The 59,199-nt window shown below is 43.7% G+C and overlaps 3 protein-coding genes across 3 annotated transcripts; 1 reads left to right on the top strand and 2 right to left on the bottom strand.

Moving 5' to 3' along the window:
• Positions 1 to 2,962: 2,962 nt before the first annotated feature.
• Positions 2,963 to 12,467, bottom strand: LOC123481239 (SERTA domain-containing protein 2-like). The gene is made up of 2 exons (XM_045212478.1): positions 12,158 to 12,467; positions 2,963 to 5,421 (listed from the first exon to the last, which is right to left on the bottom strand). Exon 2 carries the CDS (start codon positions 5,415 to 5,417, stop codon positions 4,338 to 4,340), a length of 1,080 nt encoding a protein of 359 aa, XP_045068413.1. The 5' UTR covers positions 5,418 to 5,421; positions 12,158 to 12,467; the 3' UTR covers positions 2,963 to 4,337.
• Positions 12,468 to 19,977: 7,510 nt separating this feature from the next.
• On the bottom strand, positions 19,978 to 23,314 carry LOC121572411 (ras-related protein ORAB-1-like). The gene is made up of 6 exons (XM_041884471.2): positions 23,132 to 23,314; positions 22,348 to 22,420; positions 22,118 to 22,213; positions 21,913 to 22,008; positions 21,593 to 21,724; positions 19,978 to 21,373 (listed from the first exon to the last, which is right to left on the bottom strand). The coding sequence occupies exons 1-6, from the start codon at positions 23,143 to 23,145 to the stop codon at positions 21,176 to 21,178; spliced, it is 609 nt and encodes a 202-aa protein (XP_041740405.1). The 5' UTR covers positions 23,146 to 23,314; the 3' UTR covers positions 19,978 to 21,175.
• A 9,299-nt stretch (positions 23,315 to 32,613) lies between these two features.
• LOC121572410 (actin-related protein 2-A) lies at positions 32,614 to 49,776 on the top strand. Its single transcript, XM_045212479.1, has 9 exons — positions 32,614 to 32,754; positions 36,679 to 36,789; positions 39,213 to 39,428; positions 40,223 to 40,295; positions 41,156 to 41,292; positions 41,772 to 41,921; positions 44,275 to 44,420; positions 47,163 to 47,295; positions 47,951 to 49,776. Exons 1-9 carry the CDS (start codon positions 32,707 to 32,709, stop codon positions 48,119 to 48,121), a joined length of 1,185 nt encoding a protein of 394 aa, XP_045068414.1. The 5' UTR covers positions 32,614 to 32,706; the 3' UTR covers positions 48,122 to 49,776.
• The last annotated feature ends 9,423 nt before the right edge of the window (positions 49,777 to 59,199 follow it).

The raw sequence follows: 59,199 nt of genomic DNA on the forward strand, positions 1-59,199 counted from the left end.
GTGATTGCAGGGCTACCAGACCTGTCCTTCATGCAGGCCAAGGTGCTGATGTTCCCCACCACGCTGACCCCCCTGGGCAGCTCCTCTGACCCCACACCCGACTGATCTACCCCCCCCCATTAATGCCCTTCTCCTCCTTAACACTGTCTGTCATTCTATCGCTATATCATGAAGTTATCATTTTTGCTTCCATGCCATCATTGTTTTGTTATTTTCTCCCTTTTATGTTTTGTTATTTTCAGTTGTTATCTTTTTAATCAAGTGAAGCATTTACTGATTGTCCTTGTGAATGGAGAATGGTTAGTCAGACCTGGACTAGGCTAAGCCTGTAAAGCGAGCTTTGTCAATAGCAGAACAAGAGAACATATTAAAATAGTTTGTTTAATTTATAGATTAAGGTCCTAGAGAGAGGCCATTTGTTTATAATAGGAGAATCAATGTGTACATAATCAGGGACGAATTGCGTTGTTTTTTGAAGGTGGTTTTTATGTTTCTCATTGTGGTGGGCGTGTCAATTTTTGTCTTTGTGAGGAAATGAAACACTGTTTGAACCTCTTCAAAGCGAGGCTTGAATAAAGTGAAGTGGGATATACACTGAGTGTTCAAACCATTAGGAACACCTTCCTAATATTGAGTTGCACCTCCTTTTGCCCTCAGAACAGCCTCAATTCGTCGGGGCATGGACTCTACAAGGTGTCGAAAGCGTTCCACAGGGATGCTGACCTATATTGACTCCAATGCTTCCCACAGTTGTCAAGTTGGCTGGCACACATATAAACAATCCTCCTTTAACCTGTCTCCTTCCCTTTATCTACACTGATTGAAGTGGATTTAACAAGTGACATCAATAAGGGATCATAGCTTTCACCTGTGTAGTCTGTCATGGAAAGAGCAGGTGTTCCTAATGTTTTGTTCACTCAGTTTTTGACTATACAACAAATATTATATATATATATATATATGACTTGAAACCACACTGCCTGCAAAATCCAGCTGAATGTTTTTTTCCCTGTTGTGTTGATGGCCTTTTCTTTTGTCCTTTTACATAGGGCCTAGATTTTATCATTAACTTGATTTCTTAACCCATGGCAAAAAATGCGCTGTTGTTAATGTATACTTGTTCGTTAAGTTCGATTTAACTGTAGCTTGTCTTTCTTATGTCTCCCATCGATGCAGTCCAACAGCCATGAAAATGGCAGTATGTCACAGACAACTGCATTTTGTGTTGAATTCAATTCTTTTAACGTGTTTTTTTTTTTTTTTTTCTGTTTTGGGTTCGGGTGGTAAAAAGAGGGGGATCATGTTTTATTGGTTTAAACCACTAACAGGTTGAAATGATATGAATGATTATATCAGTATCATATCAGTATAGCTGGTCTGAGTGAAGGTCGGCCTACATTACAAAGGAATAAGGGACTGCTTCCATGTGTCTGGTTATACACACCTTTTATGAAGTGCTTTCATTCTCGACCTATTTCTTTGCGATTTGTTTAGTTGCACCACTGTCAACCTGTTCCCAGGAGGATTTTGCACATTGTAAAGATGAAATGGATGTAATCATAGTTCACTGTGGCTTTAGACTATGTACAGTAAAACTATGGACTGTAAAATGTATGGGGAAAATTCCTATGGAAAAAATGAATAACTTGAAGAGCCTGTAAAAAGGTTAACATGCATGCCCGGGTTCTTTTCAGACTTTAAGTGTGTAAATTTCCTTTTAGTGTACACAAGAAATTAAAAATAATTTAAGAGAAAAAGTGCTCAATGGTCCTTCATGCTCCATTACTCCTCCCAACAGGGAACGAACAATGAATTCATATCCATACAAACTTGCCTTTTGTGCATGTATTTAATTCCCTAAAACTCTTCTCTATTGAGTGGGCCTCATTTAAAACCAGGCCTAGAGAAACAATGTTCAAATGCTGTTTTAATTCATAGCCATTGGGCTTGGTCACAGTAGTGCTGAAATGGGAAGTATGGGTAGCTGTGTGGTCTTACAAAGAGGACACAACACACTGGGGCCAGGACTCCAGCCAGCTTGACCAGCTAACAATCATTCAACTTGTTTTATACAGGTAGTTAGTCAGACTACCGAAAAGCCAATGCTTGGTATGTCTAGGGGTCCAAGGACTGTCCAAAATGATCATAACCTGTGTACAGAAGACGTGCAAGTAAGAGTAAGCATGGACAGGTATGTACCCTGAGGCAAGCAGCTTAGCAGCTGAGTCAAAGGGGGTGGCAGATAACTCTTCCGTGGTGGGATACACTGGTGCTTCCTCGCCAAAAGGAGGCTATCGAGGTGAGGACAGTCTTCCCTACTAACGAAATCACACACTCCTCGAACTACATCGGTTTCTGGGTCACGGAGGACAGACTTTTGCCCAAACGAGAAAACCCCAAGGAAATGGCAGACTCCAAACTGGAAATGAAGGTACTATCAGAGTACCTTTGATAGTATTTACATTTAATAATATCCAGCAGAAGTGCATCGTTTCAATGGTCCCACGGGCGTTGCCACAACTGAGCTCTGACAAGTACTACAAGGCGACCCTGACTGTGGTATACCAGCACAGGCCACTAGTAGTCATGATGGGCACATTTTAGTCATTTAGCAGATGCTCTTATCCAGAGCGACTTACAGGAGCAATTAGGGTTAAGTGCCTTGCTCAAGGGCACATCGACTGATTTTCACCTAGTCTGCTCGGGGATTAGAACCAGCGACCTTTCGGTTACTGGCACAACGCTCTTAACCACTAAGCTACCTGCCGCCCTCTTACCTTACGAGGTCCGAAGCCTGCTGGTTCTGGGCTACCTGAAAATTAATTGCACACACCTGTTGTCCCAGATCTAAGTCCCTAATTAGAGGGGAAAATTTAAAACAGCTGGAACTGGATTCGAGGTTATAGAGTGAGTATAATTTCAAATGGGACACATGCACCGTCAATGAACAGGCTGAGAACTGTTGACATTTCATTTCAATTTATTGTATAAAATAAATCTACAAAAGTATAACTGCATTAAAGTCGTATGCACATTTATACATAAAAATAAATCAGATATTTCCGACCAATTAATACATATTGCATAGAACAAGGCACAGATTCAAGGTCAGTGATAAAAATACAGCCGTTTTTGAAAACAGGTCAACTTAAAAATCGGCGAGATGACTGGTAATGACCACATTTACTTCATTTTTTAAAATAAGTAATAAACAATCATGCAAAGAATAGAAGCAGCAGAAATTGCTTTTTGCCCTTTTTGACTGACAATAGAAATGCTTTGTTTTAAAGGCTTTGGATTACTAAATTCATCACTGACAAAGTTGTTGGCTAACTGTTTCCCGACTGATCGATTGCCGCAAACAGATGAGACATAGCCCAATACACACTTACGGCATTCACTTCCCTGAAAAACTAAATGAGGGTAAAATATATTACACAGCATCTCTTCACACATTACTATCAGAATTTCACTGCATGTTCTGTACAACCCAAATGTTAGTGTCATGTTTGAATAAATATGTGTACGCCAGAAATTAATAATAATAAATAACTTCATAATCACTTAGTACTAATTATTTTCAAATTTCTTGATGTCTGCAATTGTGTTTGAACCTTACAAGGTTACCCTAGTATTTCACTTGATATCCTTTTGAGTCAGATCAGTTGAGATTCAATACAGGAAAAGGAAACGTAGTCCATCTACAAATAGAGAGTTGAAAGCTCATACACAGCAGTATGATAAATTCAACTAACAAATTACGAATAACACATGAAAATATTGAAAAAACATGAATGAGGCCTATGAAAAATCCAATAACATTGATAAGCTGTCCAGATACAAAATATTCTAAAAGTACCCTCAATTTGGACACATCAGTGTATACCCATGGTGCTGTATGCAAAAGCTGTATATAAATGCACTCTTTGCATTTGGAGAAGAGAGACAATGTATGGCTGTAGAAATCAAGGAACATAGTAGTAGTACACAGACAAAGGCACTCAAATTGCAATCAAATAAAAGCATTCCATACAGTATTTTCAACATTTTGTTTCCATTTTGGAAAGGCGAGCACAATGCATGCACAGTGTAGTTAAAAAGTCTCTGGTGAAGTCTCGATATTACATTTTACAATTTCCGGACCCAAAAAATAAAATAAACAATGAACATTTCGCCTACGGCACTTTTTATCCGGTTGGTCGTGTTCATTAGGGCACACCATAGCAAAACGCTTCGCAACAGATATCATAAATGAGCATTTCTTATTGGACAAGCACCTTGCCGTTTCACTCAGTTTTCTTCCGTTTTGTGCCTATTGAACACGACCCCGATGTCAGTCAAGACCCCACCAGGACTTCCATGATGTGGTCGAGCTCGGCCAGGTCCATTTTGAAGGGCTGGTTTTGGGCCAGAGGGGGAGAGCCCGCCCCTCCCCCACTGTAGCTGGATAGAGTCTTGACCAGGTCGTCCGCAGTGACCATGGGGTTCGTTTTGGACACCCCCATGTTCGGGGGTATTGAAGAGGCGCCGCAGGGGTGGTTAAAGTCATACATGGAGGTGTCGATGTCCGTGAACAGAATGTCGTCCAGGGCAAAGTCAGTGAGGAATCCCCCGGAGGAGGGCGACATGTCTGTGGGGGCGCTGGGCGGGGGGAGCGGGTCTGCCGACATGGTTTTTGCAGCCTGGCTTTCGATGAGCAAGAGCGACTCCTTGTCCTTTGGGCTGTATGTCCTCCCTTCCTCTTTCACGTCCATCCCTGCTGGTAGAGAGGGTGGGGGCTGGGGTGAAGGTGGAGGAGACAAAGGCAGGGAGGAGGTAGTAGAGGTTGTCACTGCGATGGGGCACAGCTCCTCGATCTCCTCCAAAGCTGAGGAGAAGCTGTCCTTGGCGGGCGGCGGGGGAGGCGCTGACGGTCTCGGGGAGAGAGGGTGGTGACCCAGGGGGTGGGGTGAGGACGGCGGCAAGGCGAAGAACAGTGGCGGGTCGTCCTCCAGGAGCGAGGCCGGGGTCAAACCAGAGTCCAGCGATGACAGCGGCGAGAGGGGCGGGGAGAGAACGCCGCCAAACGCGGATGACGGAGCTTCGTGGTAGCCCTCGTCCTCGGTGACGTTCGGCACCGGCGGCGGGACGGAGAAGAAGAGTGCGCGCAGCCCCGCGCCGCCCTCCTCTTTGAACTCGTGCTGGATGCGGCGGATGACGTTGTTGATGAGCACGCGGCGCTGCAGGGCTGGCTCGGTGGCGGGCGTCCGCGACGGCCCATACAGCTTCATCAGGGAGATGTTTAGCACCGTCTGGCGCTGCAGCGTGTAGTTAACCCTCGAGTGGCTGCCCGGGGCTCCGGCCGCTGACGTGAGGAGCGCCTTGCCCTCCTCCAGGCCGTCCTCATCCAGTTTGCGCTTCACGCCGTTACCAAACATATATCTGTGGGAGAGACCAGGAACAAGGTGTCAGGAGCAAAACATTGAAAATGTTCTTCATATGTGAAAGTGGTAGTCAGTGAGGCATAGCTACGTGAAAGAATGACTGCTAGAGACGTACCACATCAAAACCAAGTGAGATAGATGCCAGTTACACTTGTATGTGATATGAGTGTTTAAAATTAACAAACATCTGTGAGGGGGAAAAGCCCTCGTTCATAGTTTTATCAGCAATACAACAAGCGGAAAACATCCACTTCTCACTCAAACAACACGAGTTTCCTGGAAGCAGAGGGGCTTCCTCGCAAACAGTGACAAGAAATGAGACGAGCAAGCAGCGAACACACCCGCACAGCGTCACAGCGTATTGGGGGGGGGGTTGGTGTCAGCTGACCAGCTCACATGTGAGGCGGCGTCAGCTGACTAGGTGGGTGGCAGCAAGTTCTGACAAAGTGGAAGCGTCCCAAATGGCACCCCATTCCCTATATAGTGCACTACTTTTGACCACAGCTCTATGGGCCCTGGTCAAAAGTAGTGCACTAAATAGGGAATAGGATGCCATTTGGGACTGCGCAACCAAGCTCCCAACTGAACCACCTGACTCAATCAGAACACGGCGCTAACAGACGTGTCAGCACAGGAAACTACCGACTTCCTGCCCGGACACAGCACAGAAAACAGGCAGAAATGGGCCTGCTGTTTTATCGATTTACGCGTTCAAAATGGTCACATTTGGGCTTACAGAAAGATATAAAGTCTTGGTCCCATGTTTCATGAGCTGAAATAAAAGATCCCCGAAATGTTCCATACGCACAAAAAGCTTACTTCTCTCCAATTTTGTGCACAAATTTGTTTACTTCTGTTAGTGACCATTTCTCCTTTGCCAAGATAATCAGTACATCCAACCACGCCAGCCCAGGACCTCCGCATCCGGCTTCTTCACCTGCGGGATCGTCTATATTATTCTTCTTTATTTTTTGTATACATTTATTGACATTTACAGACACACAGCACAACATAACCGGGCCCCCTTCTAGGTAGGAAAGGAGTAAAATGTATAGATAATTATGATCTTGGCAGATCGAGGTGGAGTTTGTCATATCCATTCCAACTCATTCACTCACCTCCCTTATTTCTTGTCAGCCTGTCTTTCTGAGATGAGAAACAGATAGAGGTCAGAAAACAACGAAGGAAAATATACTCTACAGTATCATACACACTAGGCTAGGGTTCCCAAACTTTTTTGGCCCACCACCCCATTTTGATGTCTGATGTCTGAGAATTCTCGCGATCCCAACCATGTGGGGGAAAAACAGTGTAATTAACAGCCAGTGTTTACTTTTTATTTATTTAGGGCTATGGCAATCAATGGAAAAACATTCTCACAGTATTTCTGATTGTCTTCTCAACTCACCATCACATACTTTTAATGTAGGGCTATGAGAGTCAGTTGATAATTTGTCTGACATAATGCATCTTCTCACCACCACTAATGAGATGGGTGTGCTTAAGGCATGTTGCATCAGAGCTTCTCAAAGTCAGGGGCCGTGGTCGCACCTCATCTCTGCAGTCACATCCAACCTGGATCGACATTTGGTTTTAATGCAGACGAGACCACTGATGGCGCTTTCAAGACAACTGGGAACTCTGAGAAATATGGAGGTGAAATCATGACGTCAGTGATCTTCAGGTCGGACAGTCGGCGCTCTAGAAAGAGGCCCGAGTTGGAATTCCGAGATGAATGACCGTTCAAATACATTCCCCGACTCGCTCTCCAAAAATGATTATTTTATCTGAATCCACTGATTTTGTCACTTATCTGTAGAATGCTTTTGTATTTCCCCTGCATGCTTGCGTTTAGTTCATTCAGTTTCCCAAATATGCCTGTTACATAGGCAAGGAGCCATTTTCTTTTCATCAACCAAGTCTTTTTTTTTTTTTTTTACATCCATTGTGAATGACAACAGTTCCTCTCTCAATGCGAAATAATCTTTCCAACACTCCTCCTCGATAACCACCAAGCCTTGGTGTGAAATAGAACATTGTCATGCTGTGTTCCCATATCTCCACATAGTTTTGTGAACAGGCCTGCGTGCAGTGGATGTGGTTTGATGTAGTTTACAATTGAAGTTACCTGCTACAGTAAGTATATCTCTGAGTTCTGTGCTCAGCTCTTTTGCCGCCAGTTGCTCTCGGTGTATAATACAATGCGTCCATATGGCAGAGGGAGACACATTCATAACTAGAGAGTGCAGAGATGGAGCCCCCATCTGTGCAAAAGCCCATCATTCGATCCCATGGAATCTGTTTTTCGTCAATATAGCCACGCAGCACACTGAACATCCCCTGTGATGTTTCATGCTTGGGAATCATGAGACAGAACAATCTGTCCTTGTGAATAGCATCCCCCGACATGTATAGCGAACAAAAGTCAATGCATGGGCATCACGGCCCTCACACACTGTTTTCACCATATCAATTGCGGCCGGTTATATCAAAGTGGTTCGCTCATAGGCAATAGTGTGTGGTTTCATAGCGTAGCGGGCCTAGCCATTCACTGTGGAATGATTCAAGTGCAACGACCAAGTGCGGCGTTCTCTGGTTGAATTGTATCTTTTAGATTTGAATAATTTTCATTTAGATTTTTAAGGTAAACTACATTACAATGATTGAGATAAAGACAATATCATAATATATTTATTTTTTTACATGATTTTTTTCAGGATTTGGGAAATTCTCCCACGACCCTATTTTCATATCAGGGGACCCCTAGTTTGGGAACTGTGCACTAGGCACTAGAACGCCTCCTAAACTGTCACCTAAGATGGAGCACAGAGCACACCTCTCTTGCAGTGCATTGTCTCCCTGGCACGTGTAACTCTACCCTGCTACATAAACTACTGCACACAGCCTGCGAGAGACTCGCCCCTTTCAGTCTGTTGTGTAACGTATGCTACCATCATGAAAGCCAGAGGAAAAGAGATTCACTATCGCATTTCCAAACCGTGTTCTTGTAGAGAACATTGCTGTGCGTGTGAGAGTGAGGGAGAGTGTGTGTCTCAGCTTTGCTTAGAGACACACACGCCAATTGGACTCTGAACACTGTGAGCACACCAAACCCCCCCCCACCCCACACACCGAGGAAAAAAAAAAAAAAAAAAGTGCATGCGCGTGGCTGGGGAAAGCTACCTCCACACTCGCCTGTTACCATGACGAATACAGTCAGCTGGGAATCCAGAGAGAGAGGGAGGGGGGACGAATGAGGTAGGAAGGAGGGACAAGCGAGGGAGGGAGGAAAGAACCTAATTGTTTCTCCACTCAGGCTGCCATCACTATTGCAGCTGGTGCTGCTGCTTGGATATGGACGTGGAGGTGAGAGAGCAAGTTGTGTGTGTGCAGTGCACATATGGAGTGCATCCCAAATGGTCCCCTACTCACCAGTGCACTACTTTGATGTAGGCAGGCTACATTTTGTAGTAGTTCCCTCGCTGCAAATACCATGCCTCCACATACCTCCCCCACTCAGTAAAATTATTCATCAGCCCCCTCTTCCACCCCTGCTCTGTGCTCTGTTCACTTATTCTTTTCACACGTGGGGCCCTTCGAGGCTGCCATCTGCTGACAATGTCTGAAGACTGGTGCGAGATGGAGAGAGACTGAGAATAGAGAAGACTGACAGGGGATTGTGGGTGACGGGGAAAAACAGGGTGACAAAGAGAAAGAGAGGAAAGGAAAGGGAGAGTGTTTTTGAGATATAGAGAAAACAATAGAGCAGCAATATAGTAATAGACACACCTTCCGTTGACAAAACAACACAAAAGTGTCCGATTACAACAGCATTCCGGCCACACAGAATGCTTTCTTTCACTCCATACTCGCAGCAGGCTTACAGTGATGGCACTCAGATTACACTCAGATTGCCTCGTCCCAATGTCCACCCCTCGAGCACATGACCACTTTAAAAACTCATGTCCCGACATGAACTTCTCGGTTCTCCAAGAGCTCTCTGTTCCAATACACCAGGGTCGTATTCATTAGTGCACACCGTAGTGCAACATGTTTTAACGGAAAAAACGAAAACAGGAGTTTCTTATTGGACAAGTTCAGGTAGTCCCTCCCCGTTTGCTTCCTAGTGAATACGACCCAGAATCCGTACGCATGTTATTGATAATTATTCAGTAATGTTATTTCAGCGTGTACTTCCATGAAGTGCCAGGGATTTGTAGAGCCCCATCTGGGACAAGGTCAAAATGTCATTGGATTTTTTATTTTTTTTAGGGTGGTAGCAGGCAGCTGCATGCCTCACATACTCAGCAGGCATCGTCATCCTGAGGAGGGTCTCGGTTGTACACCAATTTCTAATACCAACTCTGCAGTGCACACATAGGCTGGAAGAGCAATTCCAGATCCTGCACTTTTCTCAATGGCACACAGTGCAGCCTGCACCTGAGATTTCATTCATCAACAAGCCTAATCATTCTATTTTCCACACTATTTCTTTCAAGTTCTTCCAGACATCCAAGTCCTTCAAGACTGCAGTAAAAGTTAAACACATATTCAGCATGCAAGTATTTTCAGCCTTGATTTTGCCCAAAAGGTTCCTGGAAGAGAATAATTGTATGCCAGGTTGAAAGACAAGGTTCACTGTTGGGCTCTGGTCATGCGAGAAACCACACTCAGAAGCTGGGCTGGCCTGGCATTAGGGTTGTTTGCCCAGGTTTCTCCAGCAGGCAAGTGGATGCTTGTAGCACTGATTTACTGGGATTGTTTGGAAGAGACTCAGACTGCGTCTGAAACGGCACCCTATACAGTGCACTACTTTAGACCAGGGCCCTGGACAAAAGTATTGTACTATATAGGGGATAGGGTGCCATTTTGGACAGACCTTGTTTGGAAGAGAGGCAGAGTTACGGGGAGTTATTTTGATTGATCACCAAGAGGGGGATTTTGGAGCCAATTTGGCTGAAATATTTAGGTGAACTTCAGCCCTCCTGCTTGCATATTAGAAGAAAAATAAAAAGAGGAACAAACAGTGTTTACTGGAAACCAGAGCAGACAGAGTCAAGGAAGCAAAGGTGGACTTCAGTCACAGTCCGAGTCTTGTAGTAGTGTGGACTGTGTGTCTACCGTAAATCTGGGCAGATTCCTTGTGGTTGTTCGTTGCATGTTGGTAGCCCTTTGGTGGGTTTCATACTATTCTTTTTCATATTTTATTAATGCCTCAATCCAATTCTTTGGTGTTTTGATGGGCAATTCATAAATCTTTAACATCATTATTAAAACAAATGAAGGAAATGTTGCATTAGGCCTCAGAGTTGAATTGCGGTATAATCATTTCCAATGCATGCAACGGAACTCTACAAAAAAAATAGAAAACATCCATATTTCCCTGCGCAAATATGAATGGCACTCAGCCCTGCAGTTGAAATGCAAATAACACTTTGCACTGTTAGGTTCCTACAAGGCAGCAGCCAGAACTAGCCCTTTTTGCCACCCACATCTCTGAACCAGTGCTAAACTATTTGGAAATCTGAACAGCAGTAGTTAAAAGCTTTACAAAACAAAGACAGAGGGCTATATCAGATTCATTCAGAGGCCCCATTCTCCCAGTCACGTCTATATAAGTATGGCGTCCTCATGAACTTTTAGCCTGAACAGTTTGAAAAGGCATGTAGGTTTCTATTTTCTAAACTACTAGTTTGGCTTCCAGGAACTATGGCTCATCATCTTCATATAAAAGGTGACAATGAGTCACTCAAACAATCAGAACTTGATGACCAAGTCAATATCTGATGAGTCACGACAAAGCTATGGGCAGGTCTCAAATGTAAAAACATGCACCATTACATAATGCTCCTGTACTTACAAAGTAGCAATTGTACTGGGGCCCAAATGAACAGCAACGTTTTCAGTGTACAAAGTTATATTGGTGTGAAGCTCCTCCTCCCACTCCCTCAACGACTTACATGACACCAAAAAGTTGTTTTGTAGCCTAGGCCCTATGATCACTGTTGATATGACATGGCTCTAGCATTTGGAACGAAACGAAGTCGCGTGGGTGTCACTTGCTTTTTCAAATGTCAGAAAAACATTATTCAACAGGCAGACGGACTACAGGAAAAAAGAAGCAGACATTCCCACTACTGGAGCATTAACACTGCGGGAAATTGTATGGATGACTAGCCGACTAACAACGACTTTATTTATTGATAAATATTTTTAATTTAATGGTTTGGGTTTTCTGTAATGCCAAAACGCATGCTTGATCAATTCACTGTATGAACTGTCACTGACGTATCACTGTAGCTGTCACAACAGCTGCCCTTGACCTCCAAAGGCAAACGCCACAGATAGCCTATGGCTGTGATGGGGGCGCCATAGCCTACTCACCGCCACCTGCCACAAAGTACTCAGTCGGCTCTTCACTGAACTGGAGACTTAATAACAATATTACATTCTCGTTTCGAACATTAGGGCCTCCTTCCACATGCGATAATGTAACAGTTGCAACATTATAACAGACAAGTAGCAAAACGTAACAAAAAAGCCACTCAGACGGCGGCGCTCTCTCTCTCGACTCAAGACACAGCAACAATAAAATGCGACAAAATGCTTTTTATAAAAAATGGCAAACAGGTAAATAACGGCTAATAATTCATTGATACGTAAATCAACGCATAATTATTCCACGTTGAATCGTGTTTAAATAAGTGGTAAAGGCAACGCAATCATAAACTTACCACATGTAGTTCCAGCAAGGGTTTCAAATCCTGCATCGGGGTCAATGTGACGCCAAGAACAGAGGATCTACAACGAGGAACACGGGACATCGAACTCTTCGCCGTCGACGTCTATACTTTCATTTCCCCGCCGCGGTTCTCCAAAATAGCCGTGGAGCTCTACACAATGGCGAGATGTCGAGGAGACCGATGAGTCTAGTCACAGACAACTACCGTTCACTGAACAGCAAGACAGGCACTGCCTGAGCTATTTTTTTTTTCGTCCGATAGACATACAACCACACTGGCTAGGAATGACGTAAAGTGAAGATACGCTCTGAACGGACTGTGTTGACTGGTACGGTGGCACACGCCTCGCCCCATGTAGCTTGGGAAGCCGCTAGTGGGCGCTATGCATCTCCATTATTGTCTGGGCTTAATGTGCCCAGCCGGTAATACACTAGTGTGCCCCGGCGAACGGTTTGTACTTAAACCATTCTCAATTCAGGCTGCAAAGGCTTCGATTTCCTCCTTAACTCGATTTAATGTCGAGAAGGCTACAGAAAACTGGGAATATATGCGTACTTTCCTTATGAATTTTCCCCCACCATGCTAGAGTGGCTAAATGCTAGTCCCAGATGTTGGGTATCACGTTCAGCCAATCAGGTTGCAGCAGTCTGTTTTTTCACCCCTAACCTAACATAGCAGCGTAAAAGAAACAGGGATAGTTTCAAAATAAATGTTGTGTTTACTGTACATAGTTTTAAATTACGTATTGGATTTGTTGGCATGAACTCGTTTACAGAACATTATTCCGTTTTAATAAGATGAAACATTTATGAAGTGAAATTATAAAGTTACAATTTGATTTAGAGTAGAATGTATTTTTTTAACCCAGATACAATATGAAATTAACGTAATGATTGTTTTGTTTGCAGGTTTATTAAATGATAATTTCATAAATGTGTGCAATCTGAAAAGTGTATTTAACAGTCAAATAATGAAACAAATTGGATCAGAATGCTCTTACTAATCACCCTATTTCTCTCTCTCTCTCTCTATGCCTGAGGACACCTTGGCCTGATGATTCCTCCTGGCTTTGCCTGTGCCAAATCTACCGGGTCCTGCTGCTGACTACCTGGACTGATCCCTGACTATTATGCCCTTTACCACTACACCCACATACCTAACTAGCTAACTTAATTGCATATTATTTCGAAACTATCAGACCGGGGCTGCAGTCCAAACACGATATTTTTACCCCCTCAGCCCTCGCGCCAGCCACTTTCCTTTGGGGGAATCTACGTCAAACCCGGATGCAGTTTGATTGCCATCTTAAGTGGAGGTAAAATTCCCTAATGTTGCCCACTCCGCCATTGATTTAGCTCGAGGGAGCAAGTGAAGAACTTTGATCACTTGTGGGGTTGTTATGACCCACAATTAAACGCAAACTGTAGTCACGTGTCATACTCCGGTGGCCGCGAAGTGTGAAATGTAATCAACACGACTGCATTTTCGGCATGTCAGACAAAATTATTAAGCTATCTTGCAACAACAAAAAATATAGATGACATTGATTTTAGCGTTGGAAAATTGCCTTAGTATCGTAGTGAGGACCAAATAAAACGTAGCTAGCTTCATAAATATATTTTTTGGAATTCTTAAATGTATTGGAATAAATGACCAAACTATAAAACTAGCTAGCAAGCTATGGATAACTGCCGCTAGCTAGCTACGTTAGCTTGCTAGGTACATTAGTAGCTTTAGATTGGCTGTTTTAAAGCTCAATTTCAAGATTTCCACCAAGGACGTTGGCTCTCTGATCATCACTCTTCCTCGCTTGGGCAGGGTACACTCGGATGTGGCGATGTAAAACGTAATTCAAGGGTTGAGGGTTTAGGGCCAAGGGCTGTCTACTTTGAATTTGGACTGCATCCCAGGGGTTCGGTTTGTTTTACGCCTGCTACATTAGGTTAGGAGTGAGAAAACAGACTGCTGCAACCTGATTAGCTGAATGCGATATGCAATGTCCGGGACTACATATAGACACTAGCATGGTTGTGGAAAATTGTGTTTCATAAAGAAAGTACGCATATTTTCAATTTTTTCCCCGCCTTCTAGCCATTAAATCGAGTTAAGGAGGAACTCGAAGCCTTTGCAGGCAGAATGGAGAATGTTTTAAGTATGAACCGGTCGCCGGGGTACACGATTGTATTACCGGCTTGGCACATTAAGCACAGGCGATAGTGGAGATCGATAGCGCCAACTAGCGGCTGCCCAGGCTACCCCATATTCACTGACCAGACAAACATAATAGCATAAAATTAAACAAAACTCTATAAAGTTGGATTTTGTTGCGCTAGTATAAATATCCTAGGCTAGCCTATAGATCAACACTCATTGTGTGTGTAGGCAGCTTTCAGGCAGAATAATAATGATAACATGTAATTGAGAGAAATAGTCATAGACTATTCTTGGGAGCATTCTCTTGTCAACTAGTCTTACTGTGAGTGAGCAACCACAACTATGTAAGGCATCCAAGCTATTCAACATTAGACATCTTGGTATTAGCCAGTGTAATATTGTAATGCATTCTTTCTATGTTAGCTGGGGAAATTAAATGTGTTGACAATGATCACTCCTACAACGTATTACTATTACCTCAAAGTGTTATTTGTGGCATTATAATGCTTAGAAATCAAACCAGCAACTTTTTCTGAAACTCTCAAAATAGTTTTTAGTCAATTGCCATCTGTCACTCTGGCAACAGCTTCTCCATTGACAACTGGAGACAAATTTCAATTAGTCAAACAGGTTAGAACTATGCTGCAGCAGAGAGCTTCAAAGACAAACACATGGCCACACGTCCAAAACACCCAGGACATTTAAAACAAGCACTTAGTCAGATAATAGAGCATAAGCAAACTGCAGAAATAATCATTTTTATCAAGGGATTTATCAAATGCTTATATGCCCAAAATGGACGCGGGTCGTTATGTGGCTTTGCACACACCTTTGTGCAGACGCTCATTTAGGAAAGAATGATGTGAGCGCCATACTACTCCATTCTCTGGCATCTGTTCAATAATGTGGTGGTTATCCCCGAGTTAGGCAGAGCATGACATAATTGCAACCAGATGGCAAGAATAAAAACCGGAGGATTCTCCAACACAAGCAGCTGATTCCCTTCAAATTAATGCAGGAGCTGAAGATATGGCATTCCCATCTGTGACCAGTGGAACCCGTTCTGAACTTTGGACTGGTTCAAAGTTAAGTTTAACACCTCAGCGTAAATCAGCACAAAAGCCAAGGTTAAAAGTTAAGGCCAGAAACACAGTACATGAGTACTAACTAAGGGAAGTCAAGTGAATGTAGTAACATTTAAATAAATAAAATGACAATGGCCATTAGCAGTGCCACAGCTGGTAAACAGTCGTGACAGAAGGGCAGCAGTAGTCCGGGCTAGGGGTATTGCTGTCCCTCCTAGGGGCAAGAGAGGGGGGCCTGGGTTGCCAGTTGTGAGCGGAACGAGCGCTGCTCTCCTATTTTGGGCCTGGCACCAGTTGAGACAGGGTTGCAGGGCTCCTGCAGTCATCATGGTCTCTCTCCCCTCTCACGTTTCACCCGACCGTCCGTCCACCCACAGACAGACGGACCCGAGACTGTACAGAGAGCTGCCTTATGACTTCAACCCCAACCCCAATCAGAGCCCATGCAGGAAATGGACATCTCATTATACATAACTTGTAATTACGCGTGGAAACAAAATTAAGCTGAATGAAAGACGCAGCCCTGAGGGATGCCTGCCTTTTGATCCGCCAATAGAGTAGCAGTTGTCTAATCACAACAACCATGATGGTACTGGAGCAGAGTGTAGAGGCATGGCGAGAGACCGAGACCTCTACTTTGAGAATGCAAGCAATTGTAGGACAGGTTAGAGAACGGAAGAGGGTGCAGAGAAGTTGCAAGATAATGGTTGAAGTTGTGGTCTCTTGCGGCCATATTACATGAAACTGTCAAGAGTATGACATAATAAGATATAAATGTAAATAAAGAAAATGCAAGATAGTGGGAGAAGTTGCTACATCTGACAAACAAGACACCCATATTTCATGGAACTGCCAAAGAAATAAGAGGTGTCAATTAAGGCTCCTATTTTCTGCATATATCCTCCAGATTTAGTTTTGCGTCAATGTTTGGCAGATCATGGGTCAGTTCTTTTGGGCCTCTTACTTACAACATAGACTCTCTGGAGCCGGTTCCGCCACATAGAAAAGCATATGACTGGCACCCAGGCACTATTGAGTTTACCCCGTTGCTAGGGATATTGAAACAGACCCCCCTCCATAACGGACCGCCAAGGTTGCCAATTAGCTCCCGAAACCCCATCCCACCCATCTCTTCCTCCTCCTGCTCTGAGAGAGAACACTGAGGGAGGGCCGCCAGGCTGGGTTCAGGAAATGAACGGCTGCAGTTTTTTTAAGGTCGGCTCCTCCGCCGCGGGCATCCATCCATCACTGTGTTTTTCTTTCTGGTTTTTGTCTTGCCTGGCGAGGAACTACTAGGAGCTACTTCAGAATGATACAGTATCGCAATTGGCTTTATTGAGAGTAGCTAAAAGAGAGGGAGGGGGTAGGTCTCGCATGAAAGGATTAAAAGCCAAAGAAGGTCTAGCCAAAGAAGGCGTAAAAACTTCTGTAACGGAGGCCTCCAATTTAAAGTGGGGCCTGGCTGGAATGAGTGTGTAGATGCTGAGGGGGAAAAGGGAGACATGTCTTTGATTATTTAGCACTCACTGTGAGGTGAATGAAATGGTGAGATAGCTAGTGTACATATTTGATTAATCACACCCCCAAATGCTTTCACTGGAGCACACTGTACATGCATGCATGAACAAGCGGGTCGGGCACTGACATACCTCAAGCTAATAGGCAGCTCAAGTCATACATTTCATCACTGCTGCAAATTGCAAGATGCCAATGTGGCAACTCGCTTGCTGGAGATAAGCTTCTGACCAAAGCAGCTTTAAACTACATGAAAAGATGCATGTATGGTGAAGTGTATACATATGTAGGTTATGTAAAAACTCAAGTCAACAGAATTTTTGTTCATCATGTAGCCATCATGTTTTCTTTGCTCATCTTTCCCTACATAGCCTGGCTCCAAAAAAATAGGTGTCTGTTTAAAAGGCTGCCGTGTCAAATAAACAGGCACCATTTACGTTTAGTCTAACAGTGAATACAAGGAGGCTGAGTAGCAATACAATAATGAGTGTTCCAGGCAAAATCCTTCAAAGGCAAGTAGTTGTACTGTTTACTCACAGTACTATAGCAAAGACCAAAAGTATTGAGAACAGATGCAAAACACCTTTCTTAGTCACAATTCTAACAGACAGAAACAGTCACTACCGGTAGTCTAATTCACTGAGTTGTCTATGCAGACTTGTATGATATGTCAGTCATTTCAGGCTGCTGCTAATTCTGATTCATCCGAAGAGAATCAACTCTTTGCTCTGCTGCACACTTGGCCATTGTTCAGAAGGGCATCAGGCATACAAATGGGACCCGTCTGGCCAGTAGGGCAGCATGCTGTTCAGTGCTCACTGGCTGGCTGACACACAGTCCCCAACACCTCTCACTCCATTTGATGATGTTACACTACAAAGTGTGGCCAAAGCCTGTCTCAAGTGCACAACTGCCGTCTAGGCATGAGTGAAAGAACCAAGATTGACATAAAGGAGGCTTGATTCTCCATCTCTTCTCCACAAATCCAGCTCCAGTTCCCCCCTTTTTGCTGTAGGTATTGTCTGAGTGAACTTCACACATGGGCTGACTAACTCCCTCCCTATCCTCCCCCACCCCTCTCTGTATTTTACCTTCAGGGCTTCTTCAGTAGATCGGGTGAAAGGCTGCAGACCCTCTACAGCTGTCATAGATGCTTTCCCCCTTCCATTGCCCGGCAACCAAGAACAAATAAAGCCGGCAAACAGTCCCCCCTTGCGCCATCAACTCTAACCCACTCCTCAGCGCCGTTGCTGCTGATCCCCATCCCAACGCCCACTACCTCCCTTTGAACCTCACACCAAAACATCTAGCCCTTTGTCCACGCTGACCGGCTGAATGTATGTTTTTTTTCTCACTTAAAAGCAATTTGGGGTTATGCCTTGGAAAAAGAGAGGACTCCAGTTCAACAGCTAAACAAGAGGCCGGCTTCACACTGCCTTTTACTATACTCCGTTGACATAATTACAGGGGTCTTGTAGAGGGGAGGAGGGGGAAGGGAGCATGCCAAGCGGTTAAGAGTGTGCCCTTTCTTCTGCCTGGGGCCTGTGTGTGAGAGAGGCCCTGTGTGTGAGAGAGGCCGGCTGGGGCACATTTACAGCGGTGGGCACCATGCCACCGCGACTGCAGCGCTGATGAGAGGGCCAGATGTTAATCAAGCGGGCACACAATGGGTACCAATTACGGGATGATCTGGTGGATGCTCTACGTTGGGTATAATACTAATTCTATGACAAGGTTGGTGTGAAAGAATAGATGAAGGGTATCGATCACAGCCACAAAACAATGCCTTTGTCAACGTCACATGAACTCAGATAACCGTTCAACATAATAGAACGCCATGGAAAAGCCAATGTAATTCACGACAGCTGTTGGGGATGTGTAATCTAATTACTATTCCAACGAGGGCCAATTCAAAGTGATTGATTTGAAATTGCCCTTAAATCAGATTTGAAGAAGTCCCAACTACTGGGAGACAGACCGTACAGCTGCATACATGAACTAGGCCACCTAATGCTGCCCTCCACTGGTACAGACCTGTACCAGATTCAGTGTTGCAGTTTTGTCTTACTGGGTCCCTATGTGTTACATAATGTTAAAGACATGCTCCGGAACTTTGCCGACTACTAAGTATTTTTTAAACCACCCGCTTTGGGCTGGATGTGTCAATGTGTTGTTCATACATGCATAATCTACAAGCAGAATGACTGTCTTAAATCCCTAGTTTGTTTTTCTGGAAGCTGTGCTGCGCCATTTTCCCCCACGTGGGCCAGCCCCCTAGCATTAGACTTCAACCAGTGCGCTTCAGCTCCTTGCCATTTGAGGGACAGCTAGCAAGAGGAACATCGTGCACACACAGCAGAGAGAGAGTAACGACGTGGTGCACAAATCTGCACGTTATGTAGTACACCATTTTTAGGGACCACTTTTGGCCCGTGAGTGCTACATTCAGAATTACTGGCTAAAAAGTATATGAAAGTACCGGAGAATTCCATTAACTGTAATGTACACTTGTTACTGGACAGACTCAAAAGTAAGAAGTAAAGAATGTAGTGTTTTGACCCCGGTGGGCACAAAAAGGTGGTTGAGCTGGGTAAAAGAGAGGAAAAGTCTAAACGTGATTCTTGGGACGTCCAACTGACATTACATTTACATTTTAGTCATTTAGCAGACACTCTTATCCAGAGCGACTTACAGTTAGTGAGTGCATACATTATTTTATTTTTTATTTTTCATACTGGCCCCCCGTGGGAATTGAACCCACAACCTTGGCGTTGCAAACGCCATGCTCTACCAACTGAGCTACAACTGACATCATCCCATTGAAGTTGAATTTTAAAGGTGACGGTTAGGTAAGGGTTAGGGTATGGACATCTGAAGTTCAGCGCAACAGCACCATTTACTGGAGACAATGGAATCTGGGCCAAAGATCACACTGTTCAGCTTATGAAACAAGAGCCCATAAAGTATGTCACATTTCAGAGACTAGGCCTATTTCGGTGTGAAATGTGCATGCAGAACGGGTGTAACTATTAGGAAAGAATTCCAACAAGACAAATGTTTATTAAAGATCTCCTTCATTGTTTAATAGACATTGTGCCACAAAAATGTCAAGGCCTCAGCCACAAATCACGTGCCGCAATAAAAATGTTCAGCTACTTTTCATGATGTCATATTTCACTTGCTTCTCTACAGGTTTAGCTAATCGGTTCTTACATATATGTATAAATATATACAGTTGGTAGAATTCTTTCATCGTGTGGTGAAACTTTGTTGTGCTGTTGGTTGAGAGACACTGGCGGAGGAAAAACGTCATTGACACTTTCAATGTAGCACGTGTCCATGCGGTATTATGTATGTCAGCAGAACAATTACTCTCTGTACAGGAATGTTGACTAATGCTAGTATCATACAAAATTCATTAGACTAAACCCAAATAAGAGAAGAGCTTGGGCATACAACCATTATGGGCATACAAAAGGTCTCTAAGGCTGGAAGGACATGCCAACAACGCAGTGTGCCAAAGGCATATCATATATACATCCTGCCATAAAGGCACTGGCACATTATTTGGGGCAACATTGTGAAGTTGGACCACGTGACATTGAATGATATTTCCTCTAAATAATTTGGGTTGATTACAGTGAGCAGACGTGCTTAGTCATGATGAGTGCATTCCAGATGCTTTGTGGGTAAAGTAATCAGTTCTGCCGACATGTATAATGCTCTTTAAAACATGTGCTTCATTGGGAGTGCTTCCTAATTCGTCTTCTGAGGAGATCAGGCCAAAGTCATGCTGATATCCACAGTGAAATTAGGAGAACACAACCATCTTAGAAAAATTGATTATTAATTACCAGACCTGGAGTAAAGAGTCGGGCAAGGTTTTGTCATATTCCTCTCATTCATAATTATCACCTTGCGCCTTGTTTAAAAATGTCTAGATAAGTTGCCACATCTTATTTTGGATAGGTATATGTTTTGGTAATATGTAAAAATATCCCACATTAGGTTAGTGTGTTTCTGTGGGTGTGGATGGGCTTACCATCCTATTGCTGACCTTGTTAGGGGTTGGGGGGGGGACATATTTCTGGTATTGCAACTGCACACACAATTCAGGCCACTCAGTCTTCCCTCTCTGTCACTCTCGCCATCTTTCTTTCTCTCCTTTGTCTTTTTCTATCCCTGTGGAGCATGGTAACTTTTGAGATTGGTAGGTAGGGGTCTGGGTGGATGGCGTTTGGGGGGCTGAAGGGCCTCAGCAGCAGCCTCCAGAGGAGGTCTTGACTGGCGTGCTCTGGATCTTGACGTTGGACTTCTCAGAGCCTCCGGCCGTGGCCCCAGGGCCCATTCTCTTCTTGATCTCAGCTGCCATGGTCATGAAGGCCTGCTCCACATTGGTGGCACTCTTGGCGCTGGCTTCCAAGAAGGGGATCCCTAAATTGTCAGCAAATTCCTGAGAGAGGAAGAGGAAAAAAAGAGAGGGGGAGTAAGAGAGAGAGGCAACAGTAAGGTGGGAGTAGGGGACAGGCATATACACACCAAGAAAAAGAAAGAGGCAAAGAGACGAGAAAAGAGTGGGACACAGAAAGGGAGAGAGAAAAGATTAAACTGAAAAATGCAACAACAATTAAAGGTGAGTTATTTTTCATTCTGTAACCAGGTAGAGCGTTACCTTTGCTGTCGTATAGTCCACCAGTTTCTTTGTCGTCAGGTCACATTTGTTGCCTACTAACAGTTTGTTCACGTTTTCACTGGCGTAGCGGTCAATCTCCTGTAGCCACTGTTTCACGTTATTGAAGGATTCCTGGGGTGTGACAGGAGAGGAGACAACTGTTGATAACTCAACAACAGATGCAAAACCAGATACACTGAGACGTTAACTTACACAGGCTTGAAAACAAGGTTATCTGCTATGTAAACTTGTTATAAAGAGAGTGAAAAATAGAAAGTGAAAAAATAGAAAAAGTGAAAGCGCACGAGAGATGGACTGACCTGGTCTGTGACATCGTACACTACAATAATGCCATGCGCTCCTCTGTAGTAACTGGATGTAATTGTCCGGAACCGTTCCTGGCCAGCTGTGTCCCACTGGGGGCCAGTGAGAGCAAAGTTAGACCCAACATCATATACAAATCACCATGTTCCACTTCTGCCGTTCTTATGACTCATTCAAGTCATGTCAGCCACGGGTACTCACAATCTGAAGTTTGATGGTCTTTCCATCTAATTCTATGGTCCTAATTTTGAAGTCCACTCCAATAGTGCTAATATAGCTCTCTGTGTATGTGTCGTCCTGAAGAGAAAATAAGAAAACCAGTCAATCCCTATGGGTGTTCAATGTACAGTAAAGTTCCTGGGATGTCAAACTATTATCCCTCAAAAGATCAACATGGCAAAATCACACCTTGACAGAGGAAAGTTACTTACTGCAAATCGGAGGAGGAGGCAAGACTTTCCAACGCCAGAGTCGCCAATCAGAAGCAGCTTGAATAAATAGTCACTGAAACGAGAGTAAGGTTAGATATTTCACAGGTTAAACAAATGTCAATTCCACTGTCATGGAGATATTACTATATATTATTCGTTATTTGTTGAAAGTCATAAAAACAACAAGGCAACAAATTGTCACAAAGTAGCTAGTTCTGTCTACTATAGTGACAAAAGCCAGTCAATCAATATCATGTATTTGTATCACACATCAACAATCAAAGTATCCATGAATGGAATTCAACAGACATAGCTAACTAGATTTAGCTATATTATTGGGAAATTAAGGTTAAACTGGTCAGCTAACTTTTTACAAATGTTCATATTTGAAAACGTCAACACAGCAGTTAACGTTTTAACTAGCTAATTTAGCTACCTAACTAGCCAGCTGATACTAGCTAGTTAAGTTAGCTACCAGCTGATATTGATAACAATAGCTAGTTAGCAAGCCTATGGTAGCTAGCTAGCATTCATGTTTGCTGGCGTTTGAACGTAGCTAGGAAGATAAAAACAGGCCCTAACACGCCTATTAACAGTCAATATAAAACATGTCTAGGACGAAGTTGATACAAAACATACCTTATGTCATCGATCTCATATTTGCATAGAAGACAAAACAACTATCTTATTTGACGTAAACTAACTAACAGTTAGCCAGGTAGCGGACTAACGTTAGCAAGCATAAAAAAACAGGCTGTCATCTTTAACCAACAGTGTTACTTACTATTCGGGATTCATCGTTGACTAAGCACGGTAACGTTAATCAGTTATTCTTTAAAATATTGCTATTCTTTGTTGTGGAAAACTTGTGTAATATAATCCAGCAACAATTTTTATCAGAACAACTGCAACTAGCTAGCTAACTACTCGGAGCCAAGATAATCGAATCAAATATGGCTGCCCTCCTGACCAGGAAATGCCAACCAAACCTATGGTGCTAGTGGAAGTTGTAGTCAAATCGTATTAGGCCTACATTATTTATCATCCATCATTTATTTATTCATAATTTCCACTCCATGCATTATCATGGGATGAAGAGAGGTCCACACACCTGTCCGATTGTTTGGGATGCAGAAGAGCGGTAGCCCAACACAGGGCCCTACTGGATCATGAGAGGAATATACAGTTTTGGAATGAGGGAACTCACTGACTGATGGCTGGATTGCACAGGAGGTTGGTGGAACCTTAATTGGGGAGGACGGGCTTGTGGTAATGGTTGGAGCAGAATTGGTGGAATGGTATCAAATACATGGTTTGTATGAAAAATGTATGCACTTACTAACTGTAAGTCGCTCTGGATAAGAGCGTCTGCTAAATGACTAAAATGTAAATGTAAAAATGTAATGGTTTGATGCCATTCCATTTGCTCCGTTCCAGATATTATTATGAGCCGTCCTCCCCTCAGCAGCCTACCCTGATGTACTGTACCATGCATTTTGCTCTTCATGCTGGTGGTACCTTATTGGCTCAGACAGTTTCTTCTTGATAGCTGTAAAGTCTAAGGTCAAGGATAAAGAGCATCTGTGCAGTGCATCAGTGATGGTTTAATACCCGTGCTGCAAAGCACAGCCAGTGGTGATAGGACAAGTAAACACAGGGATAGCTTCAGATTACCACCCAGGTAGAACTGTCATTTTTATTTTCTACTGACACTGAATAGCCAATTGTGTGGCTGGGTTCAGTCTGTAAAGGAATTGTCTAATATGCATTTTCTATATGGTTGCTACAGCAGTTTAATTTCCTCTCTTATGTGTGCTATGGATGGATCTGAGGAATTGATGAGCCATTAGTAAAGGAAATCCTAGAATTTGGGCAGCAACAGCACTAGGTCTGGGATTAATGACGGATTATTTTGGTAATTTTGAAAATGAAAAAAAATAAATAATAATTCGGGGAGGGTCCTCTTCAGACAGACAACTCTCCCAACAAATCATGAGGCAGACATAGAATGTTTGCAGGCAAAACCTTTGCAGTGGTTTTAGTGAAGGTAATTGATGTATTGACTAGCCACTTGCGAAATGCAGTCATTAAAAATAACCTCTGTGATCTCCATATTGTAGCTACTATTTAGTGTCTGGGAGATGTTTATACTAGGGCAACAAGCGGATAAGGCAGTGACATAAGAAAGTCGGATGTCCCGACTCCGCCCTTTCCTCTATGCCAAACTGACGCGCTAAACTGGAACATTGGTACATTGTGGGAGGCAACCCGTATGTATAAAGACTAAATAGTCATTCTAGGCACAATGTAAAGGCACAGATCAAGTCCATGCAGCTCGCCTGGTTGTGACGGTGCGAATTGGGTTTGCCAGCTTCGTTCGCTTTCGTCTGAAGACCTCTAACATCTTGCCACCCTTTTCCTGTCACGGCGCAGCTCTATAGCAGTAATTATATCATCAGACTATGCATTTATGACATTGTAGTGTGCAACTCAGAAAGAACTAGAAAGCTGAGTTGTTTCAGTTTTTACAAACAGTTGGTTAGGAGGTTGTATGTGAGTTGTTGTTATTACAAAACAATGTAACTAAACTAATGCACCAAGTTATCCCCTTTTCACTGTATAATCAATCACATTTATGTTAATTTTATACACAAAAGTATACATGTTAATTGGACCACAGACAGTATATATGAAGCATATTAGGTGGTGGAACGTAGCAAGCTATCTGCTTTATTTTTCACGAGATGATCGATCTATGTTGAGGGAGGAGCTGTTTTTTAAAATATATTCTGCATATTTATTTATTCTGAACATATTTCCGTTTGTTGACAATGTCAGTTCTTGCAAAATAATTCTAAAAACGTACTTTTATGTTGGTCCGTGCTATCCGGGACCCTTGGGACGTCACAACCCCATTGAAGTTTAAATGTAAAATGGTTATGGTTAGGGTGTATGGTAGAGACGTCCCAAAGATTCCGGATAGCACTGACCCTCCTATGTTCGCAAATTGGACAGGCAAACGTCGCCCGAGTACTAAACTGTAAACTAATCAAAACGTGTGTAATATCCATGGTACTATCTCTGCTGATCACATCACGTTATCTGTACCTAAGGTTGTAGACAGCTGGTGACAGCGCGAGAGAGATCTCCATCTGACAAACTGCTATCAGTTATCTGTTACCATCAACGCAAGCTGTAAAACTACTCCCAATTTAGAACGCAGCAACCTTAGTAATGTATCTAACTTGCTGGTTAGCTAGTTACAAGAAGTAAATACAGTGGGGGAAAAAGTATTTAGTCAGCCACCAATTGTGCAAGTTCTCCCACTTAAAAAGATGAGAGAGGCCTGTAATTTTCATCATAGGTACACGTCAACTATGACAGACAAAATGAGATTTTTTTTCTCCAGAAAATCACATTGTAGGATTTTTTATTAATTTATTTGCAAATTATGGTGGAAAATAAGTATTTGGTCAATAACAAAAGTTTCTCAATAATTTGTTATATACCCGTTGTTGGCAATGACACAGGTCAAACGTTTTCTGTAAGTCTTCACAAGGTTTTCACACACTGTTGCTGGTATTTTGGCCCATTCCTCCATGCAGATCTCCTCTAGAGCAGTGATGTTTTGGGGCTGTCGCTGGGCAACACAGACTTTCAACTCCCTCCAAAGATTTTCTATGGGGTTGAGATCTGGAGACTGGCTAGGCCACTCCAGGACCTTGAAATGCTTCTTACGAAGCCACTCCTTCGTTTCCCGGGCGGTGTGTTTGGGATCATTGCTGAAAGACCCAGCCACGTTTCATCTTCAATGCCCTTGCTGATGGAAGGAGGTTTTCACTCAAAATCTCACGATACATGGCCCCATTCATTCTTTCCTTTACACGGATCAGTCGTCCTGGTCCCTTTGCAGAAAAACAGCCCCAAAGCATGATGTTTCCACCCCCATGCTTCACAGTAGGTATGGTGTTCTTTGGATGCAACTCAGCATTCTTTGACCTCCAAACACGACGAGTTGAGTTTTTGCCAAAAAGTTATATTTTGGTTTCATCTGACCATATGACATTCTCCCAATCCTCTTCTGGATCATCCAAATGCACTCTAGCAAACTTCAGATGGGCCTGGACATGTACTGGCTTAAACAGGGGGACACGTCTGGCACTGCAGGATTTGAGTCCCTGGCGGCATAGTGTGTTACTGATGGTAGGCTTTGTTACTTTGGTCCCAGCTCTCTGCAGGTCATTCACTAGGTCCCCCCGTGTGGTTCTGGGATTTTTGCTCACTGTTCTTGTGATCATTTTGACCCCACGGGGTGAGATCTTGCGTGGAGCCCCAGATCGAGGGAGATTATCAGTGGTCTTGTATGTCTTCCATTTCCTAATAATTGCTCCCACAGTTGATTTCTTCAAACCAAGCTGCTTACCTATTGCAGATTCAGTCTTCCCAGCCTGGTGCAGGTCTACAATTTTGTTTCTGGTGTCCTTTGACAGCTCTTTGGTCTTGGCCATAGTGGAGTTTGGAGTGTGACTGTTTGAGGTTGTGGACAGGTGTCTTTTATACTGATAACAAGTTCAAACAGGTACCATTAATACAGGTAACGAGTGGAGGACAGAGGAGCCTCTTAAAGAAGAAGTTACAGGTCTGTGAGAGCCAGAAATCTTGCTTGTTTGTAGGTGACCAAATACTTATTTTCCACCATAATTTGCAAATAAATTCATTAAAAATCCTACAATGTGATTTTCTGGATTTTTTTCTCTCAATTTGTCTGTCATAGTTGACGTGTACCTATGATGAAAATTACAGGCCTCTCTCATCTTTTTAAGTGGGAGAACTTGCACAATTGTTGGCTGACTAAATACTTTTTTCCCCCACTGTATGTTGCTAGCAGGAGCATATAGCTTTATGGGGTTGGGTTAAATGCGGAAGACACATTTCAGTTGAATGCATTCAGTTGTACAACTGACTAGGTATCCCCCTTTCCCATTATCACTAGCTAGCATGTCATTCTGGGATAAGGAGCGTTTTAGCTATCCGTTTATTACAAGTAATTTAAGACTACAAAAGTCTATTGGACAAAGCTAATACAGTCATCAAGGCAGGACCCACTAATTTCATTACTGACAAAAAAGAAATGCCACATTATCCCTGTCAATAGTTGGAGTAGGATGATTGCAGAGCACCCTGCCTCAGACTGTCAGGATGTCCTGCTCCCAGAGATCAACCAAGTGCAGCATGGACTGATTCACTCACCTGTGAGGAGAACCATCCTACTGCAGTTTGAACTAGCCCCTCTGTCACAATTTAGACATTAGGAACACGTGCATTTGCCTGTTGTCTTTTCATTGTGGATTTGTCTTACACAGTCTAGTGATTTTAGAGTTGAATAACAGCCACTACAGATGCACGTGCTTGTTCGAGCGTCTTTATTCATTACTGTCACTCACATTTGTCTCCCATGATCTATTCACCAAGTCCTGCAGTTTGAACTAACCCTGCCGTCACTATTTAGACATTGGGACTACATATGCTTTTGCCTGTTACACAGTCTAGTGCATTTTAGAGTTGAAGAACACCAACTACAGATACAAGTGCTGGTTTTAGCATCTGAAATACTACATTCAATGTAGTTTAACAGGTGACAAACCAGATTATTTTACTATTTGAGCATGCAGTGGTGAGAATTATATTATCCCTGTCAGGAGCCCGGGCTTCTGCCATAGATGGTAAAGTTCTCGTCTCTGGACCACAAAAGCTTTAGATTGCATTCTGCTAAGGCACTTGTCTCTCTCTACATCGGTCAGCTACATTGGGATCCTTTCGACATGCCTATGGGGCCTGGGCACACAAATGATCCAAGAGAGAAGGGGGAATACTGAAGCATGCATTGATTACAGTTCTACAGTCTCCATCTGAGGCCCAAGCGTTTGGCTTAGATAGTAAAGCTCTCATTTATGGCCTACAACATTGTAAGATTGTGCACTCCATGGCACTTGATATACATTGATTGGTAGGTTACACTATATTTAGATACTTCAAATACTGCCTGAGACACCTTTGCTATTTGTCTCCGTACTCAATAAATGGTGAAACACTATTTGTGATGGAGTTCTCTGTTCCAATGTACAGTATATGCATGATGTACATTACAGGAAACATGTCTCACACTCAGTCATAGTTAGTAGAATAATGAATGGATTGGCAAGATTTTGACACCGTCAACTTTTAGAAGGTTAGTAGGAAAGTTAATCATTTAAACCACCTACATATACTCACATTCACTGAATATTTAGTATTTGAAACTCAATCATTAATTTCCCAGACTGCTTTTTCTATAATCCTACAGACTCTTTATCATTCTCCATACCTTCAATTCCAATGCATCCAACATTTTGCATGCCGACCACAGCATTGGGCAGCTGCTATTTGAGAACTAATCTGATTTAGAAATCAAACTGGTTATCGTATTGCAGAGCACATTGTACAACTGTTTTTAGAGAAGATTGTATTGCAAGGTATTCTATATGTGTAGGCTATGCCTTATGTATTGGTTAATATGCATATATGCAGCTGTCATTTTTAAACCTCCATTCTAGCATACATGACACACATCTTCCTATCTACATGCTTTTATTTGGGTTTCTACGCACAGTATACGATTGCATGTTTCTTTACCCTGCAGCAAGTTACTTGAAATGAGACAATCATGCTAAAACAGACAGAGATAGCTAACGAAACACTAGCTTCCTGAGCAGGCACATTGACGTTTACAATATTTAGCTGGCTCGGCTAGTCAACTGTAACATTGGCTAGCTTTCAATAAATTGTCTAAAAGGTCAACGGAGTTCATATGAACAAGACCATTCATATTGCATGCTGCATATTTCAAGTGAACTCGAAAACGGATATTTATCTTATTTTAGTCTTTGGGAGCTAACGTTAGTTAGTCTTAACACACTAGCTAGAGTTTAGGCTAGGGGGGATAAAACAAATAAATCTATTATTTGATGAAACGTTGAATTTGGCCTTAATGCTCATACATGGAAAAACAGATAATAAAAAAAATAATCAAAAGGAAGTTTGTTGGTGCGTGTGGACCATGATAGATCCTTAGTGATGTGGACACCGAGGAACGTGAAGCTCTCGTCCCGCTCCACTACAGCCCATCGATGTGAATGGGGGTGTGCTCGGCCATCCGTTTCTTGTAGTCCACGATCAGCTCCTTTGTCTTGCTGACGTTGAGGGAGAGGTTGTTGTTCTGGCACCACACTGCCAGGTCTCTGACCTCATCCCTATAGACTGTATCATCGTCGTCGGTGATCAGGCCTACCACCGTCGTGTCGTCAGCAAACTTAATGATGGTGTTGGAGTCGTGCGCGGCCACGCAGTCATGGGTGAATGTGGAGTACAGGATGGGACTAAGCACCAACCCCTGAGGGGCCACCGTGTTGAGGGTCAGCGTGGCGGATGTGTTGTTGACTATCCTCGCCACCTGGGGGCGGCCCGTCAGGAAGTCCAACATCCAGTTGCAGAGGGAGGTGTTCAGTCCCAGGGTCCTTAGCTTAGTGATGAGCTTGGCTGGCACTATGGTGTTGAACGTTGAGCTGTAGTCAATGAACAGCATTCTCACATAGGTGTTCCACTTGTCCAGGTGGAAGAGGGTAGTGTGGAGTGCAATAGAGATTGTGACATCTGTGGATCTGTTGGGGTGGTATGCGAATTGTAGTGGGTCCAGGGTGTCTGGGATGATGGTGTTGATGTGAGCCATGACCAGCCTTTCAAAGCATTTCATGGCTACAGATGTGAGTGCTACAGGGCGATAGTCATTTAGACAGTTTAACTTGGCATTCTTGGGCACAGGGACCATGGTGGTCTGCTTGAAACATGTAGGTATTACAGACAGTCAGGGAGAGGTTGAAAATGTCAGCGAAGACCCTTGCCAGCTGGTCAGAGCATTCTCTGAGTATGCGTCCTGGTAATCCGTCTGGTCCTGCGGCCTTGTGAACGTTAACCTGTTTAAAGGTCTTACTCACATCGGCTATGGAGAGCATGATCACACAGTCGTCTGGAACAGCTGGTGCTCTCATGCATGGGTCAGTGTCGCTTGCCTCGGAGCGAAGGCATTTAGCTCGTCTGGTAGGCTCGCGTCACTGGGCAGCTCGCGGCTGTAATCTGTGATAGTTTGCAAGCCCTGCCACATCCGACAAGCGTCAGAGCTGGCGTAGTAGGATTCGATCTTTGTCCTGTATTGACACTTTGCCTGTTTCATGGTTCATCGGAGGTCGTAGCGGGATTTCTTACTAGCGTCCGGATTAGTGTCCAGATCCTTGAAAGTGGCAGCTCTAGCCTTTAGCTCAGTGCAAATGTTGCCTGTAATCCATGGCTTCTGGTTAGGATATATACGTACTGTCATTATGGGGACGACGTCGTCGATGCACTTATTAATGAAGCCGGTGACTGATGTGGTAAACTCCTCAATGCCATCGGATGAATCCCGGAAACATATTCCAGTCTGTGCTAGCGAAACAGTGCTGTTCCTTAGCACACGCTTCATCAGAACCCTTCCGTATTGAGCGAGTCACTGGTACTTTCTGTTTTAGTTTTAGTTTGTCAGGAGGATAGAGTTATGGTCAGATTTGCCAAATGGAGGGCGAGGGAGAGCTTTGTATGCGTTTCTGTGTGTGGAGTAAAGGTGATCTAGAGTTTTTTTGCCTCTAGTTGCACAGGTGACATGGTGAAATTAGGTAAAAAACGGATTTCAGTTTTCCTGCATTCAAATCACCTGCCACCAGGGGCGAGCATGGATGAGCATTTTCTTGTTTGCTTAGTGCGGTCTTAGTGCCAGCATCGGTTTGTGGTGGTAAATAGACAATGAAACCGGGAGACCCATGGGGCGGCGCACAATTGGCCCAGCGTCGTCCAGGGTAGGGGAGGGAATGGCCGGCAGGGATGTAGCTCAGTTGGTAGAGCATGGCGTTTGCAACGCCAGGGTTGTGGGTTCGATTCCCATGGGGGGCCAGTATGAAAAAATTAAAAATAAAATTATGTATGCACTCACTAACTGTAAGTCGCTCTGGATAAGAGCGTCTGCTAAATGACTAAAATGTAATGTAAATGTAGTATGGTCTACAGCTTATCATGAGGTATTCTAACTCCTTAATATTAGAGATCGCGCACCAGCTGTTGTTAACAAAGAGACACACACCTCCCCCCTTGAGTTTACCAGACGCTGCCGTTCTGTCCTGCCGATGCATAGAAAAACCATCCAGATGTATATTATCCATGCCCTTGTTCTGCCACCACTCTGAGAAACAGGTCCCGTTGATAGGTTAGTCTCGAACTAACTGCGGTTGAAAATGAGCCGGCTGGCTAAAACCGCCACTTTTACTGAAACGTTGATTAATGTGCACTGGCCCTGTAAAAATAATAAATAAATAAAAATAATTAACTCAACGGAGCTCGTCTAGTTTGTTCTCCAGTGATTGTACGTTCGCCAATAGAATGGAGGGTAGAGGCGGTTTATGTACTCGCCAACATAGTTTTGTCAGGGTGCCTGCACGTCGGCCTCTCTAGATCCATTTTTTTTATTTTACAAGTCTCAGGGATTAGGGCCTGGTTCGGTTGAGCAGTATGTCCTGCGTCTCTGACTCGTTGAAGTAGAAATCTTCATCCAAATCGAGGTTAGTGATATCGCTGTTCTGATGTCCAGAAGCTCTTTTTGGTCATAGGAAACGATGGCGGAAACATTATGATCAGCGCAAAAAAACCCTGCAGAATTGGTCAGGAGCCAATAAAATGGCAGCTATCCATTGCAGCGCCATTCTCGGATCCCTCATGACCCGGTTGGACATGACTCCAACATTGTCACCAGGAGGGATCAGCTAATGAAGTTGGCCACTAGAGGCCTCTATCATTGTTTATAGTTGAAATGTACTTTTTCTGAGAAAATGTGCAAGAATTGCCAACACATTTTAAAGTAATCATAAGAATATTTCATTGTCATATAAAAACAAAATCTGCTCCTCTCTCGACGTAGATCGATTAACTTCACTGTTTTCGGCGTTGGACCCGCAGTCCACCACCTACATGTATTGATAAAGCTTGCATTATGGATATTTCAAAATTCTGATTGACACATCACTGTCAATCATTGTGATTGTCGAATAGAAACGTGAATGGAAAGGCGTTGCCATATGTAATTGGCTGAATTTCTTTCTATCTCTACCCTGATAGGTGTGGGTCTAATATGGGTATGTGTCATACATTCCGGAAGAAGCCCTTGGCTAGAGCCGGGGTGGTGTTTTCCGCCTTGACGAAGAAAGTTGTGCAAAGGCGGGCTGCTGGTTTCTGTATTCCGAGAAAATGGACAGCCAGGGAAGGAAAGTGGTGGTTTGTGACAATGGGACCGGAGTAAGTTTACAAACCGTGACCGTGTTCTATCGTCAAATTATGAGCGTTCCGGCTTTTGTGCTGTGCATTTTGGCAGAGGAGACGAGATGGGGAGGAACAGGAAGTAGCTCGCTTCATTGCTAGCTAGTGTAGCCACGGTCTGGGTGTGTAGTCAAAGGAATTTGTCTGTCAGCTTGTCAATTAGTTATGCATTCATTGAGGTTGGTGCATCTGTCAATTAGAGGTGGCAAGGTTCACACCGGTCGGTGGAATGTTTAGTGTACAGATTGTTTACTAGAATTCGTGAATCAGTAGCCATAAATATTGTTATCGCAGCTGTCGGCTGCTCGTGCTGACATTGCGAACTCGAATCGTCTCGAGCTAGTTAGGCGGCTGGCCAGCAAGCTCAATAGCTAGCATTCAACGTTACAAATCACTTAAATCTCGTGTTCTGCCACATTTAGCTACATCAACTATTTCTTCATCAGACATCATTACCCTGCATTTCCATCCCTTGCTTCAATTTGATTGTTAGCTCAAACTAACAAGATAAGGGTTCTCTGTAAGAACTTGCCAGCATCATCGTTAATTGCAATGAATTGGGCAAGGAAAAGAGGTGATCTGTTGCTTTTTATTCAGTAACTCCAAATGTTTAGATACAGTTTGGTGTTGTTCACAAAGAATGATGATCCAGCATATGTAGCCCCGCCCTCAACGAAACCTCTTCAAACTTGTAGCTAGTATTTTACACTGCTACATTGTTGCATTGTCTGTTGCGTAATTGGATGAGGATTTGCGCATATAGTTTTACTAAACCAGGCAGCAACAAACAAGTATTACAATTAAAGTATTGCTATGAACTGTTGAACAAGGCAAGTTAACCAACTAAATTTGTCTCGAGCAGTAGATAATGCGCATGCCTCATTCTTGTACAGTGAGGAAGTCAGAAACCATTCTTCCATGTAAGGAGTTATCAGATCTATTGCAACTCTCTTGTAAAATATGTTTGTAAACATGAGTCATCCGGTTGAAATTGACAAATATATTACAATTCATTGTTTTCACCTCCACCATTTTACCTTAAATACTATCTATTTCTGCTGTCTACATTTTTTTTAGCCATGTTCCATTCAGTGGTTAGCTGAATCAGTCTCTCTCCAGCTACCTACCACAAATAAACGATGCTGCTTACAGCCTTTGTTCACACTTCGAATAAAACAGCCTGATAGCTATTCATAGCTCGGTGAGTGTAAATGGGACACGCTGGACACTGTAGACTACCTTCTGTCTTAATTCCCCTTCCTCTCTGAGCTGATAATGCCATGTCTACTTGATGATGCATGTTATACACTTATTTTATTCTTATTACCGGAAGGTTGAGAATGAGAAGATCATTTACAGTGCCTTCGGAAAGTATTCAGACCCCTTAACTTTTTCCACATTTTGTTACATTACAGCCTTATTCTAAAATTAAAAAATTATCAGCAATCTACTGACAATACCCCATAATCACAAAGCAACTGTTTTTTTATACATTTTTGCAAATGTATTAATAATGTGAAACTGAAATACCTTATTTACATAAGTATTCAGACCCTTTGCTATGAGACTCAAAATTGAGTTCATGTGCATCCTGTTTCCATTGATCATCCTTGAGATGTTTCTACAACTTGATTGTAGAAACACCTGTGGTAAATTCAATTGATTGGACATGATTTGGAAAGGCACACACCTGTCTATATAAGGTCCCACAGTAACAACAGTGCATGTCAGAGCAAAAACCAAGCCATGAGGTTGACGGAATTGTCTGTAGCGCGCCGAGACAGGATTGTGTCGAGGCACATATCTGGGAAAGGGTACAAAAAAATGTCTGCAGCATTGTGGCCTCCATCATTCTTAAATGGAAGAAGATTGCTCAGTTTGGCCACCCGGAGAAGGGCCTTGGTCAGGGAGGTGACCAAGAACCCAATGGTCACTCTGACAGAGCTCTAGAGATCCTCTGTGGAGATGGGAGAACCTTCCAGAAGGACAACCATCTCTGCAGCACTCCACCAATCAGGCCTTTATGTTGAGTGGCCAGACGGAAGCCACTCCTCAGTAAAAGGCACATGACAGCCCGCTTGGAGTTTGCCAAAAGGCACCAATAGGCTCCCATACCATGAGAAACAAGATTCTCTGGTCTGATGAAACCACGATTGAACTCTTTGGCCTGAATGCCAAGCGTCACGTCTGGAGGAAATCTGGCACCATCCCTACGGTGAAGCGTGGTGGTGGTGGCAGCATCATGCTGCTCCTGAGTGGCGCAGTGGTCTAAGGCACTGCATGGCAGTGCTAACTGTGCCACTAGAGATCCTGGTTCGAATCCAGGCTCTGTCGCAGCCGGCCGCGACCGGGAGACTCATGGGCGGCGCACAATTGGCCCAGCGTCGTCCAGGGTAGGGGAGGGAAAGGCCGGCAGGGATGTAGCTCAGTTGATAGAGCATGGTGTTTGCAACGCCAGGGTTGTGGGTTCGATTCCCACGGGGGGCCAGTATAAAAAAATATGTATTCACTAACTGTAAGTCGCTCTGGATAAGAGCGTCTGCTAAATGACTTAAATGTAAATGTAAATGGGATGTTTTTCAGCGGTAGGGACTGGGAGACTAGTCAGGATTGAGGCAAAGATGAACGGAGCAAAGTACAGAGAGATCCTTGATGCTCCAGAGCACTCAGGACCTCAGACTGGGGCGAAGGCTCACCTTCCAACAGGACAACAACCCTAAGCACACAGCAAAGACAGCGCAGGAGTGGCTTCGGGACAAGTCCCTGAATGTCCTTGAGTGGCCCAGCCAGAGCCCGGACTTCAACCTAATCGAACATCTCTGGAGAGACCTGAAAATAGCTGTGCAGCAACGCTCTCCATCCAACCTGACAGAGCTTGAGAGGATCTGCAGAGAAGAATGGGAGAAACTCCCCAAATACAGGTGTGTCATACCCAAGAAGACTTGAGGCTGTAATCACTGCCAAAGGTGCTTTAACAAAGTACTGAGTAGAGGGTCTGAATACTTATGTAAATGTGATATTTTATTATATATATATATATATATATATATATGTATGTTTTTTAAATTAGCAAACATTTCTAAAAACGTGTTTTTGCTTTGTCATTATGGGGATTGTGTGTAGATTGAGGGGGGGAAAACAATTTAATCAATTTTAGAATAAGGCTGTAACCTAACAAAATGTGAAAAAGTCAAGGGGTCTGAATTCTTTTCGAAGGCACTGTATGTAATGTAACGTAGGTGAAAGAAGGAAGATTATGTAATGAATCATTAAAAAGAAATCCCAAGGGATTTTAAACATACATAGAAAAGTACTTCTATCGACTCAAGTGCTAGGCTATTTCTTGAAGCAAACGCCCAGTACAACCTAACAGGTTTGAATGAAATTCCCTGCATAGGTTTTCTACATAACTTCCTAAGCATGCTGCAGGTCAGGCACATCAGGTAGTGATTGTGGGATGATAACACTACCAATGCTGTAACTTTCTCTGTAACCCCTCTGAGAGTGTTCACAAACAAAGTAGGGTGGAGTTGCCCCCAGATGCTGGTCTTTTGTCAGTTTTTGCATTTCCCCCACTAATGGTTAGGATTTGGGGAGGGCAAGCTGATCCTAGATCTGTATCTAGGGGCAACTCATAAAGCACCATGTGACTCAAAGTACAGAAGGCTGTGAAGTGAAGTGCATTACTGCATTATCGATCAGGCTAGGTTATGTCAGAGTTATTGGGCTAAAAGGTTTTCTTTTAATGGAGTCTGGGCTAACTACTTTGATCAGATTTCTAGTATTTGGCTATAGGTCTATTATTGATCTCTCTTCATTGTTTTGTCATTCTGTGTGCTATGAACAACTTGCAAAAAATAATGTTTGTCACTGACCCTGCCTTTGTCTCCCTTTTATTCCTAGTTTGTGAAGTGCGGCTATGCAGGCTCCAATTTCCCAGAGCACATTTTCCCTGCGTTGGTTGGCAGGCCAATCATTCGCTCCACAGCTAAAGTGGGAAACATTGAGATCAAGGTAACCTCACTCGATTACTTCACAGGAGTGTTAGATCCCTTTTGATATCTAGACAAAAACATGTATTTTATTAATTACTAAAGAAAGTGGTAATAACCTGTTTTGAAAGGGGGTCATATAAACATTGCATATTTTTTTTCAACAGTTAACATACCTTGAATTCTGTCTGAAATAGGTATTAGTATGTGTGTTGAGTGTAATACAGAATACATTGTAATATGGGTCCTGTTTTGTCATTTGTACCTATCATCTGGGGAAAGGGGATACCTAGTCAGTTGTACAATTTAATTCATTCAACCAAAATGTGTCTTCTGCTTTTAACCCCCTCTGAATCAGAGAGGTGCGGGGGCTGCCTTAATCGACGTCATCGGGGGGTGGGTTGGGTGGGTGTTAACTGCCTTGCTCAAGGGCCGAACAGCATTTTTTCCCACCTTGCCGGCTCGGGGATTCAAACCAGCGACCTTTTGGTTACTGGCCCAACAGTCTTAACCGCTAGGCTAACTTCTTCATAGCCCTCATGAATAGGACATTTTCTTTTTTGTGGAGATTTAGGGAAGTTCTGAAATGACTGCAATGACTTGTGGAGTAGACCATGGTTCTAAGTTTTTCTTTTTCAGAAGAAACCTACATGGAGAATGGTGCACATTTCTTGATTTACACTACTTTATGTTAGATTACATTTTGCTTAGTCCCTCCACTGTGAACTTGTTTGAGCAATTTTCCTGACACTTATCCTGGACAAGGAAGCTATTTCAATGGAGATTCTCATATTATGACCATGCTTTAGTCTAGGCCTAAATCTGTGTTTTGGAAACCGGCCCTTTTGAGTTTAGTTTCTCGCAGTATTTGAGAGTTTAAAAAAAGTATTTCCTCCATTGAGTGTCCTCTGGAAATCCAACAATCCAACACACTGGTCCCTATGGGAAACGAGGCAAATCTTTACCATGGCTGGCTAAGTCCCAAATGCACTATAGTGCACTACTTTGAACCCTATGGGCCTGATCAAAAGTAGTGCACTGCATAGGGAATAGGGTGCCATTTGGGACACAGCACATGATTTGTTGATTTAGTCTAGATGTCGCACCTAGTCTTGTTATCAGGGCGTTATACATTAACAATTCCCATTGATAACATTGCAGCATTATATGAGCGGATGGGTGGGCGTCGGCAATGGTTTTTGAAGGACACTCTGATTCACCTCTGACCTTGGCTCCTCTGTCCTCCTCTCTCTCTGTTCTATCTTCTGACCCTCTGCCTCATCCCTCTCTTCCTCCCACCTCTCCTCCTTCTCTCCTGTTGAGGTAGAATAACAGAAAGATGGTAAGTGTGTATGTTTGCAGATTCATGGGCCCCTGCTGTCTGCTCGGACAGAGGAATGTCTGCGCTTGTCATCGACGAGTGGTTGTTTTCTTTTCTTTCTGAGAGATATGTCAATTGTTTGGCATTGCTTCCTCATTCCCCCTCTACTACTCTTTCCCCAGCGTTCTGTGATGAAATGGTGTTCCTGCGTTCTTTTTTCCCCTTTTTTAAAATCAACACGTTAAATACAGTGGTCTGAAAACAAAGACAGACATTCATGGTCTTGTGTACAGACAAGCAGCTGCAGAAGGAAACCGTGATATCATCATATGCGTTTAGCAGAGGAAATCATGAGAAGGGGAACATGTCTGCTCTGGCTTCTCATGTTAAAATAAACCTGCAAGCCTGCTCCTCATAGCATAAGAAACTACCACATTGAGCATGAGTTTTCCAATGCAGTTCTCTGCCAATATGAATGACCTGTTTGTTTGGTGGTAGACAGTCAGACCTATTCTGAGTTTGCCTATACTGTCGGTTATAGACATTTTCAATAGGATCTGCCCAATTAACCAAATGGATTCCATTTTACTAACAGTGTGCTCTGACTGCATGGCTGGAATCTCTATCTAATGTATCCTTCTCTACCGCCTGCTCTCTGGAGCAATGCTGAGGAGCAGTACTGAAGTCTGATCACTAAAAGCAATGTGCCCGCAGAATGACTAGATGTTGACTACAACTATAATAAGTGATGCTTGACTTGTTTAACCTTGGCCAACACCTCCCTTGGTTTTGTGGCATGCACATTTCATTTTAGGGAAGTTCTTTAAGTTGGTTCGGTAGTGTATTTTAAGATGGTGCATGTCCTTTTGTGACATTGTTACCTTCTAACCCAGATCTATCCAGCCTCCTTTGTTGTTGCTGTGGTCAGTCCGCACTGACAGTCAGTTTGTTGCTGTGGTACATCAATGACTTGGATGGAGGACACTGCAACGTCTCTATGCAGTAATATTCAACGGCCACTGCACTATTGGGGTCCCTCCAAAACGGCGGGTTCATTTCAAAAGTCACACCCTGGTTTTGACCCTAGTCTGATAAACTTGGATCTTTATCCCCTCCCTCCCCAGGACCTGATGGTGGGGGATGAGGCGAGCGAGCTGCGCTCCATGCTGGAGGTGAACTACCCCATGGAGAACGGCATCGTGAGGAACTGGGATGACATGAAGCACCTGTGGGACTACACCTTTGGTCCCGGAAAGCTCAACATCGACTCGCGCAACTGCAAGATCCTGCTCACCGAGCCGCCCATGAACCCAACCAAGAACCGCGAGAAGATCATTGAGGTGCGTATACATTTTTTACAAGTGTGTGTTTCCTTTTGTTAACCCACAACTACCAAATCTGTTTTCAGAGGACAATTTCATGAACATGCTTTAGTTTTGAAAGTGTGTGTGTGTATTCTGGAGTGTACCCGGAACGGCTGGAGGAGATCTCCTGTAAGGCCTTTTATAAGGCCTTTTAAATGATTCATCAGTCATAACAGGGATGCTCTGTGCTGAGGAGACACTAGCGCTCCCGCTAAGGAGGTTTATCTTGGAGTTGCAACTTGCCAGTCATTGTGACTAAGGCAGCAGTGCTGCCTGGCAGACCTGGGTTCAACAAGTATTTGCACTCTTTCAAACACTTAGTTTGATTGAGCCTGTCTGGAGTTTCACATGGGTGGACGTTGGACTTTTGGGACTACTCCATTGCTTCCATTGCGCCCGGCAAGGTCAATCAACCACAGCTAAAGTATTTGAAAGATTTGTAATACTATTTGAACCCAGGTCTGCTGCCTGGCGACCAGCTCCTCCGTGGGAGTCAGTCAGAGCCACTGTTATTAATGATTCAGGCTGTCCTCTGTGGGTGAGGATAAGTCCTTATCCCCCTTTTCACCCATTTATACTTCAGGTTTATTAACATGGAGGTCTATTCCTTGTGAGGGGAAGTTGAGGTTAGATTTGTTGCTGTTTTCCTAGCAGTGCAAAATGCAAAAACAAAGGTAATTTGTATAAGCAAGATGCTAAGTTACTGTTTTCTTTTGGCAGTGACTATACATTCCAGTGACATACTCTCGCACTCCCTACCTCTTTCCTAGGTGATGTTTGAGACCTACCAGTTCTCTGGGGTTTACATAGCCATCCAAGCTGTGCTCACACTCTATGCTCAAGGTAGGTTCTTTAAAACAAAATGAGGCCACTAGAAGGAAGGTAGGACACCATACCCAGTGGAGAGCACTGGGTACCTGAGATTTCACTCAACGAATTGCAAGTTAAAGTACCTTTCAGAACACATGTAGGAGGTTAAACCCGGTAATTCACTTTTGCTACGTTTCTACCATGGTAGCAATAATTATTTTAGGCTTATACTTTATTTTCCGGTACAGAAATGACCAGGTATTTCCATTTTTTAAATGGTTATTAGTTAGTAGTTACACTAATAACCTATGAGTTACTTGTTTGTTTCTTTGGGAAACAAATTAAAACAATTTATTTGGTACCAGATAGTTACCAATTATTTTAAGTACCAGAAAGTACCCATTGACACCACATCCTTTCCTACAGTAGTAAATACCTAGTATCATAAAATAAAGTGCTTCCATTTGTGCTGGACTGCTTGTATTTATAACATCGAGGTCTTTCTCTGGAAAAAATGAACACAGCTGCGGAATGAGGGATGAAACAGGCTGTGCTAATGTGTGACCCTTTCAGTGGCAGGACGAGGGTTGAATATGCAGTAGCACGTAGTTGAATAGGTAGCGGGATACTTCTTGTTGTTCTATACTAGACTTTCATTGGCCAGCACATTTGTAGGATCTAGGCCTTTCATTGGCCTGTACATTTGTTTGATATTGAACCAATATATTCTGACGGAAAACTCTTGACACCAAGAAATCGGTATTAACAATTAATAAAAAGCTTTCCGTTTCAAACAAGTAATGACAGAAATGGTCTATAATGTTGATATGGGCTTTGGAAAATGTGTTTTCTCACTGGCCCTATTCTGATGTTGGCACTGGTGTGTTTTTTAGGTCTACTGACGGGCGTGGTGGTGGACTCTGGTGATGGTGTCACCCACATCTGCCCCGTGTACGAAGGCTTCTCCCTGCCCCACCTGACCCGACGCCTGGACATTGCAGGACGGGATATCACGCGCTACCTCATCAAGGTACACCCTCGTTCCCCACACGTGACTCTGGTCTTAAAATGTCCTGTCCAGAAACGACTCCTAGCCCCTAGGCATGTGCTTGTGTAGATATGAGAAGACTGAATAACACACTATGATGGATATTGCACCTTGCCCATTGGAGCTACTACCATATATATTTATACCTATCTAGCCTAATTCTTTCAGATCTACACAAGAGCCTAGGGGGAACTAACTAGGGGTTGATTCCCGGACAGGGCCTTTGATAAGCTTATTTCCCTCATGAGTATGTCTGATGACTTGCTAGTGGAAAGCAGTCGATTGTAAACCACACCTGTTCATTATTACATGTCAAGATTTGTGAGGAGAGATTAGGAAAGGTGACTATTTTAAAGCGTATTGGAGACTTCAAAAATGAATTTTGCAGTCCTTTACAACTATGAGATCTCTGCAAACCAATCAAACCCATCCCTGACCTCTGACCTTTATCCATCGTCCAGCTGCTGTTGCTGAGGGGCTACGCCTTCAACCATTCGGCGGACTTTGAGACGGTGCGCATGATGAAGGAGAAGCTGTGCTACGTGGGCTACAACATCGAGCAGGAGCAGAAGCTGGCGTTGGAGACCACCGTGCTGGTCGAGTCCTACACGGTCAGTAACAGCCTTACACGGTCATCATGCTGGTCGAGTCCTACACGGTCAGTAACAGCCTTACACGGTCATCATGCTGGTCGAGTCCTACACGGTCAGTAACAGCCTTACACGGTCATCATGCTGGTCGAGTCCTACACGGTCAGTAACAGCCTTACACGGTCATCATGCTGGTCGAGTCCTACACAGTCAGTAACAGTCTTACACGGTCATCATGCTGGTCGAGTCCTACACGGTCAGTAACAGTCTTACACGGTCATCATGCTGGTCGAGTCCTACACGGTCAGTAACAGTCTTACACGGTCATCATGCTGGTCGAGTCCTACACGATCAGTAACAGCCTTACACGGTCATCATGCTGGTCGAGTCCTACACGGTCAGTAACAGCCTTACACGGTCATCATGCTGGTCGAGTCCTACACAGTCAGTAACCGTCTTACACGGTCATCATGCTGGTCGAGTCCTACACGGTCAGTAACAGTCTTACACGGTCATCATGCTGGTCGAGTCCTACACGGTCAGTAACAGTCTTACACGGTCATCATGCTGGTCGAGTCCTACACTTTCAGTCTCATGTCTGTTCAACCCCCCCCCACCACCAGTGGCAACCTTTGTTCTTGTATAGCAGGTCACAATGGAAAGCTGACATTAGTGTTCTTATGGTACAAGTTCAGGTAGTACAACCCTGTTTCAATCAAAATATTTTCTCCTGTTGTTTTGTGCATTCTGAGCCCAACCCTGCTTTGTCATCTAAACAGCACACCAGATCAGTGTTGACTAGTTACTTGGAAAAGTAATATTACTAGTTACATTTAACAAAAGTAACGCGTTACGTTATAATATTACTTTGTGTGGAAAGTAATGCATTATATTAGTAGTTATATTACTTTGTTACTTTCATGATTTTTTTTATTTTTTTTAAATCTAATTGTTTGCTTGACTGTCGGAGGGAGCAAGGTGAACCGTGTGCTCTACCAAAGATGGGCTACTTACTAACTCAGGTTTGAGCACTAGTTTCTCCTTTCATCTGTGGCGCTCCTTTCCTGTGCTAGTCAACAAATGCTGTGCTATATATGGGCAGCTTAATTAGCCATATATACTGTAAGCCAAACATCTGTACAGATTTCCTATCTTTTCATTCAAAATATTTCTCTCGAGCCGCATGTTCATAGAGATGTATAGCGGGCACATTTGTCTCTAGACAGGAAAGCCTCTAAGGGCTTTGCTATCACAGAAGCGATCAATGGCAAAGATCAGAGGTGCACCCCTCTATATATTTCAGCTGCCATGACATTTCTCCAAACAGCCTTTCTCCGCTCGATCGAGAACTAAATGAGGAAGCAATTTGAGATCGGATCATGGAAACGTGCCCGGTAGAGAGAGAATTCTGAAAGTAATGCACGTTGTTTGACAGTGTAACTGTAATAATATTACCCAATTTGAAAAAGTTAAAAGTTAGTTATAAAAGTAATCTGATTATGTAATGCATTACTTTTATAATGCATTACCCCCAACACTCCACCAGATTCTACTTATTAAAGTCTTACCTGGTAAGGGTGACACCATCCTACACCAAGAATAAAAGGATTCATCTGTATTTGAGGACCGTCTATATGGTAACACTACCTCCTTGTGGACATAATGTATCATGCAGATGATCAGATTATATTTTTAGAACAGTAGAACCCATATTTAGTGTGGGAGGAGCTCTTGAACCAAGCTCTGGATGCCCCCAGGTTACTTAGTCAAGTCAACCACGTGCACAGATCCCTGAGCAACCTGGGTTCGATGGCCGGGAGGGGTTTGGCGGTGAACCACGAAGTAACCGCGAGTCCCTGTGATGTAAAGAGGGAGTGGATGGAATTTTCCATATGTGTGGCGGGCGGCGGCGCACCTCCCTGTTTCCCTGTCCAAATCCTGGAGAGGGAGAAGGAGAGGCGGAGGACAGAGGATGGAACAAGAGCAGTACTGTAGCGTTGAAGAAACAACTCCCCCTCCATCGGCGTGACATCATTTCCTGTACGGCCCAGACTCCCACACAACGTGCTGACCTGGTTTCTGTTTCCTCCTCTGGACTCCAGACTGGGGCCGTCAATGGACCCTTTATGCTCCCCCACATAGTGTTCCGCCACGCTCTGCAAAAGGCCTGTCTGTCAGCCGGCTCAATCTGACCAGAGGGAGAGAGACTCTTACTTAACGTTGCCAGTGTCCAAACAGTGTCTATTGTCCATCTCTAGCCTAGCATTGCCTTCCGATTTCCCTAGCAGTGTTCTAGCATGAAGAAAGCCATCAGTCCTGTCTTGATGTCAACTAAATGCTTGTGTGAATGTTGTTCCCCTTTCTGTGTCCTTAGCTCCCTGACGGCAGGATGATAAAGGTGGGAGGGGAGCGGTTCGAGGCCCCTGAGGCTCTTTTCCAGCCCCACCTCATCAATGTGGAGGGAGTCGGGGTGGCAGAGCTCCTCTTCAACACCATCAATGCAGCAGACATCGACACCAGGTAACTCCATGACAGACTCCCCCTACTTACTAGTGACCTAGTAATTTCCAATCCTCTCTCCTTTCCTTTTCACTTCCTCTATCTCCCTTTGCCATTTCATTAGTTCACGTTCTAGTCATTGAGTGGATGCTCTTGAGCAGTGTGATGGTGTAGAACTGCATAGGCAAAACCCTAGCAGTGCTATGATGGAATTAGGGCTGTCCCCGACTAAAAAAGTTGTCTTGGTCGACCTATCAATCGATCGAAATGTTTAAATGTGTATTTTTCCATATATAAACACATCCTATGTGTTATAATCAAATCAACTATACAGTGCATTCGGAAAGTATTCAGGATTTGAGAGGCTTGAGAGGGTTTGCAGAGAAGAATGGGAGAAACTCCCCAAATCAGGTGTGCCAAGCTTGTAGCGTCATACCCAAGAAGACTCGAGGCTGTAATCGCTGCCAAAGGTGCTTCAACAAAGTACTGAGTAAAGTGTCTGAATACTTATGTAAATGTGATATTTCCGGGGTTAAATTTTTTTTTTTATAGCAAAAATGGCTAAAAACCTGTTTTTGATTAGTCATTATTGGATATTGTGTGAAGATTGATGAGGAAAAAAACTATTTAATCGATTTTAGAATAAGGCTGTAACGTAACAAAATGTGGAAAAAGTCAAGGGGTCTGAATACTTCCCGAATGCACTGTATGCACTGAGCTTGTCAGATGCTTTAAGTGAACTGTTTGATGAAATAATTAAGACAAATGACTAGACAGAGTCCGACCGCAATTTATTTGATTGTGGCTCAGACTTGCTGCGCTGTGTTAAAAAAATCCCTAATTTGTTTAGTAAAAACATTCCCTATTCCCTCAACCCTTGCTCTCGTTACATGACACGTATGCATCTCATGCACGTGACCAATAGGGCCAGACCTATAGCATATCATAATCACATCAATAAATTGGTTATAACAAACTCTGAACACGTGACAGCAGAATGGAATGCGGAGGACATGACAAACTCGAAACGGGGGAATGTTTACTGGTTGCTCAGGAGGTAAAGGGGAAGTCAGATGTGTGGAATCAATTTGACTAGTTGTGGAAAATACTGGAGATTAAGAAAAATAAGGTAAGGAGCAAGCGCTGCGTGCATATTATGTGTGCCAAACAGGTGCTGTTAGATTACAATATCATTTTTCGGACCGTTTTGGAACAATGTAAAAAACACGAAATAAATTATAAGCGTACCAGAGAGGCTGTTGTAATGTTTTTTTGTAAAGCCTTTATTACAGCAAAGATTAAAAACAGCATTCATTCGTGAATGCAATTTCCGAAATGGAACGGTTTAGGCCTATTTATTGTTATGCTAATTATTCAATAGTCGCTTTATTTTATTTTAACTAAAATGCTTGATTGCGTATCAAATCATGAATGACTCGTATGCTGTGTGATGACATTAACTAATACATTATTGATTGATACAGTAGCCTGTATAAGTATTGAAATATAGGCCTAAGTAAGTTACGGTATTAACAATTAACAGGATGCGCTCTTTGGCCTACAGCTTGATGATGGTTATTCAAGGCTGCTATACTTATGACAATGACATTACTTATGATTATAATGATGATCATAATATTAATAACAATAAGGAGATCAAGGAAAAAGGAGGGTTGTTATTATTATTATTATTATTATTATTATTATTATTATTATAAATCATTTTCTGACAATTTGGAAAGGTGTAAACACTAAATACATTATAAATAATACCAGAGAGGCTGGTCTAATGAAAAAAATAAACTTTATTACAGCATAGCAAAGATTTAAAAACAGCCAAATTTGTGAAATTGTTTATCCGACATGTGGTTGCGTGAGGCTTGGTGCTCACAGAATCAGTAGGCTATTAAACAAACACTCAAACAGGCAATAGAAGTAGGATCTGTGTTATTTCTGTAACGATATATATGGATGATTTATAAAGCCATGCACATTTAACAGTTAGGCCATTGATTATACACCTAATTAAGTTGGTTTTCTCTCTCCTCACTTTTCTTAGACATGGCAAGGGCTGTTTTTCTCATCTGCTGCCTCCGCCAAATTGTTCTCAACACCAATATGCTGGTTAACTTTGCTATTATGCAAATAGAAACATGGCCTAGGAAAAGGCGCCAATTCAACAGCGCACTGATGTGTTTCAGAACCGTGGACAGCGACCACTATCCAACGAGGGAGGAAGCGCATTGGTTATCAAATTATTATTTTTATTAGTGTTACACCATTGTTCTTATGTAATATAAAAATATACAATTTCAGTAGCACATGTCTTAGACTGATGGACTGTGCCATCCCCACAGCCTCCACAATGGATCAGTCCACTCAGACAGGAGCCAATCAGACAGGTGTCTCGTACACCATGGTTTATTATTTTTTGCTACTGCTCGACTAAAGAAATCTCGGTTGACCAACAGCCTATCGACCAAACAGTCGACCAGTTGACTAAATGGGGTCAGTCCTAGATGAATTATCACCATTTTCCTCCATATTGTATTTTTGGTTTTCTATTCTCTAAAGCCCTTCTCTTCCCTAAACATCCTCACCTCTCCTCAGGGCTGAATTCTACAAACACATTGTGGCCGAATGTTCTCTCTTTTCCTCTCTCCATGTCACCATTCTTACTCACCTGAAGTGATTTCTCTCCATTCCTCTTCCTTCCTCCATGTCTTCCTCTCCTCCCTAAACGTCTTCTCCTTCTCTCCACAGGTCTGAGTTCTACAAACACATAGTGCTGTCGGGGGGCTCCACCATGTACCCTGGCCTTCCCTCTCGACTGGAGCGGGAGCTCAAGCAGCTCTACCTGGAGCGCGTGCTGAAGGGAGACGTGGATAAGCTCTCGGTGAGGACACACACAGAGTGCCATTTTATATATTTACTTTTTAAGTAGCATGCTTGAAGTACATGTCATATTTTATTGTTGCTGTTTTTAGTGCCGGTTTTACTGTCCAATGTTTGGCTTTTAACGGATGGACAACTACTAACAGACATTTTACTATATTTTCTCGCTGCAGTCATTTGATCGGCCACCAGGAGGCGGTGTAGCCCTAAATTGAATTTGTGTACACAACACAAGCAATGTGCTTCTTCAACACAGAGTGAACTATCTTTGTCATGGGACCATGTTTAAATCATGCACTTGACAACGAAATTAAAATATAATGTCTCATTGTTCCTTACTCATTCCTTTACACTGATTGCTCAATTTGGCAACAATATCCATTTCAGAATTTTCAATGCCTGCTGGTTGAGTTCATGGAGACAGCCTTTTACTCTAACCTGTAATTATTAGACGATTTCACACCTATTTTTAGCTAAGGTTGTTAACAGACACTAACAGATATTTTTCCTTCTCCTCCCACTCTTCTTCTGTCTCTTTCCCTTTATCTTCTATTTCTCCTCTTCCCCCTCTTCTTCTTGTGCTCTTGCTCTCCCTTGTCGTACTCTTCCCTCCTCATCTTCTATTCTGGCTCTCCTCCTTCCCTGCTCGTGTGCAGAAATTCAAGATCCGGATCGAGGACCCCCCTCGGCGCAAGCACATGGTGTTCCTGGGCGGGGCCGTGCTGGCCGACATCATGAAGGACAAGGACAACTTCTGGCTGACGAGGGAGGAGTACCAGGAGAAGGGGATTCGTGTCCTGGAGAAGCTGGGCGTCACCGTCAGATAAACCCCCTCCAAGATGCACGTGTCTGGGCTAAGTCTGAAATGGCACCCTATTCCCTTAGTGCATTACTTTTGACCAGACCCCATAGGGTAGTGCACTATCTAGGGATTAAAAGTAGTGCACTATCTAGGGAATAGGGTGCCATTTGGGATGCTGCCTTGTTTTCTCTCCCGTCCTCCTTCTCTGCCACGTCCTCCACTTGATATCCATCTATCGCTCACCTCTTCTTCTTCTCGACGCGATCATCTGTTTTTACCACCTCTGTCCCAGATTTGCTCGCTCACCCTCTCCAAGGGCATGTAGGGACGGACGGAAAGGAGGGAGGGACGAATGGGGTTGGGGAGGTGGGAGGAGATGGATGAGGAGCTAACAAGTCATCTCCTGGGAATAGTTTCAATCATGTTACCCAACTTATTCGGTCAAAACACGATCCCAATGATCATTAAGATTAAGTCAATTATTATTAGGGATTCATTTATAGAGGGGGTATCGGATTGCGCTGTGTTGTGGGCACAGGGTACACAAGGGGCCCCCATCAAAGGCAAGCTGCCCTTCTTTTTAAATCCACCCCTCCGCCTATCTTAGTCTTTTGTCCAGTCTTAATTGTCAGGGTGATTGCTTGCTCCTCTTGAGGCCCTCATAACGAATGGGTACACGCTCTGTTTATCCCTGAGGTTAATTTAAGGTTGTTTTAACGTTGGGAGGAGGTCAGGGGGTGATGGTGGGTTAGAGGGCAGGTGGTTTTTGGGGCATGTATCTCCTTCTCACAGGGTTCACCTGCCCACTTGTCCGACTCCCATATCCAAACAGTCTGTTGCCATCATGTGATGGTGACAAAAGGAAACGGTTGGCCTTCCCTCACGATAAAAAAGGCATTTCATTCCACTGATGGCAAAATATTTGCCATTTTATTCAATTCCAATGAGGACTCCTCAGCCTTTTCTTTGAAGTCACGTTTTGTGTTCACATTCATTTTGCTGATGCGCTTTCTTTTTGGAGGAGAAGAGATTTTGCCTTTTGTTTTGTTGGACTTGTTATTTGTACGTTTGTGTGTATTTCTTTGCAGTGCATTACTCCCGTGTTTTCTGGTAAAGAGTGAGGATGTCGTCCTCATCATGGCTGTTGGACACACGAGTAATTCGGTTTTTAAGGTCTGGGTTACAATCTGCCCTGAACAACAAGTCTAAGATCTCTATCCCAAGCCTATCCTTAACCATTGTGAGCTAAACAATACATCAGACCTAGGACCAGTTGTTAAGGGCATACTGAACCGTAACCTGTTTAGAGGAAGTCATTCTGAGACCAGTAGGAACTCTCCCTATTCTCAGCTCCAGTGAAGATTCATTTTGAGGTTAGGGGTTATTGGGGGTGGGGATTTGTTGGGGGGTGTTGAACATTTGTAATATTAATAAGAATTTGGTTGTCAGTAGACATGGAGACCACATAAAAGCTGGTATTTAAGGTTTTCCTTTTTGGGTTTTCATATGTATATTGGAGGTACTTACACAATATATATGTATTATTTTCTTTTTTGACAAAACGGTCATCCAGTGCCAAGTGCAGTTATTGTAGCTGGATCTTATTTGTTTTCTTTTAGTTTTTGTTCATAGCATAACTGCCTACCGCTGATTTAAATAAAGCAAAGTGATTTATAAATACCTGGTTGTGCTCTGTCTTTGAGATGGACCATGTGGTCGCCATAAATACTTGTGACATTATCGTCGTTGCCGGCAGTGATCCTAAATAAGAATGAATTAGAAGAGGTGAATTGCCTCAAAATAATGAGTTGGTACATTCACGTGTACGGATGCATGGGTATGCTGTGTAACTATGTGGTCATATTTAGAATGAAGGCTGCAGAGAAGAATGCGAGTGGCTCTTGGTGAGTGTATGTCAATAATTGTATTCGTCACATGTTCGTAAACAACAGGTGTAGACTAACACTGAAATGCTTACGGGCCCTTCCCAACAATGCAGAGAGAAAGAAAATGGTAAAACAAATAATAAATAAATACACAATGAGTAACACTAACTTGGCTATATACACATGGTACCAGTACTGGGTCCATGTGCAGGGGCATGAGGTAATTCAGGTAAATATGACTAGGAATAAAGTGACAGATAATAAACAGTAGCAGCAGTGTATGTGATGAGATCAAGTTAGTGCAAAAAGGTTAAATGCAGATAATCTGGATAGTTATTTGGTTACCTATTTCATGAACTATTTAGCAGTCTTCGGGCTTGGGGGTAGAACCTGTTCAGGGTCCTGTTGGTTCCAGACTTGCCGTGCGGTAGCAGAGAGAACAGTCTTTGGGTGGCTGAAGTCTGACAGTTTTTAGGGCCTTCTGACACTGCCTGGTATAGAGGTCCTGGATGGCAGGGAGCTCGGCCTGTTCGCACTACCCTCTGTAGCGCCTTGCGGTCAGATGCCAAGCAGTTGCCATACCAAGCGGGGATGCAGCCAGTCAAGATGCTCTCGATGGTGCAGCTGTATAACTTTTTGAGGATCTGAGGGCTCATGCCAAATCTTTTCAGCCAACTGAGGTGGCAGAGGCGTTGTCGTGGCCTCTTCACGGATGTGCTGGTGTCTGTGGACCATGATAGATCCTTAGTGATGTGGACACAGAGAAACTTGATGCTCTCGACCCGCTCCACTACAGCCACTACGCTGAGCTGTAGTCAATGAACAGCATTCTCACATAGGTGTTCCTCATGTCTAGGTGGGAAAGGGCAGTGGTAGAGTGCAATAGAGATTGCGTAATCTGTGGATCTGTTGGGCGGTATGCGAATTGTAGTGGGTCCCCGGTGTCTGCGATGATTGTGTTGATGTGAGCCATGACCAGCCTTTCAAGGCATTTCATGGCTACAAATGTGAGTGCTACAGGGCGATAGTCATTTAGACAGGTTACCTTGGCGTCTTGGGCACAGGGACTATGGTGGTCTGCTTGAAACATGTAGGTATTACAGACTGAGTCAGGGAGAGGTTGAAAATGTGCAGTGATGTCACTTGCCAGCTGGTCAGTGCATGCTCTGAGTATGTGTCATGGCAATCCGTCTGGCCCTGCGGCCTTGTGAATGTTAACCTGTTTAAAGGTCTTATTCACATCCACTACGGAGAGCGTGATCACACAGTCATCCAGGAAAGCTGGTGCTCTCATGCATGGTTCAGTGTTGCTTGCCTCGAAGCGAGCATAGAAAGCATTTAGCTAATCTGGTAGTCACTGGGCAGCTCGCGGCTGACTTTCCCTTTGTCATCCGTGATAGTTTGCAAGCCCTGCCACATCCGACCAGCGTCAGAGGCGGTGTAGTTGATCTTAGTCCTGTATTGACACTTTGCCTGTTTGATGGTTCGTCGGAGGGCGTAGCGGGATTTTTTATAAGCGTGCGGATTAGTCTCCAGCTCTAGCCTTTAGCTCAGTGCGGATGTTGCGCATAATACATGGCTTCCGGTTGGGTTATGTGCGTGCGGTCACTCTGGGTATGACGTAGTCGATGCACTTATTAATGAAGCCGGTGACTGATGTGGAAAACTCCTCAATGCCATTGGATGAATCCCTGAACATATTCCAATCTGCGCTAGCGAAACTGTCCTGTAGCTTAGCATCCGCTTCATCGGACCACTTCCGTATTGAGCAGGTCACTGGTACTTCCTGTTTGAGTTTTTGCTTGTAAGCAGGAATCAGGAGGATAGAGTTATGGTCAGATTTGCCAAATCAAGGGCGAGGGAGAGCTTTGTATGCGTTTCTGTGTGTGGAGTAAAGGTGATCTAGAGTTTTTTCGCCTCTAGTTGCACGTGACATGCTGGTAGAAATTACAGTGCCTTCAGAAAGTATTCATACCCCTTGACTTATTCCACATTTTCTTGTGTTACAGCCTGAATTTAAAAGGGATTAAACAGATTTTTTTTCACACCCCTGAGTCAATAAATGTTAGAATCACCTTTGGCAGTGATTACAGCTGTGAGTCTTTCTGGGTAAGTATCTAAGAGCTTTGCACACCTGGATTGTACAAAATGTGAGCATTATTATTTTTTTAATTATTCAAGCATTGTCAAGTTGGTTGTTGATCATTGCTAGACAGCCATTTTCAAGTCTTGCCATAGATTTAAGCCGATTTATGTCAAAACTGTAACTAGGCCACTCAAGAACATTCAATATTGTTTTAGTAAGCAACTCCAGTGTATACACTGAGTGTACAAGATATTAGGAACACCTAGGTGAAAGCTATGATCCCTTATTGATGTCACCTGTTAAATCCACTGCAATCAGTGTAGATGAATGGGAGGAGACAGGTTAAAGAAGGATTTTTAAGCCTTGAACATGGATTGTGTATGTGTGCCATTCAGAGGGTAAATGGGCAAGACAAAATATTTAAGTGCCTTTGAACAGGGTATGGTAGTAGGTGCCAGGCGCAGCGGTTTGAGTGTGTCAAGAACTGCAACACTGCTGGGTTTTTTACGCTCAACAGTTTCCCATGTGTATCAAGAATGGTCCACCACCCAAAGGACATCCAGCCAACTTGACACAACTATGGGAAGCGTTGGAGTCAACATGAGCCAGCATCTCTGTGGAACACTTTCAACATCTTGTAGTCTATGCCCGACGAATTGACGCTGTTCTGAGGGAAAAAGGGGGTGCAACTCAATATTAGGAAGGTGTTCCTAATGTTTTGTACACTTATTGTATTTGTGTTTTAGGTTATTATCCTGCTGAAAGGTGAGGTTGTCTCCCAGTATCTGTTGGAAAGCAGAGTGAACCAGTTTTTCCTCTAGGATTTTGCCTGTGCTTAGCTCTATTCCATTTTTTTTTATCCTTAGTCCTTGCTGATGACAAGCATACCCATAACGTGATGCAGCCACCACCATGCTTGAAAATATGAAGAGTGGTACTCAATGATGTGTTGTGTTGGATTTGCCCCAAACATAACGCTTTGTATTCAGGAAATAAAGTTAATTTCTTTGCCACATTTTTTGCAGTTTTACTTTAGTGCCTTATTGCACAGGATGCATGTTTTGGAATATTTGTATTCTGTTCCTTCTTTTCACTCTGTCATTTTGGTTAATATTGAGGTGTAACTACAATGTTGTTGATCCATCCTCAGTTTTCTCCTATCACAGCCATTAAACTCTGTCTGTTTTAAAGTCACCATTGGCCTCATGGTGAAATTCCTGAGCGGTTTCATTCATCTGCGGCAACTGAGTTAGGAAGGACGCCTGTATCTTAGTAGTGACTGGGTGTATTGATACACCATCCAAAGTGTAATTAATAACTTCACCATGATCAAAGGGATATTTAATGTATGTTTATTTTTTGCGAGTCATTGGAAAACCTCCCTGGTCTTTGTGGTTGAATCTGTGATTGAAATTCACTGCTCGACTGAGGGACCTTACAGATAATTGCATGTGTGGGGTAAAGAGATGAGGTAGTCATTCAAAAATCATGTTAAACACTCTTTTTGCACACAGTGAGTCCATGCAACTTATTATGTGACTTGTTAAGCACATTTTTACTGCTGAATTTATTTAGGCTTGCCATAACAAAGGGGTTGAATACTTATTGACTCAAGACATTTCAGCTTTTAATTTTTAATTAATTTGTAAATATTTCTAAAAACATAATTCCACTTTGACATTTAAATGGGGTATTGTGTGTAGGCCAGTGACACAAAATCTCAATTTAGTCAAGGGTTGTAAATACTTTCTGAAGGCAATGTAGGTAATACGGATGTGTATGTATGTATGTAAGTATATAGGAGAGGGAGATTCTGCTAAGATATTTGGGGGAGTGTCGGGGTCTGTAGGTTGAGGAAACCAGTCCCTTTGGAGGGGCGCTGTTGCAGAACCAAACCGTTCTGCCACTCTCTTTGATGTGGCACCGTTGCCGTGGCGCTACACAAGGAATTCCCAACCAAGGTCTCCAAGGCGATGGCCTTCGCTAACAAGACCGACTCCACTGGCAGTTCGGCATTGGAACCGTCCCACCTCACCTCGGTTCCTTTCTCATGGTTGGTGGCGTTAGCATTATGCTAAATAACTCACGCTAAAACCCACAGGACGTTTACCTGTCGGTTTGGACAAGAGAGTAGATCTTATCTCCAGATCAGAGATGTGATAAGACCATGAAAGAGAAAAGACAGCCAGGACAAGCTGAAGCCAAGGGGTGTGGCACAGGGTTAGCAGAGGACCCTTTGAACTCTGTGAGGGTCTCTGGAAACCGCAGGGAGGTTAGAAGGGGGAGGCTGGGGGGGCTGACTGTTCTCAGAAACTGGATGAAGGACATGCATGGCATCCCTCTTTATCTACCAGACGCTTTTTTTTATTTTGCACGGCATCACGTTTGAAAGGGCAGTGAGGCTCATTTAATTCTTTTCAGGAGGGAGAATTTGCTAATTTGCTCTGGAGGGGGTGATCATGCCCCCGTACTCGTAACACACCTTTCCCACTATGCTCCACTACTTGAATTCCACTTAGAGAACACTTTGTCAGGGATTAACCGAGGCCCAAAAATCCCCTCTGAACCCAAAATGATTCTTTAATCGTTAAGAGCCTTTACCTCATGGGCTCAAGCCAACCAACCAGGCTTGAAAATGGCACTTACTAAGAAAGCTGCACACTAAATCCCACAACAAAGATTATTTGGATAATTGTAATTCTGAGAAAAAACAGATTGCCTGACTTCTCATATATGCCTCTTGGTACAGATGTTTTTTTTCTAACACAAAGGGGGAAACTCAAAAAGGGTTTGCATGCCTTTTAAACAATGTAGCAACTAAGCAACAAGTTCAGTGAGTATAAGGGGGTTTGGACCAAGATGTAGCACGTCCAAAAGAAGGAGGCGCAGTTAAGATTGCAACTGCAGATATACTGAACAAAAAATATAAATGCAACATGCAACAATTTCAAAGATTTTACTGAGTTACAGTTCATATAAGGAAATCAGTAAATTGAAATAAATTAATTAGGCCCTAATCTATGGATTTTTACATTTATTTTACCTTTATTTAACTAGGCAAGTCAGTTAAGAACACATTCTTATTTACAATGACGGCCTACCCCGGCCAAACCCAGAGACGCTGGTCCAATTGTGCGCCGCCCTATGGGACTCCCAATCAAGGCCGGATTGTGACGCCTCTAGCACTGAGATGCAGCGCCTTAGACCGCTGCGCCACTCGGGAGCCCTCAGGATATTCACATGACTGGGAATACACATATGCATCTGTTGGCCACAGATACCATTTGAAAAAAAGGTAGGGGCGTGGATCAGAACCCAGTCAGTATCTGGTGTGACCACCATTTGCCTCATGCACAAATCTCCTTTGCATAGAGTTGATCAGGCTGTTGATTGTGGCTTGTGGAATGTTGTCCCACTCCTCTTCAATGGCTGTGCGAAGTTGCTGGATATTGGCAGGAACACGGTGTCGTACACGTCAATCCAGTGCATCCCAAACATGCTCAATGGGTGACATGTCTGGTGAGTATGCAGGACATTGAAGAACTGGGACATTTTCAACTTCCAGGAATTGTGTACAGATCCTTGCGACATGGGGCTGTGCATTATAATGCTGAAACATGAGGTGATGGCGGTGGATGAATGGTACGACAATGGACCTCAGGATCTCGTCACAGTTTCCCTGTGCATTCAAATTGCCATCGATAAAATGTAATTGTGTTCCTTGTCCGTAGCTTATGCCTGCCATACCATAACCCCACCGCCATCATGGGGCACTCTGTTCACAACGTTTACATCCGCAAACCGCTCGCCCACATGACGCCATACACAATGCCATACATGCGGTCTGCCATCTGCCCGGTACAGTTGAAACTGGGATTCATCCGTGAAGAGCACACTTCTCCAGCATGCCAGTGGCCATTGAAGGTGAGCATTTGCCCACTGAAGTCAGTTACGAAGCCGAACTACAGTCAGGTCAAGACCCTGGTGAGGACGATGAACTTCCCTGAGACAGTTTCTGACAGTTTGTGCAGAAATTCTTTGGTTGTGCAAACCCACAGTTTCATCAGCTGTCCGGGTGGCTGGTCTCAGACGATCCCGCAGGTGAAGAAGCCGGATGTGGAGGTCCTGGGATGGCGTGGTCTGCGGTTGTGAGGCCGGTTGGACGTACTGCCAAATTCTCTAAAATGACGTTGGAGGCAGTTTATGGTAGAAAAATGTACATTCAATTCTCTGGCAATTGCACGCTCCCTCAAAACTTGAGACATCTGTGGCATTGTGTTGTGTGACAAAACATTTGAGTGACCTTTTATTGTCCCCAACACAAGGTGCACCTGTGTAATGATCATTCTGTTTAATCAGCTTCTTGATATGCCACACCTGTCAGGTGGATAGATTATCTTGGCAAAGGAGAATTCTCACTAAGGGATGTAAACTAATTTGTGCAGAAGAGCTTTTTGTGCTTATGGAACATTTCTGGGATATTTTATTTCAGCTCATGCAACATGGGACCAACACTTTACGTTTATATTTTTGTTCAGTGTAGTACAGTAGCTCCCTTCCATGAGAGGAGAGAGCCGTCTTCCTCCTCTGGCTTTCTTGAGCAAACAACTGATGGCCACTAATACCAGAAACCATAGAGAGAGGTGAATAGGCAATTAGCAAAAAAGGGAAGCTATAAAAAGTCAATGCTGTAAGGAGCCCGGTGGGGAGTTAACCCCGAACCCACCGTGCGTTAATTTCGGTCCAAGAAAATAGCACACATGGCTCCGTTTGAGATACCGAGGGAGAGAGGCAGCTCGAGGGGAGGGTTGGGGGACAAGAGGGGTATCGTGTTCACATTTGTTTCAGATTTCATCCATGTAAACAAAGGGAGGCAGGCAGACACGCTGGGGCCTATTTAAATTAGGCCCAGACTAACATCCCGTCAGAAGCTGCTGCCTCACGCCCCGCGCATGCTAGGCCCTCAGCACATTCTGACTTGCTAGGGCTTTGATGGGATCACTCAGTGGTCTTGTGGCGGGGGTAAAACTAGTTATTTAGTTAGTTTAAATTATTTTTGTTGTTGTCATTTTCACCCCTGATTGGTGTGTGTGTAATGCTCTCTCTTTTGCTTTTGTTCCAGCCCTGTTGGAATCTACACACTTCATGTACAGCACTGACTGAGAATAAGTAGACCAGTACAATCTCTCAAAAAGGCCCGGGTGGCTCGTTGGCAGATCTGACAACAATTTGGTAAGCATTTGGGTTTATCTAGATCCAGACTACAGCTTCCCCCATTGGCTGTTGATGTAGTGCGCATACACAGCCTGTACAACTCAGCTAGCTCCAACTATCTGCAAAATGACCACCAAGGCCATTCTGGCAGTGGAACATTATTTTGTAACTGGGGTGGAACATTCAAGAAACTGAGGTGAGTGGGGGCAGGGTTCAGATGGAATAAAGTTAACAGTTAAAGTCCACTTCCTTCCTGCTACCGGCCCAAAACGAAGCAGTGGGAACTGAAGCCTTTCTGTGCCTCTGAGTAACCCCAAATGTGTCCGGAACGGCAGACAAACTCTCGATACAAGCTTCCACAAAAATAAACACTGGTCATATTATTTTCACTGCTCTTTTCCTGTTGGTTTGATTCAACACTAGCTACACTCAGTCGCGCCAACAGACACACTCCAGGGTTTGGTCTGTTTGGAAATAACGCTGTGTCCATGTTGGCCACATAAGTTAAACTGGCATGGGGCACGTATATAGAAAACCCAGGTTTAGACTGGGAGATTGGCAGCTTGTACAAAAAACAGGCATCCAATTACACCTGATTTGTGTGTGTAGGCCTTGCTTGGATTGGCCAATGCAAACAGCCTCAATCCTATATTTTGTGTCCACTGCACACACGTTGTTGTTAGTATGTGAGGAGGTGACTACATTTTCTGAATACTACTAGGCTAACCTGAGAATATTTTTCATTGAATCCTTTCAGATTCCAATCAAGCACTTTCAAACCTCCTGCTTGCACCCAATTATTGAACTAGCATATCATAGAAGAGTCTTCATAACTGGGAGAAGCCATATATAGCTGGAGATGAAAATCAAAAAAGGAACTTGTGGAGACAATGCCACCGCGCCCGTCTCTTTCCTCCCACTCTACCCCTCTACCCCCCCACCCCACGGCCCCTGAGTAGTGTGGGAAAGCACCTCCCTCTCCTCTGTCCATCGGAGGATGGAGAGGCTCCCTCTCTCTCTGTTGTGATATGTGCACAATAACATCCTGATGCGTGTCCTGCAATGTTCCCACCGATGAGGAAACGGTACACAAATAAAGCCTTGAAGTTCTCTGGCTAAGCACGGGATGGGACTGGAGCCAGGGGTGTGTCCACCATTCGGGCTACGGCGACGAGATCACCACTGGTGGGAGGATGGGTCAGTGGGAAATGGACGGCAAGTTTTTATTCCTAATCCTGCAGCAGTAGGTAGTCCTGTATAGAAGTTCAAGAACATTGCTACGAGGGGGTGCACGGCTAAAGCATGCGTCGTACATGTAAAAGCAGGCCAACTGGACAGCTAAGGACTGCCAAGAGGGTGTCCAACTGTGTCGTGGTGGTAAACAGGAGCGCCACTTTAACGACGGATGCCACGGTTTAACCATGTTTTATAAAGGTTGTGGGGGGGGGTTATCATGGAGGGAGCTGGTGGTGGACGGTGTTCCCAGCGCCTAGTGTTGACCTAAGACCACATGGAACCTTGGCGATCGGTCGCAGGCTTACACACATTCACACAGAGCAGCTTCAATGGGGATTGGAGAGACACACTACATGACATACCGTGCCGAGGTTGAGGTCTTGTGTCCAGTTTCAAATGGCGAGCTCTGGTCAACATGCAGGAGACACTGGTCTGTTTACCAAGGCCTAGCAGGTCAGAATAGAGTCTGACACATCACTCGTCTGGGGTCCTACATGATGGACGACATCCTTAGTTCTCACCTTAGTTCTCTGTTGTCAACTCCTAGGCTCAGGTCAGGGTGGTAAAAATGTGTATGGTGTCACCCATCTTGGACTGGGTTATTTAGGAATGTTTTAGTGATGCTACTGCATTTGCAATAGCACTGGATATGCCTAATAACTATGATACTGAGAGCTACAA

Source organism: Coregonus clupeaformis, unplaced genomic scaffold (genome assembly GCF_020615455.1).
Source record: "Coregonus clupeaformis isolate EN_2021a unplaced genomic scaffold, ASM2061545v1 scaf0018, whole genome shotgun sequence".
NCBI classification, from domain to species: Eukaryota; Metazoa; Chordata; class Actinopteri; order Salmoniformes; family Salmonidae; genus Coregonus; species Coregonus clupeaformis.

Bases quoted from the DNA above. Each gene is read 5' to 3' on its own strand.
- LOC121572411 (XM_041884471.2), bottom strand. The intron at 22,009-22,117 runs GTGAGTACCCGT...ACTGGCCCCCAG, and splicing joins AGACCATCAAACTTCAGATT to TGGGACACAGCTGGCCAGGA. The intron at 21,374-21,592 runs GTAACGCTCTAC...TTCCTCTCTCAG, and splicing joins TGGACTATACGACAGCAAAG to GAATTTGCTGACAATTTAGG.
- LOC123481239 (XM_045212478.1), bottom strand. From the start codon at position 5,417: ATGTTTGGTAACGGCGTGAAGCGCAAACTGGATGAGGACGGCCTGGAG.
- LOC121572410 (XM_045212479.1), top strand. From the start codon at position 32,707: ATGGACAGCCAGGGAAGGAAAGTGGTGGTTTGTGACAATGGGACCGGA. The intron at 40,296-41,155 runs GTAGGTTCTTTA...TGTGTTTTTTAG, and splicing joins GCTCACACTCTATGCTCAAG to GTCTACTGACGGGCGTGGTG. The intron at 44,421-47,162 runs GTAACTCCATGA...TTCTCTCCACAG, and splicing joins GCAGCAGACATCGACACCAG to GTCTGAGTTCTACAAACACA.